Raw genomic sequence first — 69983 nt, forward strand, 5'->3', positions numbered from 1 at the left:
CACTACAGGGCAGCCTTACCAACTGACCAACCCATGGCCAGTAACTATAGGAGGCAGTTTGCACAGTCACTACTGCAAGGAATTTGCACCAGGCTGACTTAGATTTGAGAGGAGGCATGGACAAGTAAGTAACTGTGTCTAGGCCTCGACATCCACCTGTTAACAGACGACATTCCCAAGTTCTGATGAGGATGAAATCCTATCTAAAAAGTGCTTAGCTTAGCGCACTGTCTGGCACCCAGTAAATGCTCGACATATTGGGGAAAGCATTGTTTTTCTTCTCTTTCCCTCCCACAATGCCCAGCACAGTGCTGAGCACAGCTGACACCAATGTGTGTGCTCACAGAGCTAAATGGCAGGAACATTCTGGAACAGTGAAGAGTCACGTGCTCTGACCAACATAGGTGACCTCGTTACACCTTTCAGCTCTGATTCTAATTTTTTGTGACTTGAGGTTAAGTCCTTTCTTTCTCTATGCCTTGGTATCTTTGCAAAATGAGCAGCCTCTCATTAGCCCCAGTTCTGAGTTGGGACGAGGGGGGTGGTGGTGGTAGGGGGATTGTGGATGGGGTCTGTGCCTCACCTGGCTGGCCTCAGTGGGGTGGAGTCCATGGGGAGAGGGTGGCTTGGAGATTCCAGTGTTCTCCCTGAGGCTGCAGGGAATCCTCTGTTTCTTGTTGGGCCGGCTCTGGCTTATTCCATGCTATTTCATTGTCATTGGCAGGACTGGGCTCGGTGAAGCTGGACCCAGTGTGTCCTGGTCCCTCCCAGTCCTTATTGTCTCTCTGCAGGAACCAGAGCTCATGTGTTCATCCCTTGGGATGTTGAGTCTATCCAGCCTTTTAGGGATCAGGGCTGCTGGCTCCAGTATAAAGGTATTATCGTCTGTGTTGCTTCCAGGCCCCAGTCGGGAAGTGTCCCTCCTGCCCTTTGACCAGATATGCCAAGCCCCCTCCTTTACTCTCTTGATTTCTGCCCTGTTCTGTGATTGGCCAAAGAGGGGAGTGTGGGCTGGCAGTTACCTTACATAGAGCCCGGAGGCAGCATCTTGGGGCTGCTTGGCTCACCCAAAGGCCCCCTACCCACCGCCCCCAGTCAAGCTGGGTCCTCTTCTTCCTGCCCAGCTGAGGCAGGGTCTGGAAGGGCACAGTAGCAGGCCTTCTGTGATGCTCCTATTGCCATGGTGATCCTAGTGAGAAGGCCATAGCATTCTGTCTCTAGAACCTCCACCCATCTTTCCAGTTCTGTTTTGCCTGCCCCCAGAGATGGCTCTTTGCTGGTGTCCTCAAGAGCACAGGCTCTGCTGCAGTCAACGTGTCTTCTGTACATCCCCTATCCTTTGGACCTCCCTCTGACCCCAAAAGAAACCACTACCCTAACAGGTAAGCCTCCACCCCTCAGAAACTGACCTCCACCAGAGAGGTGATGGTGAGTCTCGGAAAAGCCTCAGGATTCAAAATGAGAAGACCCAGGCTTCAGTTCCAGCCAGGCCTTCTAGAGCTATGTGACCCTGGTTAAGACAGTGCCCTCCTCTGTAAAATGTAGATGACAATACCCAGTTGAACTGTCCCTCAGGAATGCCTTTGTGGCTTTCCTTCTACGTAATACCCTTCCATCCTTCTCAGCTCAGGCCAACTCCTACCCATGCCTCAAGACCCAGCTCAGATGCTCCCTTCTCTGTAAACGTTTCTCTGAGTTCTGTAGACTTGACACAGAATATTAAGACTGGCTGTTTTGTGTTAAAGTTATTTGTTTCCTTCATTTTTATTTGACCAGGAATTTTGGGAGGCAAGAATAAGATTAGGCTTAGTTTGGCATCAGAAATGGTTTGTTGAATGACTGCTTTGTGGAAGAGAAATCAGAATAGGGCGGCCCTGGTAGCTCAGCGGTTTAGTGCCGCCTTCAGCCCAGGGTGTGATCCTGGAGACCGGGGATCGAGTTCCATGTCGGGCTCCCTGCATGGAGCCTGCTTCTTCCTCTGCCTGTGTCTCTGCCTCTATCTCTCTCTGTGTCTCTCGTGAACAAATAAATAAAATCTTTAAAAAAAAAAAAAAAGAGAGAGAAATCAGAATAGGCTGACCTTGACTGGGTTGGACACCATCCTCGCAAGGGGTCAATCCTGGGGCCCTTTGTCCAAGCATGGTGTGGTCAGTCAGTGCCTGCCGTGGCCTTGCTGTGTGCCTGAGATGCACATGGCTGGCTGGGGACATTTTCATGGCCAAGACCCAGTGGAAGAGACCCTGGCTTATACCTGGGGTCTGTCTTAGCACTGGGGTGTGGCCAGGAGCAGCTTCCTATGGGGTGTCTCTGTGAATGTCCTGGGGTGTCTGGGAGGAGAAGGGGGACGGTACAGCACTGTCAGCTGGTTCTAGTGGGCCTTTTGGGATATTGAAAAATATCCGAGGAAAAGAGAGGAGGACTTCAGTTGCCACCGTGTCTCCCACTCCCTCTCTTGGCTCTACAGCTGCTGGTCAGGGTCAAGGAGATGAAGGAGACATCCAGCATCAGCTCCAGGGTCCCTACAGACTCACCAGCCAACAGGGCTTCCAGGGCCAGAGCCAGCTAGTCAAGGGTGCCCTCCGGTGGTCACCATAGGCGAGGCAGGAACCTGACCGGGCAAAAAGAGAGGTGTTTCATTCATTCCTTCAACGGACACGGAGTGAGCATCGGCGTGCCAGGCGTGTTTCAATTTTAATTAAAAATCTACTGATCGTTCTGCTAAGTAGAAAGCTGTCTCTTGAGTGTTGATATTTTTTGGTGGGGGAAAAGGGAATACAAGGTAGGGAATTGCCCCTTGCAGCAGTGATTCTCAAACCATGCTGCCCTTGGCACCTTGAGAAAATATCAACGTCCGGGACCCTAGTAGGTCCAACCAAATCTGGGGGAATGGGGTAGCGGCATCAGCGGCAGGCAGCCAGGCATGAGAACTGCTGGTCTGGAGAGTTGACTAAATTGTTACCCAGCATTCTCATTGCTGAGGGAGGTGTTAATGTCCCATTTTCCCGATGAGGAGCCTGAGGCCCAAGTTAAGGACAGCAATGGGAAAGATGGTTCCCACAGCACAGGCAGCAGGGGTGTGGCAAATATTCCTACCAGGCTGTTCCTGATCTCTGAAGGGCCCCCTCATAACCGCGATGGCATTATTTTTGCTGTGATTAGAAAAGTATCCAAGGCGTTGTTGTGAAATAATGTCCCCAGGACAGAGAATTATAAAGGCAAAAGTGGTGTCCACAGAAGTCACCTGCGACCTCACTGTTAACACTGAGGAGTGTGTCAGGGAAAGGGAGGAAGGGGGATGGGGCCGGGGGAGGGAGGGAAGGAGTGGGTTCATTTCAGGCTGAAGGTCATACTGTAAATCAAGGCTTCAGAAAGTGCCATCTGAAAACCACGGCATTATAATCCCCGAGGTGCTCATTAGAAACGCAGCGCTCCCCGGCCCCTACCTCCCACCAGGTGGCGGAATCAGACTCTGGAGAAGGACCCTGAGAAGCTGCACGTCTCCTGTACAGCCCAGATCATTCTCACAGCCATCCCCCGAAGACCAAGAGCCACTGCGGCTTCAAGCCTTCACAGGAGGAGCCCGTCCTGGACACCCATCGCTTCCAGGGGTTCAGGAGGGCCCTAGCGTATGGACCCACGTATCCCGATGTTTGGAATCGGGCGAACGGGCGGCCCTAGGGGCCGGGGGTCCGTACTCCCCGGCGGAAGCCCGCAGCATAACAGCAGGGCTGCTGCGTCCTCCCTCACCAGGCCCCGCCCCCGCCCCCGCCCAGCAGCACCCCCCCTCGGGCCCCTCCCTCGGGCCCCTCCGCCACCCGCCTTCTTCCAGAGCTGGATTCTGCCAGCCAGTCACAGCCTGGGGAACTAGGACGTTACCGTCAGCCAATCCCAGCTGCTCGGCCGCAGAGGTGACGAGGGCTGACGCAATGCCATCCTTTTTGGAGACAGGGACTCGGAGACCCAGGGGTGAGCGGAGACCCCCTAGGGCCATCACACACGGGTCGCGGGGCCAGGACTAGACGCCAGGACTTCAGTGTTCTTTCCACTGCCCTCACTGCCGCCAAAGCCCCATAGGGCCTCTCTCCGCGCAGCTCCTGGCACGAGAGACCAGCACCCCCCCACCCCGCAAGACCTTAGTGGTCAGGAACAGACCCTTCCATCTCTGTTATTTGAGGGCCCAGAGACGATGGCAGGATTGGGCCCATGGTGGAGGGAAGTTGCCCCAAATTCTAGCCCTGGTTCCAGCCCCTCCAAACACCCCCCTCGGCCCCAGCAGGAATTAGAGGGGCCCTGGCCAGGCCGTGCTGGCGGCTGCTACTGTGCAGATTATAAGGGGCCAGACAAGGCTCCTTTGTGGAGGCCTTGGCTTAGGGAGTCAAGTGACTGCTTAACAAAAGCGTGGGCAGGGCCAGCCCCTAAGTGTGGGCAGGGGTGCTGGCCACAGGACCCCCAAGAGTCCAACCCGTCCAGTGGCCAGAACTGCTGTGGTATCACCTGAGAAGACCAGAGCCCCTCCCGTGAGTAGGCTATCAGCCCAGGCAGGCTGCACTGGGGCTTTGAGGGCCTGTGGGGTGGATGGCCATCCCTGCATTAGTGCGTGTAATGTGCGCAGCCGGGCAGTGTGTGTGCAGGTGTGGGGGCACTTGTGCGTGTGTGCAAACTCTCTGCAGTGCGAATGAGCTTGGTGTGCACTAGGCACAAAGATAGCCCAGCCACTGCAGCTCTGTCAGAGTGAGCAAGGAGAGGGTGGGTGTCTGTCATTGCTTCAAGAAGTTTTTATTGCGCACATCTCCTATGAGAACACAAGGAGGGAATAGTCAGTAAACAAGCAGACATCCTGCAAAACATGATTTCAAGTATAATAAGATAAACACTATGTAGAGAAATCGACAAGATGAGGGGACAGAGAGTACCAGTGGCACTGGGATGCTATTTGCAGGGACAGTCGTTGGGAACATCCTTTCTGAGCAGATGACCTGAAGTGGGAATGAACCATACAGTTAGATTAGAAAGAGCATCCTCGGGACGCCTGGGTGACTCAGTGGTTGAGCGTCTGCCTTCAGCTCAGGTCATGATCCCGGAGTGGCGGGATCGAGTCCCACATTGGGCTCCCTGCATGGAACCTGCTTCTCCCTCTGCCTATATCTCTGCCTCTCTCTCTGTATGTCTCTCATGAATAAATAAATAAATTCTGAAAGAAAGAGAGAGAGAGAGAGAGAGAGAGAGAGAGAGAAAGAAAGAAAGAAAGAAAGAAAGAAAGAAAGAAAGAAAGAAAGAAAGAAAGAAAGAAAGAAAGAAAGAAAGAAAGAAAAGGAAAGAAAGAATCTTCCAAGTAGAAGGATTGGCAAGTGGAAAGGCCCTGGGGTCACTGTTCAGTGAAAGTGATTTGAGCATCTCTACCAGCCAGACTCTGTTCTGGGCACTGTGGACAGGGCAGTGGACAAGACTGATCAGGCCCCTTACCAATCTCACTCCAAGATGGCTGAGGGTGCCTGGGGGAGCTAATGAACAGGAGGGGCTCAGAACACTGCCTGGCTCAGAGGACTAAGCCTAGTGTGTGGACTTTGCTATTACTGTTGTTACTGCCTTTGTCATAACTTTAGGGCACAGACGTATCTGTATCCTCTGCCAAGGCTGTGGGCAGCTCTGGGCTCACTTCATTGGCTTCCCATGTCCCACAGGCAGTAAGAGCCAGAAGGGCCTCTCAGGCTACCTCATCCCATTCCCAGTGTCCAGACAGGAAAGCCAAAGCCCAGAGCAGGGAAGAGTCCTGGCTAAGATCACTTATGAGGCCCAGACAAGCCTCGACCAAGGCCCCTGCTCCCTCCCAGCCCCCTATCAGTGTACCTCCCTGTCTGTCTACTAGGACCCAAGTGCACCTGCTGCAGCCCAGTGCCCGGCCATGACCGTCACCTACTCAAGCCAAGTGGCTAATGCCCGCCTAGGCTCCTTCTCCCGCCTGCTGCTGTGCTGGCGAGGCAGCATCTACAAGCTGCTCTATGGCGAGTTCCTCATCTTCCTGCTCAGCTACTATACTATTCGCTTCATTTACAGGTGCAGGGGGACAGGCTGGGGCCAGGGCCTGGGAGGGGTACAGCTGGGTCTTGGAACAAATAGCCAGCCATTCAGGGGGGCCGATGTACCAGAGACCTGTAAGGCTGATCTGAGCAACTCCTGGCCAAGCCCTGGGGGTAGGGTGGGGGGGTCGGCGGCGGCAGTATTTGGGGGTTGTGGCGGGGGAGGAGATCAAAGAAGGCAGCCTGGGAGACAGCTCAGTGCAGTCCAGAGGGTCTTTCCTCCAACCCAGGGAGAGGTGCTGGCACCAGGGCCTTACCTGGTCCCACTCTGCCATCCTGTTCTCCTGAGTTCCACACAAGCTCACAGGCCCAGGACATATTTTTTTGTCCCCCGATAAAAGTGTTTACTTAAATAAAATAAAGGACAGATAAAAACCACAGAATATATGAAAGCATTTTGAATGGAAAAAGCCTTAATGATTGCAATGGATTGAAAAACTATTAAATCCAGAAAGTTCTTGAATTCAAAATTACAATACCAATAACAAAGCACATCAGTTTTCTTTAGTTGTTACTCAGGCACCAATATACTTTTTTTTTTTTTTCATTTTTTAGAGTTTTTAAGCTTATAGCAAAATTGAGCAGAACATAGAGAGTTTCCATATACCCTCTCAAACACACACACAGCTGCCCCCACTGTCAACATACCCCAGCAAAGTGGCACATTTGTCATCAAAGATGAACCCCCATGGACGCACCATTATCACCCAAAGTCCATAGTTTACACTAGGGTCTACTCTTGGTGTTGTACATTCTATGGGTTTGGACAAATGTATAATGACAGGTATCTACCATTATACTATACAGAGTAGTTTCACTACTCTAAAAACCCTCTGGGCTCCACTTACTCATCTCTCCTTACTATAAGTTTTTTTAAAGACCAAACACTCTTTGTTTGAACCTGCTTTCAAACTATTTTTTGGATGCTTTAAAAGGGTCAGTGGTGCCTACAAGTAAGTCCTTCAGCAGGAGCTTCCTTCCTATACCTCGCAGAAAACCTCCTGTAGCCACAGAGCAGAGGCCCAGCTGGGGCTTGGGGCTGCTAGAGTGGGACCTGGCTCAGGCCAGAGGAGGGGCCCTCAGGCGGGGCCAGTGAAAGAGACAGGGAAGTGGTGGGGTAGCAAAGAGGCAGCCACACTCCCACCCTAGGCCTGGCTGGTCCCCGTACCTGTCTCAGCCATGTGCTCCCAGTGTCTACACATCCGCCTCCCTCCCCCGCCACCAGGATGGCCCTCACGGAGGAACAGCAGGTGATGTTTGAGAAACTGACTCTGTATTGCGACAGCTACATCCAGCTCATCCCCATTTCCTTCGTGCTGGGTGAGCCCCCACCCCCACCCCCACCCCCCCGCGTCTCGGGATCCCAGCGGCGCTGCCGGCTCCAGAAAGGCGGACTACGGAGAGTAGCACGTCAGTGCCTCTCAGCAGTTCAGGGCCGCGGCCGTTCGGAGCTCAGACGTTAGGAAGGACGCCCTGCTGTGAGCACCCAAGACTCCCGCTTCCGAGGGAGGGCAGCAACGACGGTCCCTGGAGCGTCTGCGCAGGAGGGGAGAGCGGGCAGATTTCTGGCATAGACAGGCGGCCCCTGGGAGCGAGAACGGGAGGAGCTGGCACTTCCCGCGGGTCTGCTGGTCCTGCCCCGGAGCGCCTTCCAGGAGGGCTGGGGCTGGGCGCTCCCGTCAAGGAAGACGGAGACGCGGAGGCAACGCCCTCGCTGGGCTCTGGCCGCAGCCCGGGCAGCCTGGGCCCTCGCCCTCGCCCCTCCCCCATGCTTCTCTTGCCCAGGCTTCTACGTGACTCTGGTCGTGACCCGCTGGTGGAACCAGTACGAGAACCTGCCGTGGCCAGACCGCCTCATGAACCTGGTGTCCGGCCTGGTGGAGGGCAGGGACGAGCACGGCCGGCTGCTGCGGCGCACGCTCATCCGCTACGCCAACCTGGGCAACGTGCTCATCCTGCGCAGCGTCAGCGCCGCCGTCTACAAGCGCTTTCCCAGTTCCCAGCACCTGGTGAAAGCAGGTGGGCGGGGCCGGAGCGGGGGGTGGAGCCAGGGGCCTCCGGGCCGAAGATTGGGTGGGGCCAGGAGCGGGCGGGGGAGGGGCGGGACCGGGTCGAACCGGCCCGGGCGGAGTCGAGTGCCTGAAGGTGGGGGGGCGAGGTCTGGAACAGCGCGCGGGAAGGCGGCTTCAGACGGGGCTAAGGACCCTGGAGGGACGAGGGGACAGTGGGGACCGAGGGCCGGGGGCGGGGCCTTGGGAGCTGATGAGAGCGCAAGGGTCTTGCTCCCTTTGCCCTTCTGGTTGTGCGGTGTTCAGTCTGCGCATCTGTGACCTCCGTCCCGGACCTTCCCTAACGTGGCCCTGATTAGTAAAGCGGAGCCTTCTCACGTGCTCAGGCCAGAACAGCGTATAGTGGCCGCTTAGTAACTACTGAATGGCAAAGGAGCTCGGGGGTGCGAATGAACTGGGGCTTGAATCCTGGCCAGCCCTGCCAACCCGCCGCTCTGCGGGCTCTCCCCGTCCACTGCCCTCTTCACTCCATCCCGCAGGCTTTATGACCCCCGCGGAGTGTAAGCACTTAGAAAAGCTGAGCTTGCCGCACAACACGTTCTGGGTGCCCTGGGTGTGGTTTGCCAACCTGTCAATGAAGGCGTGGATTGGAGGTCGAATCCGGGACCCTGTCCTGCTCCAGAGCCTGCTGGACGTGAGCTCACCACACAGATGGGGCTGGTGCAGAGAGGGGACGGTTGTGCTCTGGGTAGAACAGTTTCCTACAAAGAGCAGGCTTGAGAGTCTGCCTAGAACCTGCTTTGGGGTTGGAGGATTTTGACCAAGAGGATTCCACAACCCATGGTGGCTGGTTCCTTAAATTTCTCTCCTACTTCCTCTCTAAAGTAAGCCTCAGAGATTCTGGTTCCTGGGTTGTTGTTTTCTTAAGATTTTATTTATTTGAGATAGAGAGCACAAGTGGGGGGGGGGGGGTTAGAGCGAGAAGCAGGCTCTCTGCTAAGCAGGGAGTCCCATGCAGGCTCTATCCCAGGGCCCTGGAGTCATGACCTAAGCCAAGGGCAGAGCCTAACTAACTGAGCCACCCAGGCACCCTATCCTGATTCCTTTTTGATAGATGAGGAGGCTGAAGCACAGAGAGGTTAAGTGAGCTGCCCATGATCACAGAGCCAGACCCTGGTACCTTGGGAAGAGCTGGGGGTTGAGCCGGGGAGAGCAGATAGGTGGTGGTCAGAACCCCAACCCTCCCTCCTGCTCCCCAGGAGATGAACATCTTGCGTACTCAGTGTGGACACCTGTTTGCCTACGACTGGATCAGTATCCCGCTGGTGTACACGCAGGTGAGGACTAAGCCAGTGAAGCTGCCCCTTAGGGAAGCCGGGACTGGGAGGACTCAGAAAACAGACTGTGATGGGAAGGGCTCACTTGGGGGCTAAGAGGCCCATCCCAGGAGTTAGGTCTGGACTTTGCAGATTCTCTCTAGTGACAACTTTGAAGAGTCTAGGCTCCTGCCTGGTTCAGCCCAGGGGAGAGAGTGTAATTATCCCCATTTTAAAGAGATCACAGGGCAACCCTGGTGGCTCAGTGGTTTAACGCTGCTTTCAGCCCAGGGCGTGATCCAGGAGACCCGGGATCAAGTCCCACGTCGGGCTCCCTGCATGGAGCCTGCTTCTCCCTCTGCCTGTGTCTGTGCTTCTCTGTGTGTGTGTGTTTCTCATGAATAAATAAATACAATTTTTAAAAAATAAAGAGATCACAGAGGGCCAGAGTCACAGGACTGTGCAAATCAGAGCAAGGGCTCATCCTCGCAGCCTAGGGAGCTTCCTGACCCTAGGTTGCCAGCCAGTCCATTTTTGCTGTCACCTCCTGTCCTCCCAGGTGGTGACCGTGGCTGTATACAGCTTCTTCCTGGCTTGCCTGGTTGGGCGGCAGTTCCTGAACCCAGCCAAGGCCTACCCTGGCCACGAGCTGGACCTTGTTGTACCTGTCTTCACATTTCTGCAGTTCTTCTTCTATGCTGGCTGGCTGAAGGTAAGATTCTCTGCAACCAGACTGGCTGTGGCCATGGCTTTAGAAGCGTCATGGCTGACCAGGAAAGGAGGATCTCAGGGCCCCACCATGACCCTCTTGTGTACTCCTTCCCTGTGTCTTTACATTTGAAGAAACTGAGACCCAGAGAGGAGTGGGACCAGCTTGAGGCTGGTGTCTGATCCCAACGCTGCACCACAGTCCTCGAATTTAGCAGGCTGGGCAGATACAGGGAAAGCTCAATTGTCAAACCATTTGATGCCCCCTCAAGAGAATGTTCCCCAAATATTTGTCCAGAAAAAGGGAAATGCATGGATTGAGAATGTCTGTGGCAGGCTCTGCTGGTGAGGCAATTCCTCTCTGTGCCCTAGGCTCTGATCCCAAATGTGTCCCCTTTGCTTAGTAAAACCAAAGTCCTGATGTTAACTGCTCCAGCCCCCACCCTTTCAAGGCAGATTAGCACCACCTCTCCTTACTCAAGATATCCATCTGTGATGGGGGTGAGGGGCGGGGTGCCTCATCCCCACCCCAAGTGGTGTTTCCAAGTATTACTCCCACTACATCCAGGGCTCTTCCTAACAGGAGTTCTGAATAACACAGTTTTCTCTCCATCTCTTTATCTTTCTGTTTCTCACCCACTCTCTCTCCCTTTTTTCTTTTTTTTCTTTTTTTTGGTAGTGGTGCTGGGAGGTTGGTATTTTTTGGCAGGTGATGGTAGGTTGCCTCCTCCCTCTATCCCTCCTGTCCATGTATGGAGCATGTGTGCACGTGTGCAGTCCCTCCCTATCCACACCCTCGTCCCAGCAGTCATCTTCAGCCGCTGCAGATCAAACCAGGTCACACCATTTTTCTGCTCAAAATCCCCTAGTGGTTTATAGGATGTCCCTTGAAAGCTTAGTACAGTCCATCACTACTGTGGAGATTTGTCAGGGGACTTCAGAGGTTAGCACTAGGACTCTGCCTGCCTTTAATTGAACACAGCCTCCCACATATAAACTCTGTGGCTTTGAAAATAATGAATATATGAATGTTGGAAGACTTGAATGAGTAAATGAATGAATGCATAGATTATGGAACTCCAGGGAAGATACAGTGAGGGGAGGTACCAGTGGTGACTCTGCCACATGATAGACTGAAGAACAGCTCTGGGTGTTCAGGGAGCAGCTGGCTCAGAGAGGGGCTCAGGCTTAGTGTCCTGAGAGAAGGGGACTGTGTGCAGGTGCCTATGAGCGTGGGTGGCTGGAGGCCTTACATACTGGCTTTGGAGATGGTGGTCAGGCAGGAGAGGCATGATGGGGTGGGATGTGTAATGAGCAGGAACAGAAGTTTAAGGGCAAGGAGCAAGACCACAGGGAGTCTACCTGAGGACTTCCAAAGCCTTACCTCTCCCCAAGGTGGCAGAACAGCTCATCAACCCATTTGGAGAGGATGATGATGACTTTGAGACCAACTGGATTGTCGACAGGAGCTTGCAGGTACTTGGGGAGAAAGGGAGCCTGTCCTGTGGGCCTTCCCTGAATTGGACCCAGGGAGGGGACCCCACAGTTCCATAGGGAGGCCTTATAGTGAATTGCCCCCCACCTTCTGGCCCACTCTTCACTCACAGGATTCTCACCCCAACTTATAAGGCTGCAGATAAGCATTAGTCTCTCCATTTTACAAGTAGGGAAACTGAGGCCCAGAGAGAGGGAAGTGACCTCTCCAAGTCATCTAGCAAGGTTACAGTCCTGCTTGGGCTGACTTTTCTGTTGGACTTCTCCTTCTGTGCCTGGCAACCAGGTGTCCCTGTTGGCTGTGGACGAGATGCACCAGGACCTGCCCCCGATGGAGCGGGATATGTACTGGAATGAACCAGAACCACAACCCCCCTACACTGCTGCTTCTGCCCAGTATCGTCGAGCCTCCTTTTTAGGCTCCACTTTCAACATCAAGTGAGCAGTGCCAAGGAACCACTTTGTTTAGTAGAAAAGCCCAAGGGCAAGGACTTAGGAAAGCACTAGTTATTATGTATCAGATGCATGCTGAGGGTGGGGAGCTCCACTGGGCTCTTTATATAAACTGTATTTTTCTTCCCAATAATCCTGATTTGGTTATCTCCAGTTTTCAGATGATTATGTCCAAGTTCAGAGAGGTTAAGAAGGTTGCTCAGCCCAAGGTCACAGTTAGCAAGCCGCACCTGTGGATGTATGCCTGCTTCTATCTCCACCCCCTTAATCCTTACTTTGTACTGCTTAATAACTCTTAAAGCTATAATGGCTTTTAGGTAACTCAGGCCTAAGTCCCCCAAGTCTAGAATTGGAAACTGGGACTTACCCAAGGGCTGACAGTTATCAGTGATGCAGTTGAAATGTCGGATGCTGGTTCCTGACTCTGGTCCAGAACTACGCTTTCTGATAAGCCAGGGTGTTTAAATGGGAGTGAAAGGGGGTGGAGGGTGTCCCTGGCTGGGGAAGAGGCAAGCCTGTGCCAGCAAGAGACTGATTCATCACAGGTACCTTCTGGGTGGACTCTGTGCTAGAGTACAGGCCTCACGTCACCCACAGGGGCCAAACTTTCCTGCACATGATTTCCATTTCCCTGATTTGGTCTGATTCCCTTGTGAGCTGCAGCTGGGCCATCCCAAACAACCCCCTCTCCCAGGAAGACAGCAGAGAGGACTTTGGAGAGTCCTCTGCATGTCAGGGTCCATATCATCCAGGTTTTCTTCCACAGTATTAAGCACTGTTATCCTTTAGAAACCAAATATCCTGCCTGTTAAGCCATAATTCGAATTAGCTAGAGTCCCTAGTGGGTGTGAGGAAGGTTCGAAAAAGTGATCAAATGAAGGATGGAGGCTTGCTTAGGTCAGAAACATTTCTGGAAGTTGCTTCTGAATTCCACAGGATCTGTGCTCTAGCAGCTGAAGGTTGGGTGGGGAACAGAGGATAATGATAAATAGACCTCATCTCCAAGGAACACACCATTTAGTGAGGGAGCTCAAACCCAAGGCCCAAACTCTGGACACAAGGTACAAGGTACTGAATGCCTAGGAGAGAGATAGAACATAGAACAGAGACCATCTGTGGCTTGGGAGGTGGCTTCCAGCTGGACCCTTAAAGCATAGGGAGAATATGGACACAGTCAAGGGCAGGCCACATTCTGGGACAATGGGCTTTCTCCTGCAGAGTGAAAGGCTTTGGGCTCCCAAGAAACCACACTTCTTTGTGGGTGCTTGGAACCACAAACCCCTGGCCGACCCAGAGTCACTCCTGGGCCTCCTCTGACCCGGGGACCAGTAGTTCAGATCACTTGAAGGGAGAGGTGGTAAAGGAAGATGGAGATAAAGAGAAAGCCCATAAGTGCCAGTCCAGGGAGTTCAGTAAACATGGGCAAGAGGGAACCACAGAACCTCAAGGTGAGCTGGGTCCAGAAGGAGTAAGAGGTCAGTGCAGGGCAGGATGGGTCAGGAAAGAGAGGAGTCCAGGCATTGTGAGAACACTGGGTGTCCTTGGCTTTGGGCCAAAAGGAGGGAAAAGATAGGGTACAAGAGAAGTCAAGTCCTGCTTTGGTCCTTTGTCCCCTACTCAAGTAACCCCTGCTTCTTTCCAGTCTGCATAAGGAAGACATGGAGGAGGAAGAGGAAGGCACTCACGCTGGCATCATTGGCCGCTTCCTAGGGCTGCAGTCCCACGACCACCAACCCCCCAGGACAAACTCAAAGACCAAACTACTATGGCCCAAGAAAGAAGGCTTTCTCCAAGAGGGCCAGCCCAAGAAACTCGGGGGTGCCAGGCAGACCTCTAGGGACAAGGAAGACAGCAAGGCCTGGGAGATTAAGGAGGAGGGTGCTTTTGAGACTGCTGCGTTTTATGGGAGGTCAGGCTACCACAGTGCCCCACAGACGCCCCTCAGCCACACACCTATGGTCTTCCCATCTGGACAGTCAGCACCCTCAAGCCTACGCAGAGTCTCAGGGATAGACAGTGCTGTCAAAGACCAAAGCCTACAGCCTGGGATAAAGACCAGTTCTGAAGCACTCCCAGAGAATGTTGGGTTCTCATTAGAGAACCCAGAATCGGGTCACGTGAAGAGGAAAACTGTTGAGTTTAACCTGACAGACATGTCGGGGACCCCTGAACATCATCTCAGAGACTCAAATTTGAGCCAGTCAACTAGCAACCTACACACTATAGTCAAGGGCCACGGAGATCCCTATTGGGCCTTGGAAAACAGGTCTGTCCTTTACCTTAACCAGGATCACTTCACTGCCCCGCCCCCCCCCCCCCCCCCCAAACACACACCTGGGTGAGAAGCCCCATCACCTTCCCTTGCTGTGATTCTATCCTCCTTCCACCTTCCTGGGAGCCGATTTTCCTGTGGTTCCATCACTGCCAGAGGATGCTGGATTTACACCCAATATTGGCTTGTGGCACATACCTAGCCACCTCAGCAAGGGCACCGGGAAGTTTGAGAACTTTGCTCATTTCACCAGAGCCTGACATCTCTGGGCAGAGTTCCCTGGGTCCTGGGTGAAGGAACATGATGTTGTACTGAGAAGAATGAGGCTAGGAGGCCACTAGGCCGGGGTTAGATGGTCAGAGGTTATCCCTGGACCCAGCTTGCTTTGTGTAGCAGACACAGAACCATGAGGCAGAACTAGGGACTCTGGGCTGTAGCCCAAGAACTACATTCACTGCCCAGGCTTAGCTCAGAGATCGCTTGTGAACACTTGCCCATAACCTTTCCAAGGTCCCCAAGTATGTCTTTAAAGTGTTAAACCCTTGGTAACTGGCAGATGGTTAAGGTGAGGGCATCCAAGTCCCTTGGGGTATATCTTCACTTTTGGGGGGGAGGGAATTCAAGACTTCTGAATTTGAAATAGCTCTTCATGCCTTCTTGGAGGCAACCTGCAGCTGTCACAAGACCATCAGCTATTCCCCTATGTTCTGGGTTTCACTCAATTAGACACACCCTACCCCACCAATTGTGTGAACTTAACTTCCTGTTTTCTAGATTCCCAAGCAGTCACTTCTGTGGTCAAAATACATACTTCATGATGAAAAACTTCTAAAAGGGCCATAATCGGTCTTAGATCTAACTAGATAGAAACTCCTACAAATTACTGCGGCTTATCTAGGAAGGGCTAATTAATGTAGTTGTTAGCATGGAGGGATGGGCTCCGCAGTCGGCTGACACTATTTTTTTATATTTTGGGATCCCAACCTTTGCCCTAACTCCCAACTATTTTAGTACTGAAATGATGATCTTCCATGTTCATGTTGTAAACTTTCTCAAATTCTCTCTAGGGATGAAGCTCATTCTTAGCCTGTTTCCCAAGGGAGACGCTTCATCGGCCTGGTCCTACCTGCACGTACACCAGCGGTACACTGGTCTAGTCACAGCCATACAGCCGTCCACACTGAAGAGTATGTTCGTAGGACAGCCTGAATTAAATGGTTAGCTTAGTGGAAAACAAAATCCATAGTGTCAGGTCTACTTAAGCCCTAAAGATACTTTTTTGTATATAAAAATTGTAAAAAGCTGGAATCAACCACTGGAAACATGTAATTCAAAACCTTCAATTCAGAATCAGGAGTCCTTAAGTCCTGTCTGAATTCAGCACACCCAGCCTCAATTATCATTTCCTAACTAAGGACTTTAATAAAACACAAATCCCTCCCTAGGCATGTCATTTTGGTTACTGTGACTGAACTACAACACCTCAGCAGATTTCACAAAGATGACCTAAATACATTTCTAGCCCATCCCAAGAACTCAAGAAACAACAGCTGGGTACCAAATTACTTTATTTGAAGGAAAGATACAAACGAAAGAAGTAGATGTTTTGGTACAACTTATAGAAAAGGTAAAGGTAACCCCAACATGCATGCACTGCCTCGGTGACCAGGGAAGTCACCCTGTGGCTATGGGAAGACAACCTAAGGCTTAGCTCTCACTATCACTGTTTCCCAGGGTGTGCTTGTCAAAGAGATACTCTGCCATGCCAGATTCGGGAGCCCCCATCTTGCGCAGGTTGGTTACATGGTCACCCAATTCTTTGATGGATTTCACCTGCTCGTTCAGGTAATGAGTCTCAATGAAGTCACACAACTAGAAGACAGAATGGGGAAGAATGTTAACGGTAAACTTTCCCTACCCCTAAAGAGGGAAATGATTCCCTCCATTCTCTCCCAGATTGCCAACACTCACGTGGGGGTCATTTTTATCAGTGGCCAGTTTGTGCAGTTCCAGTAGTGACTGATTCACGCTCTTTTCCAAGTGTAATGCACACTCCATTGCATTCAGCCCATTCTCCCAATCGTCACGGTCTGGTTTCTGAACGAGAGGAGATCAGGTCAATGCACGTACAGCCTCTACCTATTACTGCCCAAGTCAGCAAACACCTAACATGCAATCGTTGTGCTTCGGCAAGAGGGACATCCCAGTTTCTCCCACACCTTGCGCCCATTACCGTTCACCTCCTTCAACTTAGAGGATAGGCTTAAAAAAACACAGAAGCCAAAAGTACTTCATTTTATAAGAGCAACTGCTAGCTTGAGGGATTTCTGACACCCAAGGACTTGCCGGATAGATGAGACAGACACAGGACCTCTTAAGATGTTTTGTTCACCTTAATATCCTGAAGGAAGATTCGACCACCGCGTTGGTTCTGCAGCTTCATCAGTTTCTCAGCATGTTCCCTCTCCTCATGAGATTGGTGGAGAAAATATTTGGCAAAGTTCTTCAAAGCCACATCATCACGATCAAAGTAGTAAGACTGAAAAGAGAACACGAACATGTTCTGTTAGGAATTGCCAAGCCTAGCCTTTCTTCCTCAAAGTCCAGCAAGAAAGGAGTCTGCACTGAAGACAGTGGACAGGCTGTGTTCTTGAACAGAACACAACACTAGACTGTACTCTAAAACACAAAAATGAAACTTAGTCCTGGACATTTAAAGTTTACTGCAAGGAACCTTTAGAATATCATAGGGAATTGCCCCCAGCAGATAAATTCTTAAAGCCCTATATTAGAGCAAACTTCTTCTAGCCAGTGTCGCATTTGATTGGAGAGGGTGTGGGAGTATTTACCCTATACAAACAGTGCCTTCCCTCCCTACTCCCTGATTAAACCCAAGTTAAAACATGAGCTTGCCAGCTTACAGCATACTGACGGATTTCTAAAATTAACCCATTAGGCAAGGTGACAACTGTTGGCAACGCTAAGGTGTACAAAGAAATTGCCAGCAGAAAATAGAAAAATTGATTCCGTTTTTAGACACTCGCTGAATCCAGGTGTTCAGGATGGAAATGGAATGGCAGTCGTGGAAATCCAGGCCTATTTTCAAATTCATCTGGAACAGGTCTATTCTTAGATAATTTGCACAATCGTAAGACAATTCTAAGCAAAACTCCCACCACACCGCCTAAAACCAGGATTTTGGAAAATGGATTCCATCGATCAGCATGGAAAGTTTCCTTGCCCAGTAACTGTTGGTGTAGTTTATTTTAAAACCAAGGTTCAAATAGAGGGCCACAACTCAGTCACAAAAGGATAAAGTACTAAATGCCCGGGGGCAAGAGGACGGATGACTAAGACAACTGTGTCCGCAAAAGGGGAGGTTTCCATGCTTCTAGTGGGACTGAGCGATAAGCAGAACAGAGGGGTAGCGATGGCTGCTCCAGAGTGGTCGGCCCTCGGGAGATAAGCCACTTAGCACCAACCCCCCCCCCCCCAACGGTTGCTATTCGACACCAGCAGGCTCCGACAGTCGCAGGGAGGACGGGGGCTGGACCACTTCGCCCCCGTTACCCAAGCAAAAGGACGGCCTCAGGGCCACGTGATCGACACAGAGAACAGGATGGAAATGCAAACCCCACTTTCCTAACTGCAGGACTGTACCGGTTGCGACTCCTGCAAGTCGGGGATTTCATGAGACCAGGCTCTCTAAACACGAAGCGGTGCGCAGAGGCGGCCCCTGACTGAGAGGGAGCCCCCTCCCAAGGGGCAGTCAGAAAGGGCGAGCCGGCCAGAATTTCTGCGCAAGTCCTGAAAGGCCTCGGGCAGCGTCCATTTTCCAGCAGGGCGGGCAGAGGCGGGAGAGCCCAAGCGTTAGCCACACCCCCGCCCCGCCGCCCGGAGAGGAGCGGCGCTCACCATGGACAAGTAGACGTAAGACGCATAGAGCTCCAGGTTGATCTGGCGGTTGATGGCGGCCTCGGAGTCCTGGTGGTAGTTCTGGCGCACCTGCGAGGGGGACGCGGTCGTCATGGCGGAGGCTGAGGAGAGGCGGCGGCGGCGGCTGCGCGGCGCTGGGGCGGCGGCGGCGGAGGCCTCGGAGCGGTCCGAGAGCGCTGCGTGGAGGTGGCAGAGGGCTGGCTCTGAGCGGCGGCCCGGGTAGGGGAAACGAGCGCCGGGTTCCGTCCAAGCACTGTTGAAGCAGGAAACCGCGGCGACTCTCGACGGAGACTGGCGCAGGCTGCCGTGGCCCCGCGCTTATAGCGGGACCGCGCGTCGAGCCCACGCCGGCCAATCAAGACGCCCGCCCGCGTGCGGAGCCCCGCCTCTTCCGGCGGGCGCACGACCCCGCCCTGAGGGCCGTGGGGGAGGGGCGGCCCCGCGCGGGCTGAGGCCGCGGGCGTCTGGCCGCGCGTGGGGCCGGGCGGGTGTCCTTGGCGTCCTGGTTACCGCCATGGAGTTGCGGGGAAGAAGGGGGGTCGGGCGCGAAGCCCTGGCGTCCGGCGCTGGGAACCGCCGGAAGGTGTCCCCTGGCCCCCGGGGCGTCAGGGCGCGCCCGAGCCCCCGGTGGGCTCCCCGAGGGCAGGTTAAAAGTCCGGGCGGTAGGGCAGCAGGCACCACAGCGAGGTGACCTCGGCACGTCCACTGGAAGGTGGCAGTGTGAGCCCCAGGAGGTAGCGTCAGTTAGAGGTGGGGCTGGAAAGGGCTCACCCTTCCTCGGGGTCCAGCCCGGAGCGACACGCGGACGGGCTGGGGGTCCCGGGGCTGTCCCCGGCCTCCGACTCCAGCCACCCTCACGGCCTTTGGCCGAGGGCAGACATGACTCCTGGGGCAGCTTCCACGACAGAGGCTGGGCGGGCCGTGGTTCCGGGGCAGATAGGGAGGGCGAGCGCCTTCTGGGGGGCGCCGCGGGCGACGAGCCGCCGGGCTTCTGAGAAAAGAGGAGAAGCCCGTCGGGATCGGGAGAGGAGCCATTTTGGAACGGCTTCTTTGGCGCACCCTGGGCGCGGCCACCGGCGGCTCCAGCTGAGGAGGTCTCGGGGGAGCCACCTCCTGGGGCTGCCCTGGGGAGCAGCCGATGGGGCCGAGTGTGCCACAGGGGACAGGTGCAAGAAACCCGGGAAGGGCAGGGCCACCGAGTGCGGCTGGCCGCTGAGTCCCGGCTCGGGCCGTGTGTGAGCTGGAGCCAGGCCCAGGGCTCCTTCCTGCCAGGCGCCCTGTCGGCCTGTCGCCCTGTCGGCCTGTCGGCCGGCTTCCAGCTTCACTAGTCCTAAGCAGGGCCTTCCACACAGGTGGGGACCTATCCAAGGCCCCTTTGACGCTCACAAACAGGAAACCTTAAGCTGAACTTCCCAACCTCAAACAAGAAGGAACGCTCTAAAATGTTAAAATTAGTTGCTGATGGAATTCTGGTGATTTCTTTCTTGGGTCTTTACTGTATTCGTTTCGGAATGAACATTTTACTTTCAGGAAAAAAATTTTTTTTTAGGTCTAAAACTACAAAAAAATAAAAAATAAAATAAGCAGAAGCCTGTGGGAGAGTGTAGACAAGGAGTGCCTTACCCAGCCTGGGACGGAGGGCCAGGGAAGGCTTCCCTAGGAAGGTGACAGTGGAGCTAAGTTTGAAGCAAAAGCTAGAAGGAAGGTAGAGTGGAAGAGGGAGATAGGGAAGGGAATTCCAAGTGGAGAGAACAGCATATGCAAAGGTGTAAAGATGTGGAAATGTATAGCCTGTCCAAGGTACCTTAAGAAAATGTGTTGGCCTCGGAAAGCAGAGTCTGTTGGAGAATGCTGTAAGGGTGGTACAGGGGCAAGGTCAGGAAAGGTTATCTGCGGAGCAGCCCGGGTGGCTCAGAAGTTTAGTGCCACCTTCAGCCCAGGGTGTGATCCTGGAGACCCAGGATCAAGTTCCGCGTCAGGCTCCCTGCATGGAACCTGCTTCTCCCTCTGCCTGTGTCTCTGCCTCTCTCTCTCTCTCTCTCTCTCTCTCTCTCTCTGTCTGCCTCTCATGAATAAAAAAATAAATAAAATCTTTTTTTTTAAAAAAGGAAGGGTTGTGTGCCATATAAAGGGTTACATTTTATCCTGGCCAATCTGGAGACACTAAGGGATTTCTAACCAGGGAGATACCACATTCATTTTATTTTTAGATATCTTGTACTACTAGGGTAAGAGTACAGCAAAGTCATCAGATGCAGAGCTCTTTCTATAGAGCCATAAACACCAGTTAGAAAATGTAATAAAAGAAAAAATATTTTTAATTTACACTGGCAAAGAAAAGCTTAAAGTACCTAGGAATAAGGCTAATAAGAAATCTATGAAGAGAATTATAAATGTTTGCTGCTAGACAGAAAAGAAGACTTGCATATAGGAAGAAATGCCATGTTTCTAGACAGTCAACCTCAGTTTTGTAAAGATATCTGTTGGCCCCAAAGATACCTATACATTCAATGCAATTTCTAGAAAACTCCATGGTATTTTTTGGAACTTGACAAAATGATCCTAAATTTTATTTAGAACAATGCATGTGTAGAATAGCTCATAGGCATCTGGGAAAAAAAACGGTTATGAGGGTAGATTTACCTTCTCTGATATTAAAAAACTCATACAGGAAGTGTTAACAGTCCTACCCACAAACTTATGGGAACTTGTTAGATGCTAAAGTGACATTTTGAATTTGGGGAGAAAGAGTGAGTTCAACAAATGATGTTGAAACAATTGATAGTCATGTGAATGAAAATGGCTCACTGTATTTCAAAACATGTTCCAGACAGATCCAAGCCTCTAAAAAACAAAAACAAAACACCTATGAAATTACTAGTAGAGGGATTCCTGGGTGGCGCAGTGGTTTGGCGCCTGCCTTTGGCCCAGGGCGTGGTCCTGGAGACCCGGGATCGAATCCCACGTCGGGCTCCCGGTGCATGGAGCCCGCTTCTCCCTCTGCCTGTGTCTCTGCCTCTCTCTCTCTCTCTCTGTGACTATCATAAATAAATAAAGAAAAAAAAAATTTAAAAAAAAAAGAAATTACTAGTAGAATACATGGAAGACTATCTTTTAGAATTCTGGGGTAGGTAGGGAGTGTTCTTTTGAGTTTGTCAAAAGCCATAAACAGGCAGATGGCAGATTTGACTACTTAAAAAAATGAAGAGTTGGATAGCTCAGAGGTTTGGCAACATGGAGGGTGGACGAGAGACTCTGGGCCACGGAGGAGCCTGAGTGGCGCTGGGCCACCGTGGACAATGGTGGACGACAACCAAATATAGGATTGTGTCAAAGGAAAAGGCCAGAGTCTTTAGAAGAGAAAGACTCTGCCAAATAAGAGGAAATCAATGACACTTCAGTTCCTGAAAGAACTCCAAATCGTAACAAGTTTGCAAAACCAAATGTTACTGGACTACCTTGGTGATTAGGTGCACTTGATTACATAGGAAAGAGAAGAGTTTAGAACAGGAATTGGCCTATTGGCAAGAGGAAAATAGAGATTCCAAAATGTCTGGGACTTGTGATATTGAAGTTAGAACTATTTGTCTTTTTCAACTAGTATAAAATAAAATCGAGAAATACTTTGAGCATTCAAAGGTGAATGCTCGGGACTATGACCAATCAAGGATACGGCTATCACACAGTTTGTGAAGATGAATTAAAAGTGTTCCTAGTAAGTCCTTTCAGTTGGACAAAGCACTCGGCAAAAGAACGGAGGGTATGGTCCTACAAAAACTTGGTAAGCCCAAAACACATTCTAATTATGCTAGAAAAAGAAAAAGAACTAGAAGAAAATTTGTGGGTATAGCTATAGGAATATGGAGCAGACTGGAATCAAGTAGGTTAAAGAAATCTACAAAATTCTTCTTTTCTTTGTAAAAATGAGTGATTTAATTTTTTAAAAACGAATTACGGGCAGCCCAGTGGCTCAGCGGCTTAGCGCCGCCGCTGCCTTCAGCCCAGGGCCTGATCCTGGAAACCCGGGATCCAGTCCCATGTTGGGCTCCCTGCATAGAGCCTGCTTCTCCCTCTGCCTGTGTCTCTGCCTCTCTCTCTCTCTCTCTCTCTCTCTCTGTGTCTCTCATGAATAAATAAAATCTTTAAAAAAATGATAAAATGCACAGAATCTTAGTTGAATTTTGACCCTTGAATTCAGCTGAAACAAGATACAGAACATTTCCATTACCCTTTGTACCCCTTTCTAGGAAGTTTCCTCCATACCCCCTCCCCTGCCCCCCACCATAATAAGCACTCTTCTGATATTTTCAATATTGATTAACTTTGCATGTTCTAGAATTTCATATAAACAGAATCCTACACCAACAAGCTGCAGGACAAACGATATCATCAACCAAGTTAAAATACAAATGACAGGGCAGCCCCAGTGGCTCAGCAGTTTGGTGCCGCCTTCAGCCCAGGGTGGGATCCTAGAGACCAGGGATCGAGTCCCATGTTGGGCTCCCTGCATGGAGCCTGCTTCTCCCTCTGCCTGTGTCTCTGCCTCTCTTTCTCTCATGAATGAATAAATAAAATCTTTTAAAAAAATACAAATGATAGATTGAGTTGGTATTTGTAGCTTGGTAAGTAGCAAAGATGCATAACTATCCTATATAATATTTAGTTGTACAGATAATTATATATTATATACACGTAGGTCACTCTTTGATTGTCTTTCCTGCTATCAGATACTGTAAGCTCCTGGAGGGCAGGTGTGTTTCTGTTTCTTCATCTTGCACTCCCAACATTTTGCAAGATGCTGGTTACTAGGTGCTGAGGATTTGTTGAACCAACACATGGCTGCAGGATTGAATGTGGAGGATGGATTACAGTCAGGCAAGAGGGCAGGGTACTGGTTGGGAGGCAGCAGCCCTGGTTCTCAGCAGAGGAGACAGCAAGCTGATACTGAGATATGGAGGAGACACAATAGACAGGATGAGGTGGCAGGTTAGGTAAATGAGAGGTGGGAGGTGGGCAAGAAAGTTCCCGGTTTTCTGGCCTGGAAGCTGGATAGCTGCTGCCATTTACTGAGAATGAAATGCAGGTTAGAGGACAGGCAAGCTTGCTTTTGGGCTGGATGTGCAGAGTTTCAGGGCCTCTAGGACATCCAGGTGGACGGAGCCCACAGCAAATTGGACCCACAGGAAGGCAATTGGTCTGTTGCTCAAAGTAGGTTTCATGAATCAGTATTGGCTCTGTGCTGGGATAAAAACATAGGCAGTTGCAGTGACCCTCGTGGCAACACGGAGGGACGGCTGTGGCTAAAGTTGACCGTTGTGGGAGGCTGGCTGGGAAAAATGAAAGAGAAATCTTGTGGTGGGATGAGTGTGTGTGTGTGTGTGTGTGTGTGTGTGTGTGTGTGTCTGTTTGCTTGGGCTAGTCCCCACATTCTGGGACTCCTGGGTGTTAGAACTGCCATTTCCAAGCTTCTAGATTCTTCCAAAGCTGTGACCCGCTCTTTGGACCTTTGCTGGTCAGGATTTGGCCTCCCTCCCCTCCAGCCCTAGCATCTCGTGACTTTGAGGAGGTGGGGAGTTTGGCTGGCCTCCCAGGACATTTACCTCCTGGGGCTGGGAGCAGGGGGAGGGACAGCAAGCCAGAGAGGAACCAAGCTAGTTTTTTTTTTTTTTTATTTCCTGGAGGACACTGGCACTTTCCAGAGCTTGAGGGGGAAGAGGCGGGGTTGTGGTAGACAGCTGCTGCCCCACCATGACTCAGCACTCTCCTGGTCTGGAGGTTTTGAGCTTTGACTCCAAAAGTGCTTTGTCACTGAGGGGAGGGAAAGACAGGAAATCTTGGAGGGCTGTGGCTTCACTATAAGGAGCAAGTGGGCCAGCACCCCCTTTTCCTACTGTGGCCGGCTGCCTAGGCTCGACTTAGAGCAAGGGGGTCTGGATCACCCCACAAGGCCTCAGACCACATTTCTGCTGGGAGGGGGCAAGTGGTCCTCACTTCTCTTACCTGTTTCTCCCTCAGGGCCTTTCTGCCTCACAGTGAGTTCTTTCTGTCCCTTCTAGGGATTACCCTAGGGTTACAATTAAGGATTCCACAGCTGGAAAATCATAGACACTTGTAATGCTAAGGCTTGGAAACGACTTGAAAGTTTCCACATCACCATGTTTACAAATTAAAGAGGTGAGAGGCCCATAGAAGGCCAGTCTTGCCCCAGGCCATAGTCACTGGGAGAAACACAGACTGGAAGTGTCTAACCGGCCCAGGGTAGAATACAGCATGGTCGTTAAAAACAACAGTAAATTGGTTGTTGGAATGTGTATATAAAATAACGTTACATGAAAAAGCAGAACCCAGATAAGTTCCTGCAAAACCGATGGAGATGAAGATAAATCCCAGGGCTGGAAACTTCGATGAGGTCTGGGAGAGACTGTGTTGATGTTTTAACTGAATAGAGGGTGTTTTAAGTGTCTGGAATTTGCCCTGGGGCTCAGGAAAGTGAAGTGTGTAGGAAGTTCGAGTTCAGAAATGTCTCAACTGGAAAAAAAGGACACCTAAGGAGATTCAGGAACATTCCTGGATGATGCAGCCATGTTTCAGAGAGCTTGTCCTTAAGCTACATTTTAAAAACCCCGAGGCAATGTAGACTCAAAGTCTAGAGACTCAGCAACCCCCTTTCCCAGACCATTAAGGTCAAGAGTCACGTCCTGAGATGTTGAGGATGATTGGGAGTGGAAGGCACCCCCTTGTCTAAGGGAGAGCCCAGCTCACCACTCCTATCCCTCACCACTCTTATCCCTCCAGCCCCGCCTGTTGTTTGCTTGTTTACCTTCCCAGTGGACTTTGAGCTCCACATTACAGAGGCCTTCCCAGTTCTAGCAGCTTGCAGCCCTGGAGCTCTCTCTCGAATCATCCTGCCTCGTTGGGAGCTGGCCTCTGCCTTTGGCCTGGAGGCCCCTGGGTCCAAATGACCCCCTGAGTATCTGCCCGCATTCTAGACACTTTGAAAAGGTCACCTGGCCTTTCTTTTTTTGTTGTTGTTTATTTTTTTATTTTTTTATTTATGATAGTCACACAGAGAGAGAGAGAGAGAGACAGGCAGAGACACAGGCAGAGGGAGAAGCAGGCTCCATGCACCGGAAGCCCGACGCCCGACGTGGGATTCGATCCCGGGTCTCCAGGATCGCTCCCTGGGCCAAAGGCAGGCGCCAAACCGCTGCGCCACCCAGGGATCCCTTTTTATTTTTTTTATTTTTTTATTTTTTCACCTGGCCTTTCTTAACTTCACTGCCTGTATTTATTTACAGTCTCTGGACCCAGCCCCTTCCCCCACCCCCACCCCCCCATGCTACCCTGGCTGCCCCTCCCCCCCTTTCGGGTGCCCTCATCGCCACAATTTGTGTTGCGCCTCATGACCTGGTGCCCAGCCACACGGCATGCCCATGTTACCTAGTCTGGGTCCAGCCTGCAGAGTAGCGGAAGTTGCTCGCTTTGTTAGGGGCCAGGTAGCCGGAGCCGGGGCACCTCCTCATGGAGATGGACTCTTGTAGCCGCCTTGGCCTTTCTCTTTGATTGATTAATTGATTGATTTACTTATTTATTTATTCATGAGAGACACAAGGAGAGCCAGAGACACAGGCAGAGGGAGAAGCAGGCTCCCTGCAGGGAGCCTGGTGTGGGACTCAATCCCCGGACTCCAGGATCATGACCTGAGCCAAGGGCAGACGCTCAACCACTGAGCCACCCAGGTGCCCTGGCCTGGGCCTTTCATAGCATCCACACTTCGCCTTCCCCTGGAGGAGGCTGTCTCCTAGTGACAATTGAGGAGTTGAGGCCCCAGTCAGGGGTGTGGGATGGGAGGACTGCTCCCAGCATCCAAGGCTCCTTATTTCCTGCCTGGGATCCCACCTGTGGCCTTCCTGCCCTTCCCAGCTTTGTGAAAGGCTGAGGGAAGCACTTCACTTTTCCCCTTACCTCCCCAAGAGTTCTCCACTGCCCTAGGGATAAAAGTGTGACTCTTCCACCTGAAACGAATATAACATTATGCGTCAACTACACTTCAATTTTATTTATTTATTTATTTATTTATTTATTTATTTATTTATTTAATTTTATGATAGTCACAGAGAGAGAGAGAGACATAGGCAGAGGGAGAAGCAGGCTCCATGCACTGGGAGCCCGATGTGGGATTCAATCCCGGGTGTCCAGGATCGCGCCCTGGGCCAAAGGCAGGTGCCAAACCGCTGCGCCACCCAGGGATCCCTACACTTCAATTAAAAAAAAACACCTGACTCTTCTGTGGGACCCGAGGTACTGCCCACTGCCTGGCACACTCCTCTGGGACGTCCTCTCCAGCCTTTCCCCATGGCCCAACAGCAGTGCCCTCACACCTGGAAGACTTGACAGCAGGTCCTTTTGCCCAGATGGCCCTCCCTGACCTTTCTGCCTGAAAAACAACCCAGCATCCAGAAGCCAACTCACATATCCTCTGAGAGGCTTCCCTCACTTCCCCTGCAGAACTGTGCCCTCCAGCACCCTTAAAGTTTCTCCAGGAGCACACCTCACCTGCTGGGGCCCTGCCTCCTGCACTGAAAGGGGAGCTCCTGCCCTGTTTCTCTCCCTTGCCCACCTCGGTACCCAGCAAAGTGCCAGGCTCCCAGACTACCGAGAACTGTGTGCTGGATTTCATTTCAGATCTTGGCTCTCACTCTCCTTCCCTGCTCTTAAGGGATAGGCTTCCCCCAGCCCTTGTCTCACAGATGAGCTTTTACCATCTTAACATCAGTAAGACTAGCTCTTTCTACCTTGCTCATGGGGGATGCAGATGAGTCTCTCTGGGGTTTGAAGCTTATTATGCAGCAGAGACCTGAGGATACTATAAGGCAGTGGGGGCTATGACCAACTGGGCCATGGGGTTAGTGACGCCAGGTCTCCCTGCTCTGAAGACTGGTCCCTTTGTCTTCAACCGTGGCCGCGGAGTGGGAGGTCACAAGGGGCCCAGGTAGACACGTCGAAGGATTGTTGGTCCTCTCTACCTAGAAAATGTGCATGTGCTTCCTGGAAATGGGACTAGAGCATTCTTGGAGTTCTTATCCTGTGAACATAACACACCAGAGAGTTTATAGAAACTAAGTGGACACCTTATTGCAGCTGAAACCTACACTACCTCTGAGGAGGAGGCAGGGCAGGTAGCCAGGTTGTAAGCAGAGGAGCACATTACAGGTCAGAGAGGTTCAGTGACTGCCTCACCAAAGGTAGTGCAGCTTGTAAGAGACTGGGCTGGGACTGGAACCCAGAGTCTAACTGTGCGGCAGTTGTCCAAATCTGGGGCCCTGATGCATCCACTCCAATTCTGAAAATCAGTCCATGACCTTTAGTCACAAAGCAGAGAGGAAAAAGATCCATGAGATTACAGGTGTCTGAGGGCTGAGATATCTTTGTAGGGGGAGAATAGATCCTGCTGTCCAAAGTCCCAGGCAAAGGCGAGGCAGCACCCACCTGTGACCAGTGTGAAGGTATCCATGCTGGCAGTTGGCACTTTTAAGGAGTTCCTATGATTTCACCAGCAGCAAACAGGTGATTTTCAAAATCAACAATTTGATTTTATTAATACCTGGAGTCTGTTTGCTTGGTGGACTTTGTGGTTTCTTTCTTTCTTTGTCTCTTTCTTTCTTTCTTCTTTCTTTCTTTCTTTCTTTCTTTCTTTCTTTCTTTCTTTCTTTCTTTCTCTTTCTTTCTCTCTCTTCTTTTCTTTTCTCTTTCTTTCTTTTTCTTTTTTCTTTCTTTCTTTCTTTCTTTCTTTCTTTCTTTCTTTCTTTCTTTCTTTCTTTTCTTTCTTTTTGAAGTAGGCAATACGCCTAGAGTCCAACACACAGCCTGAACTCACAACTCAGGCCTGAGATCAAGACCTGAGCCAAGATCAGGAGTCAGACACTCAATGGACTGAGCCACCCAGGCACCCTGGGAGCTTGTGGTTCTTTAGGAGGCATTAGTAGAGATCATGGGGCAAGGCTCAGGCAGTGAACTTGGTCTTAAATTATCTCCTGAGCTTGGTGCTAGTGGCTGCTAGGCATAGGAGATGGCGGGGAAGCCTGGAGCACCTTGGCTATTCAGTGGTGTCCCTGAGCGTGGAAGCTGGGTTCAGACCCACTCCTGAGACCTGAAGCTACCTCTAGAACATACTATTATTTATAGGGACCAAGGCTCTCTATGGGTCTGGAGGCCTCTGCTTGACCATTGGTGGACACACCAGGATTGGGACTTGTGGGAAATGCCTCCTCCAAGGCTTGAAACCCCTCATTCTGATGTGGGATCTGAGCATCATGCTAACATTCCCAAAAGAGCCTCTGGGTTCCTGGAGCTGAAGCTGGCCACTCATTAGGGCACATAAGATGCCCCCCTTCCCAGCTGGGGTAATCCTACCTACTTAGCAGGGCCCTGAGCCCACCCTTAGCTTTCTCAGTAGAGGACTAGCCCTTCTAGCAGAGCTTGCGGTCTAGGGCAGATGCTTAGAAGAAGAAGTCAAACCCACGGGAGCCTTCCCAAGGGAAGGGAACTCACCTGCCCTTTCCTTCCCCAGCTCTTTGGTTCTAGCTGCACAGATAATATAACAATACCCTTCCAAACATCCCTGCTCTTTCACAATTCTTCAGAATAATTGGTTGGAATTAAGTATCTTTTTTCCTAATTGCTTACCTGTCTAGATGTTCTTTCCATATTGTGGGTATGTAGGTGGTGACATGGGCAGGAATGCAGATTCTCTACTTTTCTCTGGAATTGGTGATTTTTCCAAGATTCACACCTACTTGCCAACATTCACCCCCCTTCTGGCTAGACTAGCTCCAGATTCTCCTCTGGGAGCCATTTCCTTCCCTCCAGGCCCTGCCATGTGCTGTGATTAGAATGGCCTCTCTCCCCAGATTCAGGAGTAGACCTGTTTCCTGTCACTTGCAGTATATTTTCCAATCAATATGCCTCTAACATCATCTAAGTGGCAACAGATTCCCTCGTGGGTTACAGACTTCAAGCCAGGCATGTGATCTGATACTTTTATTCAGTCACTCAATTAACAAAGCATGGTTCACAACTTGTCAGGATGCATCCAAGTGCCTGATATTTCTAACAAGGAGTCAGCAGAAGGAAATGAGGGTCGGAATCGAACCTATTAGGGAAACTGTCAAGAGGCCATCCAAGATCCTCACTATGTACCTGGCTTTCCCATCTTTCTGAGAAATACCTTCAGGGCAGCCGCATCCACGTGCCAGGCACAGTGAGTTGCCTGACAGGGGGCAGGGAAGGATGGGGCTGCATGAGGTCTCATTCTCTCCTCTTGTCCCTCCTGCCTGTCCATTGGCACTGTGTCCTGTGTGGGCCCCACCCCTGTCCCTTTACTTAAGTCTCTCCTCCCAAAACTGTCCCCTTTGATATGCCAAAGACCTACCCTTCCTCCAAACTCCAATCCAAGTCCTGCCTCTGCCAGGAGTCTTCCAGGTTGGAGCTAATCTCTTTCCCCCTCTAACTGTGGTCCCTTCAGCCTTTACTGAGCGACAGTGGGTGCTTGTGTGTCATAACATCATCATTCCTCCACAGCCACGGGGGAGATCATCGGCTCTGTGGACATTTGAACCTCATTGTCATCTCTATTCCTAATACGCAGGCCCAGGCCCTGGCCCTGGACAAGGGCCAACTGCACCGTCTATGGGTGGCAGAACTGAGCTGTGGAAAGGAGGAATCCTTGCTCCAGAAGGAAGGGTCCTTCCTTCCAGGAGACATGGTTCTCTGCACTTAACTAAGGGTGAGGAAGGGCTCCTCCTCCAGCTTCTTCCTAGGAGCCCTGAATGGGAGCCTCATGAGTCAGAATTGGTCTCTGGATGGGCACCTGGGTGGCTCCGTTGGGTGAGCATCTGCCTTTGGCTCAGGTTGTGATCCTGGGGTCCTCAGATGGAGCCCTGTGTTGAGCTCCCTGCTCAGCAGGGGGTCTGCTCCTCTCTCTCCTTTTGCCCCTCCCCTTGCTTGTGTTTTCTCTCTCTCAAATAAATAAATATGTTTAAAAGAATTGGTCTCCGGAGTTTGCCTTAATCTGGCTTAACCTAGTCACCACTTCAGGCCTGGATTCCTGCATTCCAAGGGAATGAGGTCCTCAGGCTCAAGCTATAAGTGGGTTATACTCAGTCCCTCTTCTTAAAAAAGAATCCAATAATGATAGAAATAAATGCTTAATAATAAAAGCTAATGCTTTTTGAGCTTTTACTAAATATATGCCAAACATGCCACTTGACAGATGAGGAAACCGAGGCACAGTACTACATACCTTGCCGAAGGATACCCACTGTTTGAATTCAGAACCCACACTCCTAACCGTCCCTCACCCCACCCACTGCCCAGATCATTCAGCTTTTTGCTCCAGCTCCCCCTTGGCCCCTCATTCCACTCTGTTCACCCAGGACCCATCATGAGGCAGCCCATATAGGGGTTTAGTAAACGCTTATGGAACCGGTGAGAGGAAGCAGGGAATTCCGTTTACCAGGGTATCCTCAGGAGGGAGAGGAACAGCAAACATGCTGAAAGCCCAGCTTCCAGGACATTCTGTCAGTGCCACATCCAGGGAGGGGGATGTTTCAGGTCCCAGATTTATTTATTTATTTATTTATTTATTCATTCATTCATTCATTCATTCATTTTTATGATTTTATATATTTACTCATGAGAGACACACAGAGAGAGGCAGAGACACAGGAAGAGGTATAAGCAGGCTCCCTGCAGGGATCCTGATGCAGGACTCCATCCCAGGACCCCGGGGTCAGGACCTGAGCCAAAGGCAGATGCTCAACGTTGAGCCACCCAGGTGTCCTCTGGTCCCAGATTTCTGACTGACTCCCGTCCCTGTTCATGTAAGATTGGAGGGCACGAGTGCAGTTGCCTCTTGGCCAGACCTCGTGAGAGTACTCCAGGGAAAATCCTCCACAGAGGGCAGTGGCTTCTGAGGTTGTGCCCCAAGCAGATGGATGAGAGAGCTGGGATGTTTGCATCAGTCAGAATGACTTTGATTTCAAGCAACAAAGCCCTACCCACATTAGCTTAGCAACGAAGGAAATTTATTGGCTCATGTAGCTGAGACATCACGGAATGAACTTCAGGGCACCTGGGTGGCTCAGTCGGTGAAGCAGCTGCCTTCGACTCAGGTTATGATCCCAGGGTCCTGGGATGGAGCCCCATGACAATGGGCTTCCTGCTCAGTGGGGACTCTGCTTCTCCCTCTCCCTCTGCCCCTGTCCACTGCTCATTCTCTCTCTCTCTCAAATAAATGAATAAATAAATAATCTTAAGAAAGAAATATGTACTTCAGGCATGGTTTAATCAGGGGTCTGGCTCCATTTTTCTCCAATCACTTTCCTATCTGCTCCCATCCTCATAGAGCTTTATCCATAGGCTGTCTCCCAGTAGCATGGAGGGTTGCAGGCCTCCTTCTGGGAGGAATGCTAGACACCATGCCACCCCCACTCACAAGTTTTGTCTGAAAGGGCTCACTTGACATAGTACTGCCTCTCCAAATGTCTGATCCTAAATGGCTGCTTCAGCAAACCAAGAAGATGGAGTTGGTGAGTGTTTCTAAGTGGCATTTGGGCCCCAGAACTCACTGGAGACCAGAAGAATTTCTGCCAAGTGCTCTCTGGTCTGACTTGCTGGTATCTTGATTTTACCAAGTAATAAAGTTATCTCAGTGGCAGGACAGTGGAACTGGGGCACCCAGGCCTGTGCCCTTTAGCTTTCAGTGCTGTATGTGGGTCTGTTGAAGACCCATGAGGGGCCCAGCACTCCGATTTTGGAGGTTCCACTGTACACCTGGCAAACATGAAAGTATGCCTACATCCCATATTCAACAAAACTGAAAAATAATTTTAAGAGAATTGAGCTCAGTTGCATTTGAGTAGGTGACAATATTATAATTTGTAAACATTTGCTTTTATTGACTTGGCTGTTGCATTTTCTTTTCTTTTTTTTTTTAAGATTATTTATTTACTCATGAGAAACACACACACACAGAGAGGCAGGCAGAGACACAGGCAGAGGGAGAAGCAGGATCCATGCAGGGAGCCCGACGTGGGACTCAATCCCGGGACTCCAGGATCATGCCCTGGGCTGAAGGCGGTGCTAAACCGCTGAGCCACCAGGGCTGCCCTATTTACTAGTTTTGTAAATAATAAGTTAGCTCTCTAGTATTAACCAAAGGTGATCAATGAGTCTTTATATTTTAAAAGTATTTTTAATTTAAAAATTTAAATAAAAAATTTTTTTTTTGGTGGGCTCCATGCCCAGTGTAGAGCCCAATGCAGGGTTTGACCTCACAACCCTGAGATCAAGACCTGAGCTGAGATCAAGTCAGATGCTTAACCAACTGAGCCACTCAGGTGGCCCAATTTTTTTGTTAAGTAATCTGTACATTCAAGGTGGAACTTGAACTCACGACCTCAAGATCAAGAGTTGCTAGCTCCATCAACTAAGCCAGCGAGGTGCCCCTCAATGAGTCTTTTTAAAAAATCATTATGAACTTGTGGATTTAAATGTGTTTGACCGGATGCCTGGTTGGCTTAATGGTTAAGCATCTGCCTTTGGCTCTGGGCGTGATCCTGAGGTCCAGGATCGAGCTCTGCATCAGGTTCCTTGCAGGGAGCCTGCTTCTCCCTCTGCCTGTGTCTCTGCCTCTCTCTGTGTCTCTCATGAATGAATAAATACAATATTTAAAAAAAATAAATGTATTTGCCGTATTTCAATGAACTGCAATTATTATGCATATTGACTTTCAAATGGTCTCAATTTGGGTGCAGGGGCAGCCTGTCCCTCTTACCCTTGAACCCCTTGGACAGCCTCTGTTTCAGAAGTTTTTGATAGATTTGCTGTTTTCAGGTGTGATGAGTTGATCCAAATTCAAGCTCACACTGTACTTTCACTCAGTTCCCAGTTTTGCAACCAGTCTTTTCTCCAAGGGGCCCTGGTTCCTTTAATTTGAACATGATAGTTAGGGGCCACCACCTGGGTACTGGAAGTGCTCATGGTTTCTAATACTTCTAGGTGCCTTTTCAGAGATTAGAGACAGGATTTTTTTTTTTTTTTAATTTTAAGAAAAGATCTGAGTTTGTGGCATCTGCGTGGCTCGTTGGCTGGGCACCTGACTCTTGATTTCAGCTCAGGTCATGATCTCAGGGTCATGAGATAGAGCCCCACACTCAGCTCAGAGCCTGCTTAAAATTCTCTCTCTCCCTCCCCCTCTGTCCCCGCCCCCCTACTCACACACATTCTTTCTCTAAAAAAAAAAAAAGAAAAGATGTCGGCCTGGAGCATAAAACCCTGAGATCATGACCTGAGCCGAAATCAAGAGTTGGATGTTCAACTAAGCCACCCAGGTGCTTTTTGTTTTTTTGTGCCTGTCTTACTTCATTTAGTATGTCTTCACGATTTATTCATATTACAGACTTTCCTTCCTTTTTAAGACTGAATAGTATTCTGTCATGTGTAAAGACCACATTTTGCATATCCATTCATCCATGGACGAATGGACATGGATTGCTCCCACATTTAAACTATTGTGAATAATGCTGCTATAAACATGGGCGTACAGATTATCTTTTGAGACCCTGCTTTCGATTCTATTTGGTATATACTCAGAAGGGGAATTGCTGGATCAAATGAAATTCTATTGTGCATCTTTTGAAGAAACTCCCTCATTTTTTTTATGGCTACAAAGTACTCCATTATGTGAATGTACTATTGTTTATTCAGCCAGGCCTTACTGACACATGTTTGCTTTTTTCCAAGCATTGGTTATTAAAAACAGAGCTGTAATAAAGAGCCTTATCCTTCCATCTTTTTTATTCTTTGCAGTGTATCTTTAGGATACATTCCTAGAAGTGGGATTGTGGGATCAAAGGACACAAGCATGCAATTTATTAGGTATTATCAAATTCCTTTCCATAGGGACAGTATCATTTTGCACTCCCAACAGCAAAGTGTGAGAATGTTTGTTTTCTCATAGCCTGGACAAAAGAGTATTTGTTATATTTTGGATTTTGGCCAAACTTATCAGCAAGAAATAGTTCCTTGTAGCAATTTGCGTTTCTTCAACTATAAGTGGGGTTGAGCATCTTTAGTACATTTTTCTCACAGGTTGTTGGTCTTTTAATTTATGCTAGCAGCTCTTTATATATTAAGAATGCTAATACTGGGGATCCCTGGTGGCTCAGCGGTTTAGCACCTGCTGTCGGCACAGGGTGAGATCCCGGAGTCCCAGGATAGAGTCCCACATCGGGCTCCCTGTATGGAGCCTGCTTCTCCCTCTGCCTGTGTCTCTGCCTCTCTCTCTCTCTCTCTGTCTCTCATGAATAAATAAATAAAATCTTTTAAAAAAAAAAAAGAATGCTAATGCTTTGTCTGTGATGTCAGTTGTGAATCTTTTTTTTTTTTACCCTTCTGCCATTTCTCTATTTAATTTTACTTATTTATATATTTTAAACTTATTTAATTTGCCTTACAAAACTTCAATTCCTTGTAGCTTACTAATCTTTCCTTTTATTGCCTCTGAGTGTTGGGTCAGAATTAAGAAAGCTTTTCCCACTCCCAAGTTATAGAAGAACTGCCCCCTATTTTCCTTTAGTATTTGGGTAGTTTCATTTTTACACTTAAATATCCAATCCCTTTGGAATGTACCCTAGAATATGAGAGGGATGCCTCCAATTGTTCCAGATTCCACAGGAGTCTCCAGTTACCTGAACATTATTTTTTTTTAAATATTTTTTTAAATTTATTCATAGAGACAGAGAGAGAGAGAGAGAGGCAGAGACACAGGCAGAGGGAGAAGCAGGCTCCATGCAGGGAGCCTGACGTGGGACTCGATCCAGGGTCTCCAGGATCACACCCCGGGCCGCAGGCGGCGCTAAACCGCTGCGCCACCGGGGCCACCGGGGCTGCCCCCAGTTACCTGAACATTGTTAAATCATAATCATTCTTCCCCCACGATTTGTGATGCCGCCTTAATCATACACAAGTTCTCCATAGGCAACAGGGGCTATTTCTGGATTTTGTATTGTTTTCCAGAGAAACCACTCCATCTCACTCACCATTGCTCAGGACACCCCCACCCTCCCCGCCTACCAAAGCAATACCTGAGGAAGGGTCCCACCTGACAGCAAAGCCCTTTGCTTCAGACTTAGAGGTCAAATTCTGGAGGCAAGTGCTTTTAACAGAGGGTCTGTGGGTGCTAGATGCATACTAACCCATACTCTGCTGATGTTGTTTCTGGAGAATCACCTTCAGAGAGGGGGGGTGGCCTCTCTGGCAGCAGGGGGCCCCTGTTCAGTCTCTGGGGAAGGGGTGAGTGGGCCTCAAACAATTGGATGTTTACAATCAGTGCTGGGGGCAGGGCAGAATCAAATGCCCAGTTATTGGCAGCCCTTAAAGGATGTCTTTTTCTCAGACAGACAAAGCAAACACTTACCCCCAACTCATCAATATCCACTTAGCTTCTACTTCATAGCAAATACCTTGCTCTATGCTATGGAGGAAGAGAGTTGATACACTGTTCCTGCTTCTTTGAGGGGGGTAGAAGCAGAAGCTCAAAGAGCTTTATAAATGCATGGAAAAGAGGCTGAGGCCCTGTTTTCTATCAACATCAACACATCGGCTTCAGTGAATGGATGTCTCTTGTCAAAACTCTACTAGCTAGAAATATGAGCAATGGGAGGAGGAGAAGCTCAGAGAGTGGAATGGCTGGGACAAACTTTTAATGATATGGTGAGCTATCAGTCTTTAAATATACAAGTGAAATAATAAAAAATGCTTTCTATAAGACAGGCTTGAAGTTTAGAGGGGAACAGATCACTTCTAGCTTGGGGGCTCTAGGGACAATTTGTTGAATTGATTTTGCTATGAAGCAGAAGTAAATATCGATGAGTGGGTGGGGGTGATAAAGCAATTCAATTTGCAAATCCATCTGCAAATCAATTTTTGGTTTTCAAGGACCTGGTCGGCCTCCAGCGCATGCTAGGAATATGGAAGGATCCTTTGGGAGGGTTGCAGCTCTTACTTCCCCCCAGCACCTAGAAGTAGACCCTGAAGGCCCAGAGCAGGGTTGGGCCACAGGAAGTGGAGGGCCTGTCTTACTTGCCCCTCTGGAGGGACTCCTGTATGATGTCAGAACTGCTCTACTCACCTGACATCACTGTCACGATGGACACTGTAGAAGTTGACTTATAGTTGAGTACCCCACAATATTATTATTGTTCGTGTGGCCTGGATTTTGCAACTACTGCCACTCCCCCAAAAGCCATTCACAGCTTAGCAGCTCTGACCCCACCCCTCCCTTAGTACTCTGAGGTGACCTTAACACCCCAGTCTCATAGAATCAGACATTGTTTAAGAGTTAAAGGGACCCTAGGAGGTGTGGTGTCCCTCTTGGTGTTGGCAACGTTGGTTTGGGTGAAGAACAGTGGCAGGTGCGGATCCCCTACTCCGTTAGGACATACACTCCTGGGAGGCCAGGGATCCTTAGGGAGCTCGTCTTGCCTCACAGCTGTGTGTGGAGGGAGGAGTTGCCTGGGTTGTCTGGTTCTGGTCCAGCTTGCCCCAAGCATGGGCCTTGTCCACATCCGGGACTGGCTCTTCTGGACTGCAGGAGAGCTGGAGGCTCAGCATGGGTGGGATGGGGTACTCAACACCTTAGCCCCTTTCTCTGCTTGCTGGGCTGTTGCAGAATTAAGCTGCTACTGCTTCTTCTTCTTCTTCTTTTTAAATATTTTGTTTATATTATTCATGAGAGAGGCAAGAGACATTAAGCGAGAGGAAGAAACAGTTTCCCTGCGGGGAGCCCGATGAGGGACTCGGTCCCAGGACCCTGGGATCATGACCTGACCCTGGCTCGACCACTGAGCCACCCAGGTGCCCCTAAGCTGCTCCTTCCTAAAGTGAAGTGACCTCTGCTCATTCCTCAACCCCTGGGGAGTTACACCCATGTCCTCTAGTGCCCCCCACCACTTATGACAGCTATCCACCCCACTCTGTCCATCATCATTAGACTGACCACCCACTTCCTTTGCCTTTGTCTCACCTGGCATGCTTTACTCCCACCACCTCTCTGTCCTGGTCCCCTCCCCAGCCTCACTCTTCTGTCTGCCACTCTGGCAGAAGACAGAGGGATAGTCATCTCCCTCATGTGAGGTCTGGGTCTTTCTGTTGCCACAGCAGCTGGTGGAGAATGGCTTTTGAAGGATCCTAGATAAAAATTAGCTAGAATCTCCTCAAAAAGATGAAACCAAGTAGATGTCATCCTGTGACTTGGGAGGGGGCTAAAAGCTCTTCCCTCCCGCTCCACATAATCATCGTGGTTACTTTCTTTTTTTTTTTTTTTAAGATTTTATTTATTTATTCATGAGAGACACAGAGAGAGAGAGACAGGCAGAGACACAGGCAGAGGGAGAAGCAGGCTCCATGCAGGGAGCTTGATGTGGGACTCGATCCTAGGACCCCAGGATCAGGCCCTGGGCTGAAGGCAGGTGCCAAACCGCTGAGACCCCAGGGATCCCCTTGTGGTTACTTTCATAGAGCAAACCAGATACAGTCCTGGTGTCTGGAGTTCATTGGGTGTGTAAGCTGGAGGAATGGTAGATAGGGTGACACTGAGGCTCAAAGTTACTAAACTCGTCTAACCTATCACTGAGACCCTCGGGCATCTTCCTGACCAGGTAAGTAAAATGGACCGTGGTGAGCCATACCAGCACCCAGGCAGCTTGGAGGCTGGAGGAAGGAACTGGCTTTGGGGCTGAGCTGAGCCATCAGGTGAGGATGTCTCGGGGAGAAGGCCTTGGGGAGCCTGCTGGGAGGCTAGCCAGTACCTCCCCTGGCTCCACAGCTCCTAGGAGAAGAGACGGCAGTCCCTAGCCCATGTTGCCAAAGGGACTGTTGTGGCTTGTAAGTTTCCAAGGCATCTGTCTCCGGAGAAGTTGGAGCACGTGCACACAGACAGGAAGTTTTGTCACCCCTAGCCTGGCATGTGAGGGTCAGCAGTCTGTAGCAGGGCTCCATGAGGCCCTAAAAAGAGAACTCAAGGCTGTCCTCTTGTCCTTCTGAAAGCTTTGGGTGAAATGTTGAAAACTTAGCTTACGGTCTGGAAGAGGAAACGCTACCCCAGCAAGAGCTCTGCCCTGTCAGGACAGCCCTGAGGTAAATGTGTATAGACGTCCATGCAGATATGTAAGATTTCTTGCTTCCATCGACCCCTGGCAGGAGTCAGATGGAAGGAAAAACAACCCCAGGAGACCCCCAGAGACCTCCCTGGATCTCCCACTTTGGGCCTATTCAGTGTACCTCAGGACTTGTGTACATACTTTTCCCTCTGCCTGGATGCCTTTGCCCTAGATCTTTGCTGGCCTGGCCTGTGGATGCTGACGGCTCAGCTCAAGGGTCAGCTCCTACATGCCTTCCCTGACCCCTATCCCAAGGGACCCACCCTCCTAGAACTTGGTCTCTCTCTATGCTGCTACGGCTTTTTCTTTATAGCTTTTAATATTATTTCTGTTAAATATCCTTACTTCTAGGGGCACCTGGGTGGCTTGGTGGCTGAGTGTCTGCCTTCGGCTTGGGTGGTGATCCCAGAATCCTTAGATCAAGTCCTGCTTCTCCTTCTGCCTGTGTCTCTGCCTCTCTCTCTCTTTGTGTCTCTCATGAATAAATTCGTAAAAAAAAAAAAAAAAAAAAAAAATCCTTACTTCTCCAGCCTCCACTAACGGGGGCGTGAGCTCCTTGAGAGCCAGGCTGCTCCATGGTGATCACTGCCATATCCCGGTGCCCAGAACGGTGCCTGGAATGGTGCCTGGCACCCAGTGGATGTTCAATCTGTAGCTGCAGAAGTGGCGGTGGGTGGTACTTGGGTTGATAGAGAAAGGAAGAAGGTGGCTTGGAGAGAGATGTAGAAATGCAGGGAGGAGATGCCTTTTGCTTTCCATCAGCTTTCTTCTTTGTGTGTCTCCTGAGGGGCTGATCATGTGAAGAAAGAGGCATCCCATGGGCCCCCATCCCTTTGAGTGCCCTTCCAGCAAGGTGACTGAAGTCAGGCCAAGAGACTGTCCCCCAACAGAGGTGTTTCTGGGGCAGCAGGATCCATACCCATCACTGCTCTCTGTCTAAACCAAAACATAACTAGCCCCGTGAGCAAATCCATTGCAAATTTTTCTCTGTATGCCGCTAGAACCAGGAGACCCATGCTGGAAAGAAATGGAGGTGGGACCCTTTGACTTGCCGAAGTTTAAAAGCAAAGTGACACAGGTGGGAGTGGGCTGAAGGAAGCAGCTCTCCTTCTGTGTAGTCTGTGCACAAGCTCCAAGCTCTTCTGGCAAGAGCAAGGTCCCCTTAACTCTGCCTTGGGCTGGCCCCACTTGCTAGTTGGCTTGAGTTCCCTGGAGGCAGACTCTGAGCTGGGGGTTTCTGTGAACAGGGCACATGGATGGAGAGCTCTCAGGATGATAACTCATAAGAGAGGGGAAGTAGGACAGGGCAAGTGAAGAAGCCAAGCACGGCTGCTGCTTTCAGCTCAGGTCTGTCAGCAGCTTGATCCCCTGGGAGTTCTGGCGCCACAGAGCCGTTCCACCCTGACACAAGGGGAAGGGTCACACCGTCCTTGCTGCAGGTCCACCCCACCCCAGCGAGGTGTGATGAAGAGGTGGCTCCTGTCCACAGCAGCAATTCTCTGGAGCAGGGTACAGCTGTGGGCCAGCAGCGAACAACATTCACAGGTGGGATTAGAACCCATGATATCACTCAAATTTCCCTGTGGCCAAGTGCAGGTGATACTGCGTGTTTTCTAACACGCTGGCCTGATGTCAGTGTTTTTGTGTTTTCATGTGTTAGCCTTCCTGGTGGGTCCCGGGTCCGAAAGCTCTAACTCTGTCATCTTACTGATGTTGACCCGCTGCTCTGAAAACCCATGAACCGAAACCCCCTGGGGATGGACACCCACATGTGGCAGCAGCCCCAGAGATCAAGTGCACAGGGCTTTCAGGGGAAGTGAAAGCTGGAGTACCCCTGGGGCCCCCCAAAACCTCCCAGGTCAGCTGGCTGCAGCCCACCCCTGCGAGCCTCTTTGCCCTGAGCCAAAGCTCACAAGCCCCATGCTGGACAGCAGAACTAAGCCACTTATTAGGATTGCTGCCACCGTGTGTCCCCTCCGGGCCTGAGAGGCGTGGAAAGGCCCAGCCACACACACTGCACTTACGGAGCAAAGAGGGTGAGCCTCTCTCCTCCTCTCCCTCCCTCCCTCTCTGCCTTCCTGTCTTTCTCTAATGTGTCATGGCCTTAGGACCCAGCTTTGGGGTCCCCAGGAATGGACAGAAGGACAGACAGAAGGCAAAAAAGACGTTTCTAGGACAAGTCGGAGGCAGGCATCCCTCCTGTTCTCCGACAGTACTGAGGAAGGAGGTGCCCGTAGACAATAAGCCAGAACAAGAGTCAGGGCAGCAGCTGGGCTGTGCCTCTAAACCAATCTGGAGGAAGAAAATAGTGCAAAGAAAGATGCTATTCAGGCTGCAGTCACTCTCTCCTGCTCAATCTCTCCCTTGCCCTCTGAAAGTTTTCTTCCTACTCACGGGCTCTAGCCTGTTCTGTCCTGTGACTGGTAAGTGGAAGGAACAGTAGAATGGGCTGCCTGACTCCGGCCTGATGGCTGCAGACGGCAGGTCCTGGAGCGCAGGGAGATCCAGGCTCAGTGTTGCTCCCCAGACACCAGCTGTCAGCTCCTTGGTGTCTTTCATTTGCTACCACTGAGGGGACCAGATTTTTCTCTCCCTGAAACCATACAGGTGGATTCAATCCCTTTTCTTTCAGGAGGGCTTGCTTATGGGAGGCTAATAGAAAGGGCAGCTGACACAAAGTATGGGGGCCACCAGCTTCCCTAGGGAGAGTGACTTCTAGGCTAAGTCCTTGTAGCACCTATTTGTGTCTATCTAGTGTAGACAGTTGGTTGAGGTGAAAGGCAAGGAAGCAGTTCCCAGGATGTGTCTACTCCTGGATGATAAAGGGAAGGAGCCATTGATACACAGCACCTTGGATGAATCATGAAGGCCTAATATTGAGTGAAAACAGCCAGTCTCCAAAGGTTATATACTATCAGATTCCATGGATATGATATGCTTTTTTTTTTTAGAGATGGGGAAGGGGTAAAGGGTGAGGGAGAGAAAGAATCTGAAGCAGGCTTCATGCCTGGTGCGGACCCTGACTCAGGGCTCAATCTCATGACCCTGAAATCAAGCCCTGAGCCAAAATCAAGAGTCAGATGCTTAATTGACTGAGGCACCCAGGTGCCCTTCTAGGACAAAGCTGTAGGGAGAGAGAACCGGCTAGTGGTTGGCAGGGGTCATGAGTAGGGAAGGGAAAGGCAGAGCAGGAGGGAGTTTTTTGGGGGGAGGAGGAATAATGGAATTGTCATGTATTCTGATGATGGGAACAGTTACATGAATCTGTACATGTGCTAAAATTCAAATTGTACATCCAGAGAAAAAGTCAATCTTACTGTAATAACATTTTCTTTTTAAATAAGAACTTAAAGAGTTCTAATGATGATAATAATGCCTGTCATTTGCTTCCTACGGACCCAACTCTGCTAAGGGTAGTATCGCTACCATCTCATTTATTCTTTTCAAGCACATCTGGCACTCAGATGATACTTGTTGATGGTCACGTAGTAAATGACAGAGCAGAAACTTGATATCGGTCTGACTCAGAAGCCTGAGATCTAACTGATGTGGGAAACAGAGGCAGGAGAAAAATTACTGAATTTCCTTACTGCTTGCAGCCCAGTGACAGGTCCTTGAGGCAAGTAGAGTGACATTCTTCTGGGGGCTCAACAACCTGGATGTTGACACTTTGTTAAAGGCAAAAGGCAATCTTAGCTGGACCCCAAGATCCTGTAAGTCTACTTTAACATATAAAAATTCCTTTGTGGGGGTGCCTGGGTGGCTCAGTGGTTGAGCATCTGCCTTTGGCTCAGAGTGTGATACAGGGGTTCTGGGATCAAGTCCTGCATCAGGCTCCCAACAGGGAGCTTGCTTCACCCTCTGCCTATGTCTCTGCCTCTCTCTCTGTGTCTCTCATGAATAAATAAAATATTTTTAAAAAAAGACTGTGGGGACGCCTGGGTGGCTCAGCAGTTAAGCATCTGCCTTTGGCTCAGGGCATGATCCTGGAGTCCCGGGATCTGGTCCCGCACTGGGCTCCCTGCATGGAGCCTGCTTCTTCCTCTGCCTATGTCTCTGCCTCACGCTCTCTCTCTCTCTCTCTCTCTCTCTGTGTCTTCATGAATAAATAAATAAAACCTTAAAAAAAAAAAAAAAGACTGTCAGGGGAGGCCCACGTGGGCAACTCTGTAGGACTCCTCTCACCCCTGATAGCTTCTTCTGTATATCCTGGCTTAACAAAACTCTCTTGTTCTACTCACTCTCCTTTGTTCACAAGATTCATTCTTTGACTTTGTGAGACAAGAACCTTGCTCTTCTGCTTCATGACCACTGTGACTTTTTTAGGGGGCAGAAGTAGGACTGGGAGTCAACTGGGTGTGGAGAGGGTACTCGTGAGAACCAGGTTCTCTTCTAATGGAGAGAAACTGTCAGGGTGGTGGGGGAGGGTTGGCCCCTGTTACAGAAGGGGCCACAGAGTTGCATTTATATCCATCTGCTTAAGACAGCTCTTAAACAATGCCACCCCATTTTGCCCAGGGTTCCTCTGGCAAATGGAAAATCATGGCTGGACTGGTTACAGCCTTCTGCCCAGGGCCAAGGGTGTCAAAAATCAAGATTGGGAGGTAAGATTCTTTTGTTTTTTCCTATTCACATGTCCCATAAATTGACTTCTTTTCCTGTTTTGTTAAAGAATCTTTCATCTGTTGGACGGTGCAGGAGAGGAAGGGACAACTCATAGCCTGCCTGCAGACCACTAAAGTTGTCCCACAGAAGTCGACTGACCTACTGAGCCCTCCACGCTGCAGGGTGAGCAAGAGTGCCTCAGCACAGGCTGGACTCGGAGCATTACAGTAAAAGGAAATGCCAGAAGCAGAAGCCCGACGTTGGAGTGAAGCAGTCCATTTTTGAGCAACCTAAAGATGTCAGTGAGTCTCCGGCCAGCTGAGCATTAAGTTCTAGGAACAGCATGTGGGAGCTGAGCCTGAGAGGGGTGGGGTGGGGTGCGGTGGGGTCAGAGCTTGCAGGAATGCGGATCTGACTTTATCCTAAGGGCAGTGGGCAGGCAGGGCTGGGTGGTGGGTGGAGATGGTGACATGTAGAAGAATTCTTGGAGACAGGCAGAGAGCATGGGTTATATCCAGGTTATATCCAGGTGTGAGATGAGTGGCCTGGAGTTTGCCAATGTATAGGTGCAGAAGGTATTTAGGGGGGATTGACAGGCCTTGGAGGTGAACCAGGTGGGGAGCAGGAAGAGAGAATTCACAGGGGTCCGACTCCATAAAGATGCTTTTTCTTGAGATGGGGACACAGGAAGAGGTGGGGCTCTGAGCAGGAGTTTGCTTGTGGAAACATTCTATTTTAGGTGTTGCTGGGACATAGGAATGGAGATGTCCCATTGGTGGTTCATGTGGACATTCTGGAGCTCAGGCAGAGCTGCCTGGCCATGCAGGCGTGGGTCCCCGGCATGTTGAATGGATCTAAGAAGGCTTGGAAGCACACAACCTGACTGGGAAGAGCGGGGAGGAGAGAAAAAAGGACTAAGGCAGAACCCAGGGCCCCACATCTAGATCCAGTCATTCATACACCACCCTCACTATCTGTATTTGCCATTTCAGTACATCCCTTCTATTGTCTTCTATTAAATAGAAAGTTCTTGGGCATCTGGTGGCTCAGTTGGTTGAGCATCTGCCTTCTGCTCAGGTCATGATTCCAGGGTCCTGGGATCCAGGCTTCTCCCTCTCCCCACTGCTTGTGCTCTCTCTCAAATAAATAAATCAAATCTAGAAAAAAAAAAAAAAAAAGAAAGTTCCTTAAGTTCTCTCATGTTCAATGTAATGGGTTTATTTCAAAGGAAAGTGTACATAGTAGGTGAAAAATCAACATTTGTAGCCATGAATAGTGTTGATGATAAACATAAATACAATGGAAACAAAGCAATGCTACATAATTTAAGCTGGATAAAGGAAAGATGAAAAAGTTCATCCTGCGTTCAAGACATAGCCACCCCCAACAGAGATTTGATTTCCCCAAAGAAGCCAGCATTGGGAATTGGAAAGGAAATAATTTTCATGGTGGCACCTGATATCAGGTCTCTTGGCACCAGCAGGAGCCACACCATTTATTTCAGACTGGCACCCTCAGTCTTTTTCTGTAAAGGACCAAAGAATCAATATTTTAGACCTCAAAGGCCACTTGTATCCCTGCTGCACATCCTCTCCCCTTCCCCACCTTTTCTTGCAATCCTTTAAAATGATTCTTAGCACAGGTTGAATCTAACAGGCCCAGGGCTGGGTGTCGCCCACTGACTGTGGTTTGCCATCCCCCTACTTAAAGTATGGAGAGAAGGGCAGACCCCAAAAGAGACAGGGTGCTACAGGGGTTTATGGTGCCACAGGGGGTTCCTAGACACTCAACCCCTGACCATGAATCAGCATCCCTGCCCCAGCCACATATGGCCCTTCTCTGCCTCTGTGTTTAGGCTCCCACACAGGGTAACTCCTATCTCCCCATGAGTTTTGTGGGAGATTTGGCCACACCTCCTTGGCTGATGGTTGCACAGGATCAGAGACTTTCAGAACCCATCGTTCAGGAGCCACCTTGGGGCTGGGTCACCATTACCTCACCAATAGCTTCATCTGTACCCTGCAGGTCCCTCTTCTGACCTGATGCCTTCAGGGCCTCACTGCTCCCTCCCTCACTGAAGATAAGCCACACTGAATTCACCTCTGTTGTACTCTAATCACTGTGGCTGCCAGTAACTCCTTCCCTACCTCTAGTCAAGAGACAGAGTTCAATGACCCCTCCCCCACCTTGGGTTTGAGTGTTTTTTCCTTCCACCTGAAGGAAGGGTGGAAGTCCTGCAGGTTCTCATGGAAATGATCTTTGGACATTTCTTTAGGGTGAAGCCAGCTGCCTTGAAAGAAGTTTGACAATCCTAAGACCACTATGTTGTAAAGTCACCAGAGCTAGTCAACTGGAGAGAACCCGCAGAAAGAGAGATGCTTGGCATCCCAACTGTCCCAGCCCAGAAGCCAGACATTTAAGTAGAAAAACCTGCAGATGGGCTCCAGCCCTGACTGCAACCTCAAGAGGTCCCAGTAAGGGCTGCCCCACTGAGCCCTGTTGACTCCTAGACAATGAGAGATAATAATAAATTATCCTTTTTAAGCCACTACATTTTGGGGTGAGTTTTTGTTTTGTTTTGTTTGGGGTTTTTTTTCCAGTGGATTAAGAATAGCCTCAATCGATTGATTTATTATTTATTTGCTCAATTGTTTTAAAATTTTAAAAAATATATATATACATATTTAAATTGTATTTAAATTCAGTTCATTGCCATATAATGTATTATAGATTTCAGAGGTAGAGATCAGTGACTCATCAGTCTTATATAATACCCAGTCCTCACTACATCACTTGCCCTCCTTAATGCCCATCACCCCTTCCCTCCACCCCTCTTTTCTCTCCAGCGACCCTCAGTTCGTTTCCTATGATTAAGAGTCTCTTATGGTTTGTCTTCCTCTCTGATTTCATCTTATTTTATTTTTCCTTCTCTTCCCCTATGATCCTGTTTGGTTTCTTAAATCCTATATATGAGTGAGATCATACAATAATTATCTTTCTTTGCATTTATTTTGCTTAGTATAATATCCTCTATTTCTAACCACATCATTGCAAATGGCAAGATTTCTTTTTTTCTTTTTTTTTTTCTGATGGCTGAGTAATATTCCAGTGCCTATATATACACCACATCTTTATCCTTTCATCTATGGATGAACATCTGGGCTCTTTCCATGGTTTGGCTTCTGGAAATTGCTGCTATGAACATTGGGGTGGAGGTGTCCCTTCGGATCACTACGCTTGTATCTTTGGGGTAAATACCCGTTGGGGTGGTTTTTTACGGGGCAATACAATTGTGGAATACCACCTGAAAGTGAGGTCTCATCCAGGAAGTTTTCTATCACACTAAGCCACAAGATTTAAACTCTTCTCCAGTCCAGATCAGAGGAATTTTCCTCAGTTTTGCAAGTCAATCTCTGGGCCCCTCACCAGAAAATCTCATAAATTTTGCATCCACATTTAGTTGCTCTGTCTTGAGCAACTTGAGCTGGTCAGTTGTGGCAGGTACTTTTGGTTGGCTGACTCAGAGTCATTCCCAAAACCTTTCTTCCCCTCTTGTTCTCATTTAAAAGCCCAGGATTATAAAAAAAAAAAAAAAAAAAAGCCCAGGATAGCCAAACACACCTTTTCCGGCTTTGCTGTAAAAGGCTTTATAATCCCTTTGGTCAATGGTGTGAAGAAAGTTTAGTGGTTGGGTTCCTGAAAACAGTCTTTGCTTGCTAATAAGGAAGAAACTCTGCCTGGTATCACCCCTATTTCCGGCCTCTGAGCATGGTGTAAAAATGTGATGTACGGGGCTGCTGCAACCATTTTGACACCATAGGAGAAAGCTTAGAGAACCAGAAAGACCAGATCCCTGTCATATTATATGAGAAAAATAAACAACATCTTTAAGACATTATTGATCAGGGTTTATCATTATTATTTTTATTATTTGTGGCTGAATACATTTCTAACTGTAGTATCAATCATGCCCACTTTAGAGACAAAAGGCCTCATTTTTCCCTATAAAGAGGGTCTCCTTTTCCCATCCTCTGTGATGAGCCAAATTTTGGTCTCCAATAGCCAGAGATTCAGGTGGAGGGAGGAGGAACATCTCTTTACCTGCTTGAGCTAGGGATGGGTGGGGAAGGTTCTGGCAGTGAAGTCTTGGGGGACAGTTGATGTGTATGTACTCTCTCTGCTATAGAGCCTAAGGACCTTCCCTAGCTTTAGCTCTGAGTCCTGGATATTTGAGGAATCAAAGATGCCAGCCCTGAACTGAGCACCCGGGAGGTCCCCCTGATACTGGTGGTGGGCAGAGGCAGGGGCAGGAGCAGGCCATGGACATAGCCATTAGAGTGGATCAAATAGGGATTGGGCTGCAGTCCCCGTTCTGCCACTAACTGTGTGTCCCTGTGTCTCACCCAACTCCTTGAGGGCAAGTGCTCTGAGCCTTCATCCATGAATAAGACACTGTGTTCACAGGGAACCAGCTCTCCCCAGGTCCCTGGTCTCTGAGCCTCTTCTCAGAAACATAAGTAATCCTGGGCAGTGGGGGCCCAAACTGAGCAGGAAGCAATACCATTCTGGGAGCCTTCATCTTAACAGGTCCTTGGAAACAGGAACCTGAGACCCTGGAGGGCTGAGAGCAGCTCAAAGTTACAAGGTTTCCCTAGCGCAGGGTGCAGTGGGGGCAGGGAGGCAGGAGGGAGGCAAAGATGAGTTAGGGGAAATCCCACCTGAGCAATGCAGAATAAGGAAAGGATCCGAGTTCTTAAGTTCACTGATCTGCTCTCAGCTCCCTCTGGCTTGCTTCCTGCTACTGGGACAGAGAAGTGGGTGGGTGTCAGGGTACATGGTAGTATGGGGGATCCCAGAAACCTGAGAGTCTTAGCCTCTGGAAAGTTTGGTTTTTCTCCCTATTTCCCTGGGAGGTTGAGCTGCTGGGAAGTTCCCAGCACACGCTGTGCCTCCTGCTTTCCTGGAACCTTCTGTAGAGGCAGCCAAAAAAGGGTTCTGCCAACAGGCCCCTGGAGCTACAAATCCTCTCCTCCCTATGCCCAGGGAACACTGTTCTACCTCTCCCCTGGGGGAATGCCCTCAATTATAATAATAGCAAAAGTATGATTGCGGCTATGGGAATGCTTTTCCAGCTTCACGCAATTTTTGCATATCTTATCTCATTCAGCTCTCTGTACAAATCTGACAAGTGTTTGGTTGGCTTTACAGATTAGGAAACAGGAGCAAAGAGGCTGAGTAGTAGTCTCCGAGGAGTCACCATACCAGCCAAGAAGTGACACGACCATAATTCCCACCCAGGCTTATTGACAGTACCCCCTACTTCAAGCTGTCTTCCCCACCACCTGGAGCACACAGGGCCTCATGGGATTTAGTCCCCACTGGCTCTCACCTCCTTCTAATGCTTTAGCCATGTCACATCCCCCAGACTGCCATCTGCAAGAGCTGTTGCCTCAGCCTGGAAAGTCCTTGTCCTCCTCCCCAGCCCTACACACGCACACACTCTTCCCTATTCTTCTTGGGTAATTCCTGTTGGGGTCTTATGCCTCAGTTCCTTCCTGTGGGCTTGCATCTTAGGTGAGGATTAAGTTCCAAAGCTGGGGGCAGGGTGAAAATCTACACTGAAAGCCATCATACCAGTCCTCCAGGAGCCTTCCCAGCCAGTGCTCCCTCCAGCATTGCAACCAATTGCCCTCTTTCTGTTGAGCGTCAGGCAAGGGGGTTCCTTGTATTTAGGGGCCATGTTATACATGGGAGTCATCTCTTGTATGGTGGCACGTTCTCCCTGAGTAAAGGGGGGGGCTTATCTACAACCCCCATCTTACCCCCATGCTGGCCCTGATGCTCTCCGAGTGGAATGGTGGTCTGCGCTGGAGGCGTGGGGCCAGGGAAGCTTCCTGCAGCTGATTCTCATAGTCACATCATATGTGCAGGCAACTCTTTGGATTTCAATGATTTGAGCTCACCAAAAAGACAGTAAAAATAGGAAGCTGCGAATGCAGAGGCTAATGCCAAATTTAAGAAAATGCTTAAATTCTCTTGAAGAGAGGAGATGTTTGGGGAGTGCTGGAGCTTCTACTGAATCTGCAATATTTTATTACTTAAAAAAATAAGAGCTACATGTGGTATAAAGTTGAGTTAGTGGTAGGTATACCAATCTCTATCACATTATTGCCTATTCTTTCCTGTAAGTTTGAAATATGCCATAGTTAAAACTATTTGCCATGTTTGTCCTTCTGTGGGGCATTGTGATAGGTGAATAATGACCCCCTCAAAGACGTTCAGATCCTTACCCCAGGACCTGTGAATATGTTACCTGACACAGCAAAATGACCTTGCAGATATGATTAAGTTGAGGATTTTGAGACAGAGGATTATCTGGGTGGGTCTGATGTAATTACAACAGTCATTATAAGAGAGGGTCAGTTGCAGGAGACCCAGAGTCAGGAGATAGAAGCATAAATTGGAGTGATGTGTTTACAAGTCGAGGAACGTGGGCAGCCCCTACAAACTAGAAAAGTCAAGGAGCTGATTCTCCCTGAGAGTCTCCTGAAGGAATGTGGCCCAATTGACACCTTTCTAGCTCCTGTAGGACTCATTTTTTACTTGACCTCCAGAACTGTAAGATAATAAACTTGTCTTGTTTGAAGCCACTAAGTTTACGGCAATGTGTCAAACAATGTGCATTTGGATGGTCAACAATTATACCAATTGGTGGTGTTGCAATTTCTCAAAGGGAGGATAAGAGGGCTAGGGGAGGCACCCCTCTGACCCAGGATGGCATAGCTGGGATTCCTAACTCCCGAGTCCCCAGCCCTATGCTTGCTTGCTTGCTTTCTATTATATATGTATTTTAATAATTAGCAATGAAGGAATTTACATTTTGGCAATCTGAGTTACACAGGAATGTGTAACTAAAGTTACAAAAGAAATTAAGTTAAGGATGTTTTGCAACTTTTTCTTTTTTAAAATTTAAATTCAATTAATTAACATATAATGTATTATTTGTTTCAGAGGTAGAGGTCAGTGATTTATCAGGCTTATATAATGCCAAGTGCTCATGACATCACATGCCCTCCTTAATGTCCATCACCCAGTTACCCCATCTCCCCACCTGCCTCCTCTCCAGAGACCCTCAATTTGTTTCTTATGATTAAGTCTCTTATAGTGTGTCTTGTTTTATTTTTTCTGATTTCATCTTGTTTTATTTTTTCCTCCTTTCCCCTATGATTCTCTATTTTGTTTCTTAAATTCCACATATGAGTGAGATCATATGATAATTGTCTTTCTCTGATTGACTTATTTTGCTTTAATTAGCAAAATATCCTCTGGCTCCATTCATATTGTTGCAAGTGGCAAGATTTCATTTTTTTGATGGCTGAGAATATTTCATTGTATTTATCTACTACATCTTTTTTTTTAAGATTTTATTTATTTATTCATGAGAGACACAGAGAGGCAGAGACACAGGAAGAGGGAGAAGCAGGCTCCTTGCAGGGACCCCGATGTGGGACTTGATCCCCAGACCCAGGATCACACCCTGAGCGGAAGGCAGACGCTCAACCGCTGAGCCACCCAGGCGTCCCTTACCACATCTTTTTTATCCATTCATCTGCCGATAGACATCTGGGCTCTTTCCATGGTTTGGCTATTGTGGACATTGCTACTATAAACATTGGGATGCAGGTGCCCCTTCAGATTAATACATATGTATCTTTGGGGTAAATTCCCAACAGTGCAATTGCTGGGTCATTGGGTAGCTTTATTTTTTATGAGGAACCTCCATACTCTTCCAGAGTAACTGCACCAGCTTGAATTCTCACCAACAGTGTAAGAGGGATCCCCTTTCTCTGCATCCTCATCAACATCTGTCATTTCCTGACTTGTTCATTTTAGCCACTTTGACTGGTATAAGGTGGTATCTCATTGTGGTTTTGATTTGTATTTCCCTGATGCGGAGTGATGCTGAGCATTTTTTCACATGTATGTTGGTTATTTGTATGTCTTCTTTGGAGAAATGTCTGTTCATGTCTTCTGCCCCTTTCTTGATAGATTATTTATTCTTTGGGTGTTGAGTTTGATAAATTCTTTATAGATCTTGGATACTAGGCCTTTATCTGATGTGTCATTTGCAAATATCTTCTCCCATTCTGTTAGTTGTCTTGGTTTTGTCAACTGCTTCCTTTGCTGTGCAGAAGCTTTTTATCTTGATGAATTCCCATACTTCATTTTTGCCTTTGTTTCCCTTGCCTTTGGAGATGTATCTAGTAAGAAGTTGCTGTGGCTGAGGTCATAGAGGTGCTGCCTGTGTTCTCCTCAAGGATTTTGATGGATTCCTGTCTCACATTTAGGTCTCTCATCTATTTTGAGTCTATTTTTGTGTATGGTGTGAGGAAATGGTCCAGTTTCATTCTTCTGCATGCAGCTGTCCAATTTTCCCAAAACCATTTGTTGAAGAGACTTTTTTCCAGTGTATATTCTTGCCTGTTTTGTTGAAGATTGGTTGACCATAGAGTTGAGGGCCCATTTCTGGGTTCTGTATTCTGTTCCATTGATCTGTGTCTGTTTTTGTGCCAGTACCACACTGTCTTGATGATTACAACTTTGGAATAGACCTTGAAGCCCAGAATTGTGATGCTACCACTTTAGCTCTATGTTTTCGCTAGAGTCTAGTCCACTCTAACTTCAGCAGGAGAACAAAGATGCAAATGCTTTGTGGAACCAAGAGACCTGACCTGCTTGGCCAACATCAACATTCTATCATCTGAGAGAAGGGAGGAATGGGATCCTTTTGAAGATGCCCTGCCCCACTCATCTTAGGTGCTTACAGTCTCGTAGGGGAAACTGTGACACATACCTGGATGGTGGCAGAACAAAGCACACGTGACTAGCAGGAGGGAAGGCTCTAAGATCCCATACTTACTTATTCACCTAAATGTTAAGGCTCCACACTCATTTCCCATCCGCCCATCTAGACTCTCAACTCTGAAAATGCGGTCCTTTGTCCTGAAGGGGCAAAGAATCTTATTAGAGAGACAAACTACAGAAAAATTAAAAATTTACTAGCAATACCCAGTAGTATTTGTAAGGACATGAGTGCTCTCATATGTCAGGACAGCTTTGGGGACTCAGAGAGAAGACAGGGGTGAAGGCTCCTCAGGGCAGGTGGGACTCCAGTTGAGTCCTGAAGACCTTCAGAGCTTGTGGTGGCAGAAGCATGGAGGCATTCTCAGCCCTAGGTGATATAGTCGGAGATTTGAAGGGAAAAGAACAGAATGAGTAAAAGTGTGAAGGTACTGACAGCAAAAGGTGTTCCCAGTTATGAGTGGGTCAGGAGTGGCTGGCATTAGCTGCTGGGGAGGTTGGGTTTTATGGGGAAGGAAGAATAATCTATGTTCATTAAATTAAACCCATGATAGACCTGAGTGCACCTTTAGACTGGTGGAGGCCCATCATGCCTCCCTAGTATTGTTCAACCTTCCCTGGTGAGTCTGCCAGGGAAGAACTCAGGTATTCCAAGAGCTTTGGCAGGGCAGGTGGCCTGAGCAAGCAGGATAAGGAGGAAATCTCTGAGAGGGAGGGACGGTTTTATAATTCATCACGCTCAAAGACTTGCGGGGGAGGGGTAATGTGTTGAAGTGATAAGGATTAACTGGAAGAATTCAATAAAGGAGTTTATTCCCAGGAATAATGAAAGAGACACTGACAAGGATTCATGGCAGTCACCTTCCTTGGAGAAAGGAAATCAATCAGAACTTCAGCAGGGAACAGCCAGAATATTTTGTTGCTCACATTCAAATCTGACCAAAGGGCAATGGAGAGCCACTGGCGTGCAACCAGAGGGGGTCCTCCAGGCAATTGGTAGGAAGAAGGTAAAGCAGGGGGGCTGCCCCACAGTGGTTGAGCCTGTGTAGAGGATGATGGACTCAGGAGCCAGTGGGGACCAGGAGGGAAGCAGGTGACATGGCATTGCACTGGGCCAGCATTAATCCAGGCTTAAGATGAAATGTTAGAGAAAAAACAAGGGCGAAGAAAGGACCTATGAATCCGATGCCATTCAGACTCGGGAGAGGAAGGGATAGAGAGAAGAGTTGAAAGCGGCAGGCCAGCGAGGTCGGGAGCCGGGAGGATAATGTGCAGTGACCAAGATGGGGTAAAAACAAGATGACCATGCAGAAAGCAAAGTTCTGAGAACAATAGGTCATGGGAAAGAAGAACAAAGACCCCAGTGCTCATGTTGTAGTCCCGAGAATTCCGTTACACAAAAAGGCCTAAGAGCATCTGCCAAATGCAGTGACAAATGCCCGGCTGTCCAGCTGGGCTGGGAAACCGGGTTCTGTGGAAAGTGTGGACATACAGTGAGCCCTCATGACAGAATGGGACGTGCAGGGTCTTGCACTCCAGCAGGGATGCACAACACCCTTGGCCGTGGGGATGACTGTAAGTTCTCGTCCAGGCCATCCAGGGCGCTGGAATGTCCTATGGCAGCGTTGCTCTGACGACACTCAAAATACAAGTCAGGGTCTATCTCAGTTGCCAGTGTTTTATAGCTTCTGATAGTTCTCCGTGTTCTGGATGGGGAAGAGTAGGGTACCTTACAAGGGACAATATGACACAGTGGTTGAAGGGCAGGCTCTATGCTTCATAGCCCTGCTTTGTTCCTTTCTAGTGGTGAAAACATTGGCCTTGATTTATGATGTGCAGAAGGTATAGACTGATAATACCCACCTGACAGGGTTGTTGTGTATAATGAACGAGTGCACACGTGTTAAGTGGTTGGAATGGTGTGACATGTCAGTCATTAGGGTTTATTAGAATTTGCAAGCCCAAAATATTGGGACAGGAAGTAGAAGGAGGCCCTAAATTGAGGGAGGAGAAGTTACTTTTAGGTTGCATGTGTGGCTTACACATTGGGGGGTCAGAGAGATGGAAGGGGTTTCCTACTGAGGGTCTGGGTGGGACCCTTCCTGGGTTCACTGGCATTTCTTACTGAACTAAGTCTAAGATGCAGCCAAGGGCCTCATCCATTGACCGAGTAATCAATAATGCTTGCCCTGGCTGAGTTGTGTGCTGGGTCATGGGCTTTATTGCTCTCCACCCTGGAGATCCTTCACAGGGTCCAGCTTTTTGATAACTGAAGAAACAAGATCAGAAATTTGGGTTCTGCCACTTGCTAGCATTTTGACCTCTGTCTTGGGTTTCCTCCTCTACCTCAGAGAGCTGTCGTTGAAGTCCAATGAGCAAAGTAAGCAGAGGCAAGCAAAACCGAGTCCCTGCTGAGCACTGTTTACAAAGCTAGCATGCAGATTAGATTAGAGCCCTAACTGAAATTTAAATTTTAAAATTAATAGAGACTATCTGTAAGATAATATACTTATGGTGAGGAAGGACTTATTTTCAAAACTTCAAAAGCATAATCACAAGACTCAAAGTTAATGTGATCCCTCTAAATAAAGGATTTCTGGAGAACAAAAGACCCAACAGTCAAAGATAACAGATTGGGAACAGAGGGCACAATCTCTAAAGCCAAAAGGAGACTGATGTCTAGAATAAAGAGGACCTCCTGCTCAACCACAAGACAGAGAGAACCCAATGGAAAAATAGGCAGAGTATAAGCGGTAATTTTCAGAATAAGAAACTAAAGATCTAAACAAACATGTGGAGAGGAGTTTACTGGGTACAGTATAAGTACAAATTAAACCAATGAGATATCACTTTCCACCTATTTGGCAAAAATTTACAAGCTGAGTGACACCACCTGTGTTAGGGATGTGGTGCTATAAGCTCTGTATATAATGGGTGGTGAGGTGTGTGTGGGGGGGTGTAGCTGTTCTGCAGAACAATCGGCCATACTTAGCCAGACAATCTATATGTATGCCACACAACCAACAACCAGTAATCCACTCCTGGGAGTGTGTGTGTGTGTCCCCTGAACCCCCTTATGCAGGGGACATATGCATAAAATGCTCATCATAGCAGAGGATTCTGGTGGGGACAGGGAAGTGGGCACAATCCAGGCCCCTTCAGAGTGGGCATGGACGGGTTAAGACCTTGTGGCAGCATTCTACTGAACATCACACAACCATGAGAAGAGGGTAGATACAACAACAATGCAGGTGGGTGACACTAACACAGTGCCAGAAGAAAGCCTGCATGCATCCTTATTTACATAAACAGCCAACAGAAATATAAAATTTTTAAAAAGATTTTATTTATTTATTCATGAGAGACACAGAGAAAGAGAAGCAGAGACATAGGCAGAGAGAAGCAGACTCCATGCACGGAGTCCGATGTGGGACTTGATCCTGGGACTCCAGGATCATACCCTGGGCTGAAGGCAGATGCTTAACTGCTGAGCCACCCAGGCATTCCAGAAATATCAATTAAAATACATGCATAGGAAACAAAAAACTGAAATTGCAACAGGGACAAACAGGAAATATGTCAGGATGGTTGTTTGTGGGGAAAAGGAGAATGAGGATTGCACTAAGAGGAAGTAGCTGTATAAAAAAAGATTTAGCACAGAAACTGGCATGCAATAAGCACTCCCCCAGTGTTCATTATTACTGATTAACCAGAAAGAATAGCAACGAGATTTATAAGTTGAAGTATTATGCCACACACCCTAAGTGTGTACAGTGCAGTATGTCAACTGTAACTTTATAATAAAACTGGAAGGAACAGAAAGAAAAGTCCAGACAGTGAATGCTACTCCTCAAGCACACATTTTGATAAGTTCCAGGAGCAGACAGTGTTGGATTAAAATTTAAAACTTCAAAAAAATAAAAAATAAAAAATAAATAAAACTTCAGGACCCCTGAGTTGGCTCAGTGGTTGAGGGTCTGCCTTAGGCTGGGGGCATGATCGCTGGTGCAGGGATTGAGTCCCTCATCAGGTTCCCTGTGAGGAGCCTACTTCTCCCTCTACCCTGTGTCTCTGCCTCTCTCTCTCTCTCTCTGTGTGTCTTAGGAATAAATAAATAAAATCTTAAAAAATAAAATAAAATTTAAAACTTCAAAAAATAAATCAATAAAATGTTAAACTTCTGCTCTGAAAAAGATAATATCAAAAGAATTAGAAGACACAAGCCACAGACTCAGAGAAAATATTTGCAAAAGACACACCTGATAAGGACTGTTGTCCAAAATATACAAAGAACTCTTAAAACTCAAACATAAGAAAACAAACAACCTGGTAACCTGGTATTTTTAAAGATCATTTATTGGGGCACCTGGGAGGCTTAGTGGTTGAGCGTCCGTCTGCCTTCGGCTCAGGGCGTGATCCTGGAGTCCCAGGATCAAGTCCCAAATCAAGCTACTCGCAGGGATCCTGCTTCTCCCTCTGCCTGTGTCTCTGCCTCTCTGTGTGTCTCTCATGAATAAATAAATAAAACCTTAAAACAATCTCCCCCCCCCCCACAAAAACAAATAAAGATCATTTATTTATTTGAGAGAGAGAGCAGAACAAGTGAGAACACGAGTAGGGAGAAAGGGAGAGGGAGAAGAAGGCTCCTTACTGAGCAGGGAGCTCAATGTGAGACTCGATCCCAGGACTCCGGGATTATGACCTGAGCTGAAGGCAGATGCTTAACTGATTGAGCCACCCAGGTGCCCCCAAACAACCTGGTTTTTAAAATAGTCTATGCTTATGGATTGGCAGAATTAATATTGTAAAAATGTCAATGTTACCCAGGGCAATTTACATGTTTAATGCAATCCCTATCAAAATACCATAGACTTTCTTCAGAGAGTTGGAACAAATTATTCTAAGATTTGTGTGGAATCAGAAAAGACCCCGAATAGCCAGGGAAATTTTAAAAAAGAAAACCATAGCTGGGGGCATCACAATGCCAGATTTCAGGTTGTACTATAAAGCTGTGGTCATCAAGACAGTGTGGAACTGGCACAAAAACAGACACATAGATCAATGGAACAGAATAGAGAATCCAGAAGTGGACCCTCAACTTTATGGTCAACTAATATTCGACAAAGGAGGAAAGACTATCCACTGGAAGAAAGACAGTCTCTTCAATAAATGGTGCTGGGAAAATTGGACATCCACATGCAGAAGAATGAAACTAGACCACTCTCTTGCACCATACACAAAGATAAACTCAAAATGGATGAAAGATCTAAATGTGAGACAAGACTCCATCCAAATCCTAGAGGAGAACACAGGCAACACCCTTTTTGAACTCGGCCACCGTAACTTCTCGCAAGATACATCCACGAAGGCAAAAGAAACAAAAGTAAAAATGAACTATTGGGACTTCATCAAGATTAGAAGCTTTTGCACAGCAAAGGATACAGTCAACAAAACTAAAAGACAACCTACAGAATGGGAGAAGATATTTGCAAATGACATATCAGATAAAGGGCTAGTTTCCAAGATCTATAAAGAACTTATTAAACTCAACAGCAAAGAAACAAACAATCCAATCCTGAAATGGGCAAAAGACATGAACAGAAATCTCACAGAGGAAGACATAGACATGGCCAACAAGCACATGAGCAAATGCTCCGCATCACTGGCCATCAGGGAAATACAAATCAAACCCACCTCACACCAGTGAGAATGGGGAAAATTAACAAGGCAGGAAACAACAGATGTTGGAGAGGATGTGGAGAAAGGGGAACCCTCTTGCACTGTTGGTGGGAATGTGAACTGGTGCAGCCACTCTGGAAAACTGTGTGGAGGTTCCTCAAAGAGTTAAAAATAGACCTGCCCTACGGCCCAGCAATTGCACTGTTGGGGATTTACCCCAAAGATTCAGATGCAATGAAACGCCGGGACAGCTGCACCCTGATGTTTCTAGCGGCAATGTCCACAATAGCCAAACTGTGGAAGGAGCCTCGGTGTCCATCGACAGATGAATGGATAAAGAAGATGTGGTCTATGTATACAATGGAATATTCCTCAGCCATTAGAAATGACAAATACTCACCATTTGCTTCGACATGGAGGGACCTGGAGGGTATGATGCTGAGTGAAATGAGTCAATCGGAGAAGGACAAACATTATATGGTCTCATTCATTTGGGGAATATAAATAATAGTGAAAGGGAATAGAAGGGAAGAGAGAAGAAATGGGTAGGAAATATCAGAAAGGGAGACAAAACATAAAGACTCCTAACTCGGGGAAACGAACTAGGGGTGGTGGAAGGGGAGGAGGGCGGGGGGTGGGGGGCACTGAGGGGGGCACTTGACGGGATGAGCACTGGGTGTTATTCTGTATGTTGGCAAATTGAACACCAATAAAAAATAAATTTATTATTAAAAAAAAATAAGCCAAAGGGGGCAGCCTCGGTGGCTCAGCGGTTTAGTGCCTGCCTTTGGCCCAGGGCGTGATCCTGGAGTCCCAGGATCGAGTCCCACATCAGGCTCCCTGCATGGAGCCTGCTTCTCCCTCTGCCTGTCTCTCTCTCTCTCTTTTTTTTTTTTTTTTGCCTGTGTCTCTGCCTCTCTCTCTCTCTCTCTCTTTCATGAATAAATAAATAAAATCTTTAAAAAAAAAAAGTAAAATAAGCCAAAGGCATTAGAGACACCTTACCAAAGAAGGTATACAGATGGCAAACAAGTGGATGAAAAAAGGCTCTACATGGTGTCATTGGGAAGCGCAAATAAAAACGATGGTGACATACCACTACACACCTATTAGAATGGTCAAAATCTGGAACACTGACAACGCAGAATGCTCTTGAGAATGTGGAGCAACAAAAACTCTTCTTTATTGACGGGGGAATGCAAAATGGTACTGCCACTTTGGAAGACATTTTGGAGGTTTCTTATACAGCCTAATGTGCTCTTACCATATGATCCAGCAATATGCTCCTTGGCATTTCCCCAAGGGAGCCGAAAACATGTTCACAAAAAAACCTGCACATGATGTTTCTAGCACTCTGATTCATCATTTCCCAAACTTGGAAGCAGCCCAGATGTCCTTTGGTAGGTGAATGAGTAAATAAACTTTATGGTCCATCCAGACAATGGAATATTATTCGGCGCTATCTGGCCATGAAAGATGTGGAAGAAATTTAAATACATAGTACTAAGTGGGGGCGCCGGGTGGCTCAGCAGCTGAGCATCTTGCCTTTGGCCCAGGGCATGATCCTGGGTCTGGGCATCAAGCTCCCCTGCCTGTGTCTCTGCCTCTCTCTCTGTGTCTCTCATGAGTAAATAAATAAAATCTTAAAAACAACAACAACTACAACAACACATAGTACTAAGTGGAAGAAGTCAATCTGAAAAGGCTGCAAATTGTATGATTCAAGTATGTGACATTCTAGAGAAGGCAAAACTGTGGAGACAGTAAAAGGATCAGTGGTTGCCAGACGTTGAGGAGGGGGCATTCGTTGACAGAGTACAGAGGATTACTAGGGCAGTGAAGACACTCTGCATGGTATTCTAGTGGTGGATACATGTCCTTTTTTTTTTTTTTAATATTTTATTTATTCATTCATGAGAGACACAGACACAGGCAGAGACACAGGCAGAGGGAGAAGTGGGTTCCTCACAGGGGGCCCAATGCGGGACTCTATCCTCTGACCCAGGATCATGCTTTGAGCCAAGGCAGACGCTCAACTGCTGAGCCACCCAGGCGTCCCCATGGATACATGTCCTTATATGTTTGTTCAAACCCATAGAATGTAGGACATCAAGAGTGAACCCTACAATAAACTGTGGGCATTGTATGATCATGATATGTCAATTTAGATTCCTCCTTGGTTTAAAAAAAAAAAAAGTACCATTCTGGTGAGTGATGTTGATAGTGGGGAAGTCTGTGCATGGGGGCTGGGGCAGAGTATGTATGGGAAATCTCTGAACCTTCCTATCAATCTTGTAAACTTAAAATTGCTCTTAAAAAGAAAAAGAAAAAAAGAGGCAGAGTCCACGTCTGTCTTGCCTCAGCCATTTTTCAGGAGCCTGGAACGGTATCTGGCAATGAATATGTTTTGAATGACTGAACAAAAGCTGGTTAGTGTTGGAGTTGCTCAGCAGAACGCTTAAGTCGTGTACACAACCCAGATGAACATTCTGGTCCTGTCCTCAAATTGCTGAGTTAGAATTAACCACATTTTGTATTTCTACATCTTGTCTACAGAGATCTCAAGGCCCAGACATGTCAGCCGGCTGTCCCTACAATGCCATCTGCCTTGAGTGAGAACCCAAGGCTCTTACTGTTAACTCTGGTGGCTTCCATACCTTTCCATGAACTCTGGTGGAGGAGCTGCCCCGCCAGGGTTTGTTGATCCAGGAAGCGGTAGAAAGAATTCGGTAAGCCAAGGGAAGTGAGTCAGCCTCTGGCCGCCACACACAGATCCAAACAGAAGGGACAGCAGACTTCAGGGCATGAAGAAACACATCTGACAACTTTGTTATTACATCAAAAACGCTGGAGTCAGCAGATGCGCACAGGATGTGACAGGATCTGTTTTGACCACACCCCTCAGCAGTTACAGGACAAGCCAAAGAGGAAAGCCCAGACAACCATGACTGGCAGAAAAGTGGCCATTTGGGCAACTGTCTTATATTTTACGAAACCATGCCTTCAACAGGTAAGGCAGGGCCTTCATGTCACTGTGTGTGCACAGACCACACTGCTCCACGAAAACGGCTCCTGACCACAAACATAGAATACCACCTGGTCCGTGACCCTCCTGCATGAAACCATCACCTTCTGGTAGCTGGGCTTCCTTAGCAACTTTTAACGAGCTTCTGCTGATGTTCCCATATTGCTCATGGAGGCCATGGGCTTCCTAGGTGAACTTCGGGCCAGTGGTGTCAAACATTGGTTGCCCATTAGAATTACTCAGAGAGCTTTTAAATATCCCAGCACCCAAGCTGCCCACACACCAGAACTTTTGTAAAGATTTATTAAATAAAATGTGAAGAACTATTCCATCAGTGAAGTCCAGTGCCAGGGCTTTTGGCCTGAAAGTGAGAATCATCTGCCCAAGGCACAGCCTGCTGAGCCTCCCTCTATGGGTTTCAGGGGAAAGTGCCTTTGCTGAGGGCATAAGTGGGACCTAAGGGCTTTCAACGAGTCACCAGAGACTCAGCATCGCTCCTCCCAGAGCTCCCCTTTGCCTGGTGCGAATCAGAGAGGATGCCATGAGAACACACTTCCAGCCTCTAGAGAAACTTTCAGCATGGTGGTGGACAGGAGTAGGGTGGTGAGGGTGGGGCTCTCTGGGGCCCACTGCTTTTCCTCGCCCTCTTCTCGACTCCATCTCAAGGAGGTCTGTTCCATAGTTCTCCCAGCATGCAAGGGTGGGACTGGATTTAAGGGGACAAGATAACAGATGTAACTGAGAAGGTTCGAGGAGATTTGACCCTATCTGCCAGAGTTAGGGGCTGGCAGTGATGGTGGCAGCTGGCTCTCTTCTTTACAGAAACTCTCCAGACAGCTGAGACTAGAGATGACAATAGCTAGTTTCTTTCTTCTTTCTTTCTTTCTTTCTTTCTTTCTTTCTTTCTTTCTTTCTTTCTTTCTTTCTTTCTTTCTTCTTTCTTTCCTTTTCTTCCCTTCCTTCCTTCTTTCATTCATTCCTTCTTTTGTTTCAATTATTTATTTGAGAGAGAGAAAAAGAGAGATCAGGCACGTGGGTGGGAGATGGAAAGAGGGATAGACCTCCATCACTGCTTCCCTCAGATTTGATGGAGCCCTGAATGTGGATCTGACGGAGTTCCAGACCAACCTGGTGCCCTATCCCCGCATCCACTTCCCTCTGGCCACATATGCCCCTGTCATCTCTGCTGAGAAAGCCTACCATGAACAGCTTTCTGTAGCAGAGATCACCAATGCATGCTTTGAGCCAGCCAACCAGATGGTGAAATGTGACCCTTGCCATGGTAAATACATGGCTTGCTGCCTGTTGTACCGTGGCAACGTGGTTCCCAAAGATGTCAATGCTGCCATTGCCACCATCAAGACCAAGCGTACCATCCAGTTTGTGGACTGATGCCCCACTGGCTTCAAAGTGGGCATTAACTACCAGCCTCCCACTGTGGTACCCGGTGGAGACCTGGCCAAAGTACAACGAGCTGTGTGCATACTGAGCAACACCACAGCCATTGCTGAGGCCTGGGCTCGCCTGGACCACAAGTTTGACCTGATGTATGCCAAGCGTGCCTTTGTTCACTGGTATGTGGGTGAGGGCATGGAGGAAGGAGAGTTTTCTGAGGCCCGTGAGGACATGGCTGCTCTGGAGAAGGATTATGAGGAGGTTGGTGTGGATTCTGTTGAAGGAGAGGGTGAAGAAGAAGGAGAGGAATACTAAAGTTAAAAATGTCACAAAGGTGCTGCTTTTACAGGGAAGCTTATTCTGTTTTGAACATTGAAAAGTTGTGCTCTGATCAGTTAATTTGTATGTAGCAGTGTATACTCTCATATACAATTACTGACCTATGCTTTAAAACACGACACTTTGTTACAGACCCAAGCTGTCCATTTCTCTGATGGGTTTGAATAAAGTATTCCCTGTCTTAAAAAAAAAAAAGAAAAAGAAAAGAAAGAGGGACAGAGGGAGAAGGAGAGAAGCAGACTCCTCACTGATCACAGAGCCCAATGTAGGACTTGGTGAGATCACGACCTGAGCTAAAACCAAAAGTCAGACGCTTAACTGACTGAGCCACCCAGGCACCCCAATACTTTCTTTTTAAGTGGTGGTAACATATACACAGCCTAAAATGTATAGTTTTCACCATTTTTAAGTATACAGTTCAATGGCGTTAAGTACATCACACTGTTGTTCAACCATCACCACCATCCATCTCCAGAACTTTCTCATCTTCCAAGGCTGAAACTCTGTCCCCATTAAACAAAGGTCCTTATTTCCCCATTCCCCTGGCAACCACCATTTTACTTTCTGTTCCTGTGAATTTGACAATGCTGGATACATCACAGAGGGTGGAATCACACGGTATTTGTCCTTCTGTGATTGGTTTATTTTCCTTAGCATAACATCTCCAAGATTCCTCCTTGTCGTGGCACAAGTCAGAATCTCTTTCCTCCTCCTCCTCCTCCTCTTCCTCCTCCTCCTCCTCCTTCTTCTTCTTCTTCTTCTTCTTCTTCTTCTTCTTCTTCTTCTTCTTCTTCTTCTCCTTTCTTCTTTCTTCTTCTTCAGATTTTATTTATTTATTCATGAGAGACACAGAGATAGAGGCAGAGACACAGGCAGAGGGAGAAGCAGGCTCCCTGCAGTGAGCCTGAGGTAGGACTCCATCCCGGAACTCATGCCCTGAGTTGAGGGCAGATGCTTGACTGCTGAATCACACAGGCGTCCCAATCTCCTTCCTTCTTAGAGCTGAATGATATTCCACCGTTTGGACAGACCACACTTTGTTCATCCACTCATCAGAGATAGATACATGGGGTGCTTCTACCTTCTGGTTACTCAGTAACTACTACTTTCTGAGCACTCTCTATGTGTTAGATTCTCTTCTAAGTTCTTCACTTGTATTCACCCATTTAGTCAACTTCCAAAGTGTGAGTTAGGCTCTACTATCATTGCCATTTTTTGGATGAGGGGACTAAGGTACAGAGACATAAAGTAGCTTGCCTGGGTACCCAAGCAAGTCAGAACTCTACCCCAGTGCATGAATGCAGCAGGTTTCACTGGATCTAGCACCTGGACCAGTGTTTGGGGTACCACAGCAGGAGGGCTCTGTGGCTACCATGTGTCCAAATTATTTTACAGGTAGGAAAATTGAGGATGTAAGGTGTTAAGTGATTTTGCCCATAGCTATGGTGACTATATTATTTGAACCCTCAAACCAAGATGGTGGTGTGATATATCTATTGTGTCATGATTTATTTATTTTAGTTTAGTTTATTAAAAATTTTTAATTTTTAATTTTTTAATTTTTTGGTATATATTTTTTATTGGAGTTTGATATGCCAACATATAGCATAACACCCAGTGCTCATCCAGTCAAGTGTCTCCCTCAGTGCCCGTCATCCAATCACCCCCACCCCGCGCCCACCTCCCTTTCCACTACCCCTTGTTCGTTTCTCAGAGTTAGGAGTCTCTCATGTGTTGTCACCCTCACTGATATTTTCCTCATTTTCTCTCCTTTCCCCTTTATTCCCTTTCATTATTTTTTATATTCCCCGAATGAATGAGAACATATAATGTTTGTCCTTCTCTGACTGACTTACTTCACTCAGCATCATACCCTCCAGTTCCATCCACGTCGAAGCAAATGGTGGGTATTTGTCGTTTCTAATGGCTGAGGAATACTCCGTTGTATACATAGACCACATCTTCTTGATCCATTCATCTTTCAATGGACACCGAGGCTCCTTCCACAGTTTGGCTATTGTGGACATTGCTGCTAGAAACATCGGGGTGCAGGTGTCCTGCCATTTCCCTGCATCTGTATCTTTGGGGTAAATCCCCAGCAGTGCAACTGCTGGGTCATAGGGCAGGTCTATTTTTAACTCTTTCAGGAACCTCCACACAGTTTTCCAGAGTGGCTGCACCAGTTCACATTCCCACCTACAGTGCAAGAGGGTTCCCCTTTCTCCACATCCTCTCCAGCATTTGTTGTTTCCTGCCTTGTTAATTTTCCCCATTCTCACTGGTGTGAGGTGGTACCTCATTGTGGGTTTGATTTGTATTTCCCTGATGGCAAGTGATGCGGAGCATTTGCTCATGTGCATGTTGGCCATGTCTGTGTCTTCCTCTGTGAGATTTCTGTTCATGTCTTTTGCCCATTTCATGATTGGATTGTTTGTTCCTTTGTTGTTGAGTTTAATAAGTTCTTTAAAGATCTTGGATACTAGCCCTTTATCTGATAGGTCATTTGCAAATAGCTTCTCCCGTTCTGTAGGTTGTCTTTTAGTTTGTTGACTGTTTCTTTTTTTTTCTTTTTTTTTTTTTATGATAGTCACAGAGAGAGAAAGAGAGAGAGGCAGAGACACAGGCAGAGGGAGAAGCAGGCTCCATGCACCGGGAGCCTGATGTGGGACTCGATCCCGGGTCTCCAGGATTGCGCCCTGGGCCAAAGGCAGGCGCCAAACCGCTGCGCCACCCAGGGATCCCCTGTTGACTGTTTCTTTTGCTGTGCAGAAGCTTTTATCTTGATTAAGTCTCAATAATTCATTTTTTCTTTGGTTTCCCTTGCCTTCATTGATGAATCTTGCAGGAAGTTGCTGGGGCCAAGTTCAAAAAGGGTGTTGCCTGTGTTCTCCTCTAGGATTTTGATGGAATCTTGTCTCACATTTAGATCTTTCATCCATTTTGAGTTTATCTTTGTGTATGGTGCAAGAGAGTGGTCTAGTTTCATTCTTCTGCACGTGGCTGTCCAATTTTCCCAGCACCATTTATTGAAGAGACTGTCTTTCTTCCAGTGGATAGTCTTTCCTCCTTTGTCCAATATTAGTTGACCAAAGAGCTGAGGGCCCATTTCTGGGTTCTCTATTCTGTTCCATTGATCTATGTGTCTGTTTTTGTGCCAGTTCCACACTGTCTTGATGACCACAGCTTTGTAGTGCAACCTGAAATCTGGCATGTGATTCCCCCAGCTCTGGTTTTCTTTTTCAATATTCCCCTGGCTATTCGGGGTCTTTTCTGATTACAGACAAATTTTAAGATGATTTGTTCCAACTCTCTGAAGAAAGTCTATGGTATTTTGATAGGGATTGCACTGAATGTGTAAATTGCCCTGGGTACCATTGACATTTTCACAATATTAATTGTTCCAATCCATGAGCATTTGAATATTTTTCCATCTTTTTGTGTCTTCCTCAATATATTTCAGAAGTGTTCTATAATTTTTAGGGTATAGATCCTTTACTTCTTTGGTTAGGTTTAGTCCTAGGTCTCATGCTTTTGGGTGCAATTGTAAATGGGATTGACTCCTTAATTTCTCTTTCTTCAGTCTCATTGTTAGTGTACAGAAATGCCACTGATTTCTGGACATTGATTTTGTATCCTGCCACACTGCCGAATTGCTGTATGAGTTCTAGCAATCTTGGGGTGGAGTCTTTTGGGTTTTCTATGTACAGTATCATGTCATCTGCAAAGATGGAGAGTTTGACTTCTTCTTTGCCAGTTTGAATGCCTTTTATTTCTTTTTGTTGCCTGATTGCTGAGGCTAGGACTTCTAGTACTATGTTGAGTAGCAGTGGTGAGAGTGGACATCCCTGTCGTGTTCCTGATCTTAGGGGAAGGCTCCCAGTGTTTCCCCATTGAGAATGATATTTGCTGTGGGCTTTTCATAGATGGCTTTTAAGATGCTGAGGAATGTTCCCTCTATCCCTACACTCTGAGGAGTTTTGACCAGGAATGGATGCTGTATTTTGTCAAATGCTTTCTCTGCATCTATTGAGAGGATCATATGGTTCTTGTTTTTTCTCTTGTTGATATGATTTATCGTGTTGATTGCTTTACGAGTGTTGAACCAGCCTTGCATCCTGGGGATAAATCCCACTTGGTCATGGTGATTAATCTTCTTAATGTATTGTTGGATCCTATTGGCTAGTATCTTGTTGAGAATTTTTGCATCCGTGTTCATCAGGGATATTGGTCTATAATTCTCCTTTTTGGTGGGGTCTTTGTCTGGTTTTGGAATTAAGATGATGCTGGCCTCATAAAACGACTTTGGAAGTATTCTGTCCCTTTCTATCTTTCAGAACAGCTTTAGTAGAATAGCTTTGATAGAATTCCCCTGGGAAGCCATCTGGTCCTGGACTTTTGTGTCTTGGGAGGTTTTTGATGTAATACGTCATGATTTAAAGAAAAAGTCAAGCTAGGAGGTATAATTTGAGTGAATGAACCCCAAAATATCAGTGGTACTGGATCATCATGAAGGTTTATAATGGGCTCACCTAGGCAGAGCATTTTGAATAAGCACTGTTCTGGAGGATTTACGCCTCTCCCACTGTGATGTGAGTGGGGTCTTTATTTGGAGATCACCAGACTTGGCTGAGTGAGCCCAAAGAGGGACTCCTCCTCGTGAAAATGAGTCATATAAAGAAGATGGGCGGATTTCTGCTTCTGCACAACATAGGCCACGGCTTTGATTTAGCCTAGTCACAGCCTGGCTCTTGGAAAATTGAGTCTCACAGGGAGACCATGGAGGCGAGAGGAAGTTAGATTAGCCCAATCCATAACCCCCTGGTGGCAAGGACGAACAGCAGAGTTTCAGGCTGGAGATGACAAGGAGACGCTCATTTGAAGGATTCCTGAGTCACACTTCTCACCCTCAGATTTCACTGTGTTCAAAATTTGCAACAGCCCCCTGGTAATCCCCGCCTCAGGTCCCGACAACCAACTCACTTTCACATCGCTACCACATAGATCTCCTAAGATGTGAATTTGATGAGGCTGCTGTCTTCCTCAAAAACCCACTGTGGCTCCCCATTGCCCACAGAGTATTAGCACGAGGCCACCTGGCATAGGATGTCCTCCATCACTGAGCCCTAAACTTTCTTCCCAGCCTCATCCACCACCTTCTTCTTCCACATCCTAAGATACTCCTCAAGCTTCCCTGCCACATAGGATGCCTATTCCATCCCTTCTCCAGCTCAGCCCCTGCCCTCAATGCCTCCTCTTTGTAAACCGGCCCCTCCTGCTACTTCCGGGCAGCATGAGCCACCGCTTCCTTGGTGCCATCACTGCAAATAGCAGGTGAGTCTACTCAGCCCTCGTGAGGTCTTGTCTTGCATTCCTATGAGGTGTTTACAAGCATTTCCCCTATATATAGTAAGTTTCTTGAGGGCATTGACCATGAATTCACCTCTGTAAGGACAGAAACCAAGACTCTCCTATTTCTAGGCAATACAATATCCTCTCTCGGTACAGCATCCTTTACCAGCCACCTCTCTCTCTCTCTCTCTCTTTTAGAACTGTATTTCTTTTCTTTCTTTTTCTTTTCTTTTCTTTTTTAGAACTGTATTTCTTAAAATGAGATTAGAGGAAGGTGACAAGTGTTGAAAATCAGCAGTGGTACACACTGCTCCTGCTTGGAGTCCAAAGCACTCATGATCCAGGGTAGAACAGAGCCTCAAAGGTTGAGAACACAGCTCGGCAGCTGCTTGGAAGAACAGTCCCATTTTATCTCTTATTGCCTCAACCCATTGCAGATGAGATGTAGTCTCTACAGCCAACAAAATTTCTTTCTCTAAGAAGATTCCCCAAGAACAAAGGCCCAGCACATTCTACACTAGGCTGCCACTAGCGTTTGCCTTGTTCAGTGTCAAACTCTGTCCTTAGTCCTCTCCTCTTGTCCTCCCGCTGGTCCTTGTCTAAATCTTCCAAACTGGATAGTCCTCTTGGGACCAACTCATATTAGTGATGCCCTTGCTTTCCCTGGGTATATTGTCCCCAGACTACCAGTCACTTGAAGGGCATTGGAAAAAATCTCATAACATAAGCCAGAAATCTCCTAGCTTATGTTATGCTACTACAATGCAGAAGAACTAGGCCTTGGTCTGCATTAGAGATCTTCCTGAGCTCCAGATCAGTATTTCTGACTCCTAACTGGATGCCCCAAAGCAACCTCAATTTCCTTCCTAACTAACTAATGGAAGAGAAATAAACTTACATTATTAGCCGCAATTCCTTACCCCACTGCCTCACTGCAGGCAGAGTACATTCCCCCAGCCCATGATTTTGGGCTTGGTCATATGACTTCCTTCAGTCAATAGGAGTCACACTGTGCCCTAGATGAGCCTCTGGCAATTGCCATGAGAGAATTTTCCTCTGGGTAGCTGCTGCCTCCTAAGTCAGGGTAAAAATGAATACACCTGGAGCAAAGCTGCCCTGGCCAATATGCAAATCTAATGTAAGGAGCAGATAAATTAGAGCCATGGGTCCTGCTAACTCTAGGAGCTGTGAGAATAAAGGACTGTAGTTTTGGGACGCCTGGGTGGCTCAGCAGTTTAGCATCACCTTCAGCCCAGGGCGTGATCCTGGAGTCCAGGGATCGAGTCCCACGTCGGGTTCCTGCATGGAGCCTGCTTCTGCCTCTGCCTGTGTCTCTACCTCTCTGTGTGTCTCTCATGAATAAATAAATAAAATCTTAAAAAAAAAAAAAAGACTGTGATTTAAGCCACTGAAAGTTGGGCTGGTTTGTTGCACAGCATTATTATAGCAATAGCTAACCAATACAATTTTACGTAAAGATGAATGTATAAAATACAGATACACAAATTAAGGTTAGTTTTGCAGAGAAAATCCATGTAACTACCACCAAGGTCAGTGAAGTGAAACATGGCTTGGCACTTCAAAAACCTTCCTGGGGGATCCCTGCGTGGCTCAGCGGTTTAGCGCCTGCCTTTGGCTCAGGGCGCAATCCTGGAGTCCCAGGATAGAGTCCCACGTCAGGCTCCCGGCATGGAGCCTGCTTCTCCCTCCTCCTGTGTCTCTGCCTTTCTCTCTCTCTATGTCTATCATAAATAAATAAATAAATATTAAAAAAAAAAAAAGAACACAAACCTTCCTGTGCCTCTTCCTGGTCACCACCTCTCCCTCAGCCCTTGAGGTAATCACAGTTTCAATTAAAAAAAAATTTCTTTTTTTCCTCATAGCTTAAGATCCATATATGCATCTCTAATTTAGATAGTTGGCTTTTGATTGTCTTTGATCTTTATATGAGAGAAATCTCCTGGCTTATGTTTTCTGTCTCATTTTATTTGCTCAGTATGCTTTATGATAATCATCCCAATTACTACACGGAGTTACCATTTGTTGATTTCCATCACTGTGTAATATTTGTTATGGGAACAAGCTATAATTTATTTATTCTACTGTTGATGTTTCCAGATTATGTTATTACACACAATCCTGTGTGAGCCTTTCTGTATATCAGGGGTTGGCAAAATTTTTCTGTAAAGGAACAGATAGTAAACACAGGCCTTGTGGTCATGAATGGTCTCTGTTGCATGTT

The 69983-nt window shown here is 48.1% G+C and overlaps 3 protein-coding genes and 1 long non-coding RNA gene across 5 annotated transcripts; 2 read left to right on the forward strand and 2 right to left on the reverse strand.

The window, feature by feature from the left end:
- Positions 1-1907: 1907 nt before the first annotated feature.
- Positions 1908-3957, reverse strand: LOC140599024 (uncharacterized). The gene is made up of 3 exons (XR_012001620.1): positions 3877-3957; positions 2532-2608; positions 1908-2036 (listed from the first exon to the last, which is right to left on the reverse strand). It is a non-coding gene; the product is annotated as an uncharacterized lncRNA (long non-coding RNA).
- On the forward strand, positions 3852-15773 carry BEST1 (bestrophin 1). 2 transcript variants are annotated; one of them, XM_072758242.1, is made up of 11 exons: positions 3852-3966; positions 5867-6054; positions 7303-7397; positions 7863-8096; positions 8626-8780; positions 9346-9423; positions 9962-10114; positions 11506-11586; positions 11891-12042; positions 13700-14323; positions 15397-15773. In XM_072758242.1, the coding sequence occupies exons 2-11, from the start codon at positions 5903-5905 to the stop codon at positions 15413-15415; spliced, it is 1743 nt and encodes a 580-aa protein (XP_072614343.1). In that variant the 5' UTR covers positions 3852-3966; positions 5867-5902; the 3' UTR covers positions 15416-15773. The 2 variants fall into 2 exon arrangements, with proteins under 2 accessions (XP_072614343.1, XP_072614342.1); XM_072758241.1 differs by lacking the exon at positions 3852-3966 and adding an exon at positions 4356-4517.
- A 107-nt stretch (positions 15774-15880) lies between these two features.
- On the reverse strand, positions 15881-18648 carry FTH1 (ferritin heavy chain 1). Its single transcript, XM_025987445.2, has 4 exons — positions 18245-18648; positions 16722-16868; positions 16301-16426; positions 15881-16201 (listed from the first exon to the last, which is right to left on the reverse strand). The coding sequence occupies exons 1-4, from the start codon at positions 18356-18358 to the stop codon at positions 16037-16039; spliced, it is 552 nt and encodes a 183-aa protein (XP_025843230.1). The 5' UTR covers positions 18359-18648; the 3' UTR covers positions 15881-16036.
- A 42589-nt stretch (positions 18649-61237) lies between these two features.
- Positions 61238-62581, forward strand: LOC112911068 (tubulin alpha-1A chain). Its single transcript, XM_072760158.1, is given in 2 exon segments — positions 61238-61261; positions 61718-62581. Coding segments are annotated over 2 exon segments (675 nt in total). The 3' UTR covers positions 62369-62581.
- The last annotated feature ends 7402 nt before the right edge of the window (positions 62582-69983 follow it).

Source organism: Vulpes vulpes, chromosome 5 (genome assembly GCF_048418805.1).
Source record: "Vulpes vulpes isolate BD-2025 chromosome 5, VulVul3, whole genome shotgun sequence".
NCBI lineage: Eukaryota > Metazoa > Chordata > Mammalia > Carnivora > Canidae > Vulpes > Vulpes vulpes.

Coding starts and splice junctions, on each gene's coding strand:
- FTH1 (XM_025987445.2), bottom strand. CDS start 18,358: ATGACGACCGCGTCCCCCTCGCAGGTGCGCCAGAACTACCACCAGGAC. Junction 16,427..16,721: donor TCTTCCTTCAGGATATTAAG/GTGAACAAAACA, acceptor CCTCTCGTTCAG/AAACCAGACCGTGACGATTG. Junction 16,202..16,300: donor CTGATAAAAATGACCCCCAC/GTGAGTGTTGGC, acceptor TCTGTCTTCTAG/TTGTGTGACTTCATTGAGAC.
- BEST1 (XM_072758242.1), top strand. CDS start 5,903: ATGACCGTCACCTACTCAAGCCAAGTGGCTAATGCCCGCCTAGGCTCC. Junction 7,398..7,862: donor CCCCATTTCCTTCGTGCTGG/GTGAGCCCCCAC, acceptor TCTCTTGCCCAG/GCTTCTACGTGACTCTGGTC. Junction 8,097..8,625: donor CCAGCACCTGGTGAAAGCAG/GTGGGCGGGGCC, acceptor TCCATCCCGCAG/GCTTTATGACCCCCGCGGAG.